The following is a 72,089-nucleotide window of genomic DNA, read 5'->3' as shown; positions in this document are numbered from 1 at the left end:
ACCTAAAGCTATAAAAACCTTGGAAAATAACTAGGAAATATCATTCTGGACTTGGGTTCTGGCAAAAATTTCATGACAAAGACACCAAAAGCAATTGCAAAAAAACCCAAAATTGACAATTGAGACCTAAATAAATTAAACAGCTTCTACACCCTACACAGCAAAATAAACTATCAATGGAGTAAACAGACAGCTACAGAAAAGGAGGAAATATTTGAAAACTACACATCTGTCAAAGATCTAATATCCAAACAATCACATTGAAAAGTAGGCAAAGGACATCAACAAATACTTTTCAAAAAAGACAGACATGCAGCCAATAAACATATGAAAAAGTACTCAACATGACTAATCATTATTGAAACGCAAGTCAAAACCGCAGTGAGATACTATCTCACACCAGTCAGAAAAAAGAAAAAAAGTAACAGATGCTGGTGAGGCTTCAGAGAAAAGGGAATGCTTATACACTGCTGGTAAGAATATAAATTAATTTACCTATTGTGAAAAGTAGTTCGATAATTTCTCAAATAACTTAAAACAGTACTACCCTTTGACCCAGTAATCCCATTATTGGCCATATACCCAAAGGAATATAAATTATTCTGCCATAAAAATACACACATGCATATATTCATTGCAGTACTATCACAATAGCAAAGACATGGAATCAACTTAAGTGCCCATCAACAGTAGACTAGATAAAGAAAATTTGACACATATACACCAAGGAATACTATGAAATCATGAAATGAATGAGATCCTGTCCTTTGCAGCAACATGGATAGATCTGGAGGCCAATATACTAAGCCAACTATCACAGGATCAGAAAGCCAAATATCACATATTCTTACCTATAAGTGGGAGTTAAACACTGAATACATGTGGATATAAAGAAGGGAACAACAGACACTGATCCCTACTTGAGGGAGAAGAGTGAGAGGGGGGTGAGGATGGAAAAATACCTATTGCTTATAAGCACTATGCTTATTAACTGGGTGATAAAATAATCTCTACCCTAGACACTTGTGACATACAATTTACCTATATAATAAACCTGCACAGATGCCTCTGAACCTAAAATAAAAGTTTTTTAAAGAAAAGGAAAAGAAAGAGAAATACAAAACTAACCTACTGCATGATGTCAGTCACTTCATCAATAGGCATACTGTACAGATGCTACCTAGGAAACACCTGTTATCATTATAGACTAATTAGTTTTATTTGTTTGTTTTCTCTAGGTAAATAGTGTTTCTTAACTTATAGTTTTACCAGAAACACAGACTATCACTGCTTGGCTTAGGAGATATCTGGTTCTTGGTGTATCTTCTAGACATTATTGGTGGAGTTTAATATGAAAAGAGCATTGAGAAATTGCAAAAGTGAAAATGTTTAGCAAAGTTGTTAATAAGATCTAAAATTGTTCTATATTATGAAAATATTATGGTGCACATTCTAAGTGAGCATTCTAGTGTATATTTTTGTCTAAAATGTTATAGTTTGGACAATACCCTGAATGAACTTTTTATTCAAGATCCAAATATACTACTTTATATCCTAGAACTTGGAGAGGAAATGAAAAGATCAGCTGCTTCTATATCAGAAAAAAAAAAAATATGTGGTGTTTCTTCTGTAGGACCCTAAGCAATAGACTATCTGAGGGAGCTGACAGAAGGAAATTCAAAGATAAATCAAAATCAAAGCATAAACTTGGCTGCAAATAAGGAAACAACAGGGACATTCACAATACCTGAAAACAGTGAATTGTAAGCACAGTATAGTAAGTTTAAACTGTCTATATGCTGTGTATTCCAGTTAAGCATCCAAAACTTGAAGAGAAACTGTTCAAAGCAGACTGACTTCTAAGGAAATAGTGACAATGGGAGCCATCATCAAGATCCCTGTATCAGGTTGTTCATCAGATTGCATAGTCTTCTATTAGCATATTCTTTCATAAACCACTTTATTCAAATGTAATTCAGTGATCATTTTGCATTCTGCCACAACAACTATATTGACAACTAAAGGAGTCACATCATATCAAGTTTCTAATTTCCCAGATCGATTCTTTGAGCATTTAGGACATTGCTCCCTTGTGGATCATGATGTATGAAACATATTCAGTCAACTTACGTTTAGTTTCCACCGAATCTGTTTTTCTTACTATTTCCGTTTTTCACTGAAGCATATTAATGTACAAGAAATGTTGACATTTTAAAAGTGCCATTTCATGAGTTTTGACAAATGTATGTGCTCATGTATATGCTCATGTAACAAAGACCCAAATGAATCAGGATATAGAAGAGTTCCAAGTTACCAGAAAGTTTTCTTGTCGCTTGAGTCATTCTCTATGCCTCATAAGAAAATAGCCCTTGTTTGTGAAAGTCATTTTTATTTTGCTCCTTTAAAGATTGCACCCTGTCATTGTCTTTAAGAGTTTAATTATAATTAGTGAAGGCATGATTCTCTCTGTATTTATTCTACTTGGAGTATGTTCAGTTCCTTGGATGTAAACATCAACACTTTCATCTCATTTGGAAAGTTTCTGGTCATTTTATCTTCAAATATTTTTTCTTCCTCTTTTTCTCCCCTTTTCTTCTGATATCACATTATGTAAATGTTGGTGTGCTCCATGGTGTCCCATGGGTTTCCGAGTCTCTATTTAAATATAATGCTTTTTCTTCATGTATTTTCTTTAGACTGGATAATATTTATTGATCTATCTTTCCATTTCCTGATTCTTTATTCTCCCAGCTAATATCTGCTGTTGAGCCACTCCAGTGATTTTTAAAAAGTATTTCAATTATTGTATTTTTGACTCTACAATTTGTATTATTTAAAATATAATTACTATTATTTATAATGTCATTACTGTCATATTTTCCTTTAATTCTTTAAACACAGCTTTCTATAGTTGTTTTTAACACATACTTATTATTCCTGAAAAGTCTGTGTTAAGTCCAATATCCAGACCCTTTCAGAAGCAGTATCTATTGAAGTTTTTTTCTTAATTTTAAAATCAAAAAGGTCCTTAAGAGGTCATCTATTCTTTTTTTTTTTTTTTCCAGACAGGCTTTTGCTTTGTCACTCAGGCTGGAGTGTAGTGTTGCGATCTCAGCTAGTTGCAACCTCCACCTCCTGGGCTCAAGAGATTCTCCCACCTCAGTCTCCTGTGTAGCTGGAAGTACAGGCATCCACCAGCAACCGGCTAATTTTTGTAATTTTGTAGAGATGGGGTTTCTCCACGTTGCCCAGGCTGCTCTGAAACTCTTGAACTCAAGCAATATGTCTACCTCAGTCCTCCATGGTCCTGGAATTACAGACATGAGCCACTGTGCCCTGATAATTTTTTTTCTTTTGTATAGATAATACTTTTCTGTATCTTAGCGTATCTCATAATTATTTATTATAACCTGACATTTTTCATTTTATATTGTGTTGATTCTGGATACTGACTCCCTTCCCCCAGGAGTTATTATTGCCCCTTTTTTGTTTATGTATTTGTTTAGTTAACTGACTAGAAAAATTCTGTATGGTTTTTCTCCCTGATGATATCCCACACTAGCAGTGTATGGCCAGTTGTATCTATGCATATTTTCTTGTTGCAGTTTTGTTCGTGGTGTTTAAGCTTGAGTCACTTTGAGTCACCATAGTTTAGTGTCTGCCAATAAGTAGTCAGAAGTTGCACTTAAACATCTTGACCCTGCAAGACTTCAGCTGTTTGTCACTGGGTCTGTAAGTAGGTTGAGCACATTCAGTATGTCAGTTTACATGTTGGCCCAACTTTTACTTTCTCCCTTTGCAAGGCCTTACGCTAAGCTAGTATTGGTAGTTCAGCCCTTTCTAGTCTCCCCTGAGTGTACTTACCTCCTTGGCCATAAGTGTAGCCTTACAGATTATTAAAGAAATATACTAAAGCTCATTGTGACTATCTTTTTCCCTGGTTCTTCCTGTTCAATTCTGGTTTGTGTATTGCTTGTCTCAGTCTATATTACAATGCTAAACCCACTGTAATATTGGCCTTCCTTAGTTGTTCTTAATGAGAAATATATTGTTTTAGACAACATACATGGTCATGATGTTTTTCTTTTTTCTGTCAACTCTATTCACATCAAGTCATCCATTTGGACACTGAAGCTGTACTCTTCCTGGCTTTCACTGATGTGATAGAACTCATGCATGGAGGTATTAGGAATAGGAGTCATATCAGCCCCAGCCTAAAATGTCAAACTCCCATTGTTCTTACTAAGGTTGAGTTGTTTTTTCTTAAATAAAATTTTGTGTGTGCCTTTGGTCAATTTCCAGACTTCTGAATTGTTGTTTTTAATAATTTTGATCCATCTTATCACTGCATAGAGAAAAAGGTTTTGGTAAGCTTCTTAGTTAGCCATTCTGGAAATCGCATTCTTGGTCACTTCTGCTTTTGTAGAAATTTCTCTCTGAAGGCCTCCTCATTGTATGTTGTGGATCTTTTAGCAGCAGAAACCATGAATCCTGAAAATATATGACTATTTTACCATAGACAAACAGCCTAAATTTAAGCATTTATACCTTGCTTTTTTTAAATATTAAGAAATAAAATATTTTTTTGTGTGTGTGGGAGGGTCTGTGTATGTGCATATGATGATAAATACATTGTCTAAACTTAAGAATAGTGATTTTGGGGCATTTAAAATCAGAAAATTGGCATTAGGAAGTTCTCATTGTAATTCTGTGAGTAAATGAAGGCAAATTTTCTAGTCCTTTTGACAGACTGATCACTGTATGCAAAAAAGGATTTAACGTGAGTACACTACTGACTGTGATAGAAAGTTTTGCTTACTTATTTTGTTTTCTATAATTTAACTTTTATTTTAGATTTGGGGATACAAATGCAGGTTTGTTGAATGTATATACTACATTATGCTGAGGCTTGGGATATGAATCATCCTGTCATCCAGGTACCGAGGATAATACCAACAGGTAGTTTTTCAGCAGCTTCCCCCTTCTCTACTCCTTCCCTCTAACAGTCTCCACTGTCTATTGTTGACATCTTTATGGCCATGAGTAGCCAATGTTCAGCCCCTTCTTATAAGTGAGAAGAAACAATATTTGATTTTCTGTTTTTGCATTAATTCCTAGAGGATAATGTCTCCCAGCTGCATCCATGTTGGTGAAAAGGACCTGTTATCATTCTTTTTATGAGTGGATTCTTTTTATTGATGGTCACCTAGGATGACTCTGTACCTTTGCTATTGTGAATAGTGCAGTGATCAACATATAAGTGCATGTGTCTTTTTGGTAGAATGATTTATTTTCTTTTGGATATATACCTAGCAATGGGTTGCTGGGTCAAATGTTAGTTCAGTTTTAAGTTCTGTAAGAAATCTCCAAACTGCTTCCTACAGTGGCTAAATAAATTACATTTCCTCCAACAGTGTAGAAGCATTTCCTTTTCTCCACAGCCTCACCAGGATCTGTTGTTTTTTGACATATTAGTAATGACCATGTGACTTTTGTAAAATGGTATCTCATTGCAGATGTGATTTGTTTTTCTCTGATTTATGACGTTGAGCACTTGTTCGTGTTTTTTTTTTTTTTTTTTTTTTTTTTTTTTTTTTTTTTTTTTTTGAGATGGAGTCTCATTCTGTAGCCCAGGCTGGAGTGCAGTGGTGCGATCTCGGCTCACTGCAATCTCCACCTCCCGGGTTCACACCATTCTCTTGCCTCAGTTTCCCCAGTAGTTGGGACTACAGGCGCCCGCCACCACACCGGGCTAATTTGTTGTATTTTTAGTAGAGATGGGGTTTCATCGCGTTAGCCAGGGTGGTCTCGATCTCCTGACCTTGTGATCCGCCCGCCTCGGCCTCCCAAAGTGCTGGGATCACAGGCATCAGCCACCGCGCCCAGCCACTTCTTCATGTTTTTTGGCCTCTTGTATGTCTTCTTTCTAGGCATGCCTGTTCACCTTTCTTGCCCACTGTTCAATGGAGTTATTTGCTTTCAGTTTGTTGAATTATTTAGGTTCTTTATAGATTCTGGATATTCAATTTTTTTCAGATGCATAGTTTGCAAATAATTTCTCTCATTCTGTGGGTTATTCATTTACTCCATTGATAGTTTCCTTTGTTGTGCAGAAGCTTTTAGTTTAATTAGATCCTACTTGTCAATTTTTGTTCTTGTTGCTATTGCGGACTTAATCATTCTATGATCATCTGATAATTATATTTTTCAACGAAAATATCTGTACAAATTTTGACTATGTTGAACGTAAATGTTTCTACTCCCAGTGTAGTTATCTATATTTTTTTGTTGATTAGTATGTTGGTGCCTGTGTTATCAGCCAATATTTGGTTACATGCTTAATATGAGCCTGTGTCTTTTAAAATACGTTGTCAACTGTTAAAACCAAGCTAAAGAGTCTACAATATATAGGTTTTTGTGATTATGCACCTAGTGTACCAATCCACTTAAAAGGAATCTATAATTTTAAGGTTCTAACAGGAAAATTCATGCATTTATTTATCATCTTGAATGGAAATGACCCTTTCTGTCCAGGAAACTTCATTATTTTCTTAGGACTGCCTTGACAAATTACCACAAACTTGTGGCTCAAAACAACAAAAATTATCTCTGGAGGTTAGGTGTCTAAAATGAAGAATTGCTATTTCCATGGTCTCAGGAGGCTCTAGGTGACCATCATTTCCCTGCCTTTTTCTAAGCTTTAGGCTTGGCTGGCAGTCCTTGATCTTTGGCTTGTAGATTCATCACTTCAATTTCTACCTATGTTGTCAGGTGGCATTTCTGCTGTGTGTGCAACTGTCCCTTTCTCTTTGACTCTTCTCTTAAAGAAAGTAGTCATATTAGATCAAGGATCTGCTTATTCCTGTATGAACTCATTATAATGTACATGTACATCTCAATTATATCCACAAAGATTATTACCTAGTAAGTTCTTATTCACAGTGGCAGAGGTTAGGATCTCCACATAATCTTTCTTTTCTTTTTTTTTTTTTTTTTGAGACGGATTCTCGGTCTGTCGCCCAGGCTGGAGTGCAGTGGCCAGATCTCAGCTCACTGCAAGCTCCGCCCCCCGGGTTTACGCCATTCTCCTGCCTCAGCCTCCCAAGTAGCTGGGACTACAGGCGCCCGCCACCTCGCCCGGCTAGTTTTTTGTATTTTTTAGTAGAGACGGGGTTTCACCGTATTAGCCAGGATGGTCTCGATCTCCTGACCTTGTGATCCGCCCGTCTCGGCCTCCCAAAGTGCTGGGATTACAGGCTTGAGCCACTGCGCCCAGCCTCTCCACATCATCTTTCTAGAGAGCTCAGTTCAACCCATAACGTAAGCCATTATCTATCATTAAGCACATAAAGCACTGACAATGGAAAAAAGAAACTGAGAAATCCTTGACAAATTTTAGTAATTAATTAAATGACAAAAGACTCTGTGTAATATTCTTACACTCAAAGACTATTTGTGAAACCCCCTAAAAATGTCACAAAGATTCTCTATCATCTGTTGAGCTTCAGATTTGACAAAGCTATACCAACTCCAAATAAAATGTCATATTTTTTGGAAAATGTTATGTTTTCCATTCTTTGTTATGCCAAGTGGATATTTATGTGAATTATTTAAATAAATAAACTTTAGATAAAAAAAATATTGTGTTATTTGTTAAACAATTAAATTCTCCACAAGCTTTTATAAGTAAAAGAAGAAGCATTCAGAAAAGGGGTGGGATGCCATGTCATATGAGGATTTATAGCCATTGTTTAGATATTTTTGGCATTTATTTAAGTTACGCAGGAATAAAGTAATGGGATGGAATCATGTTATTTTTATTTGAAAAGAATGGTTGTGTCTCCAATATTAAGAGCAAACTTTATGAGATAAAGCAGGAAACTATTCATTCTAGCAATCCAAGTTAGAGATTATGGCAGTCAATGAAAGGCCTTTAATTCTGGATATGTTATTAAGGTAGAACCAATAGTTTTTCCATGGTGCAGTGGGTATAGATTTTAGGGTATGGAATAAAAGTTAAGAATAGTCCTGGAATAATCCAAGATTTTTGGCCTGATAGAGTTACCACCAACAGAGAGAATGGATGAGACTGAGAGAAACTAAGACAAAATCAGGAATTTAATTTTGAACACATTACATTTGATATCTTGATTATTCACATACACATTTTGGATATGTTTGCGTGTAATTATTATTTAAAGCTCTTAGGTGGGAAGAAATAACCACACAAATCAGTGTAAACAAGAAGAGAAAAAGAATAAGAACTGAGCTGTGATGCATTTCAACATTAGCGCTGGTCATGGATAAGAGGAGGAAGAGGCAAAAATATAAGATGCAAAAACCCAAGTGAAGGAACAACATCAAGAAGGAAGGAGTAATGCACTATTTCAAATGAAAAAAAAAATAACTTAGAGTAACTTGTATTTGGTTGGATTAACTTGTATTTGGATTGGAGTGCTTTCCTCTCATGTGATAATTTAGCTAGATGGTGTCTGTACAGGTAAAGTTAATCTACTGTACCCAGAGGCAGTGGATTTTCTGAATTCTTAAATCTGAGCCTTTTTCGAAAAAATTGTATCCTCTTAAAACTGTAATTTTGTTTATTCTTCATATTCTCAAAAACAAAATTTGAATAATAACTAATATTTTGGGATAGGCATAAGACTTAGTTTCAAAATGTATATTGAAAGAAAGAGAGAGATAATTTTATTTCCTACAGTGAAAGTGATGCCTAAAATTCTTCTCAACTGTGAATAAATGACTCGGTCATAAGCATGGTGCTATGATTTGGTTCTCTGTTCCCACCCAAATTTCATGTTGAATGGTAATCCCAAATGTTGGAGGTGGGGCCTCATGGGAGGTGATTGGATCATGGGTATGATTTCTAATGTTTTAGCCCTACTGTCTCATGATAGAGTTCAAAAGTGTGTAGCACCTCCCCTAGCTCTCTCTCTTCTTCCTGCTCCTGCCATGTATGAAGTGCTGGCTCCTGCATTGCCTTTCACCATATTGTAAGTTTCCTGAGGCCTCCCCAGCCATGTACAGTCTGCAGAATTGTGAGTCAATTAAACCTCTTTTCTTTATAAATTACCCAGTCTCGAGTAGTTCTTTATAGCAGTGTGAGAGTGAACTAATACACTTGGTTAGTTTAACAAACACTCTGCTGGGCTAGGAAATATCTTATGTGCTGACTATAAATTGATGAGCAAAATTAACAATCCTTCACCTCAGAAGCACATTAATGGAGAAGGTAGATATTAAGCAAATAATGACACAAAGATACTCTTAGACATGTGATGCGTCATAGATGCTTACAATGATTGGAATACAAGGAACTATGGAGATAAAACTTTGGTATCATTAAAATAATCCATCCAAAAATATTGACTATAAAATGTAAACTTCAAGATCATGGATAATTAGCCTTGAGATTACGGACAGACTTCAAATGACGTTAGTCTGAAATTTCATGCAAAATCTTGCAAGTGTGTGAATAAGCAATTTTCCCCAGGCAATTAGACTGATAGCTATCATCTATTGCCAAACAGTCCTTTGACCCTGAAAGTTTATAAAAAATACTCCAGAAGAATACTAAAATGTTATTTCTAACACCCTGCAGTTTCAAAACAACCAGATGTTTGGAAGCATGAGAACACATATACGGATGATTGACTAAGTTTCAGTTTCATATGGATATTCTGACAGCAAGTTCTTGTTGTAAAAAATGCAAATTAGCTCATTAGTGTGGAGATAAAGCAATTAATGCTGGAATATGACCAGACATTAAGATTCATAGGATGAAATGAGGATTAAAATTCTCCTTACTTGAAGGTAGATAGATTTTTCTTAAGATTTTGTGAGAGAAGAGAATAAGCTGAGAGAATAAAAACTTTAGAAGGATTTAATAAAATATCCACTTCACTCAAACGTTGTTAAATTTTAAAATCAGCGCACAAATGGGTATTAATGCATTGGTCAATGCACTTTATTTTTAGCTGTGGAAAACTATAATAATTTATAGAATGTTATAGAGAGTAATGGAACAGAAAATACTTGAGGCTCCATTTTGTTCTTTTTCTTCTTCCTACACACCTATCAATGAGGAAACAGGGTCTCTGCATTACATTAATTATCCAGAAATATTTGTTTACTTGTGTGCTATATACATGTCACTGTGCTAGAGGAAAGAACAAAACCAAAGAGAGGTAACCTGTAGTTACAGATTCCATTCTAATCTTAGTAGCTGGAGATTACCTTTAATGTTATAATTTCTGTAAGGCTTTTGTTTTCTGAGATGAATGGCAGAGAATGTCTTAAGCCTGTTCAGTATATCTTCTTCATTGAACATCTCAGAAACATTTTCTGAACCCAAATATCTATTCCTTGCTCAGAAGTATAAAAATATTTCTCCTAAATTTAAAATGCTGTAACTGTCTAGTTCCTACCCAAATTTAGCCTTTAAATTTTTTTGAATGGGATTTCTGTATAACCACTTTGCTATTTTTGGTAGTTTGGATTCTTCAGGATATTAATTTTCAGAATGAGTCACATCCGGGGCATTGTCATAAAAGTTGGCACACCAGAACTAATGGAATTGGATATTAGAAACTTAGGAGATTGGACTGTTAATCTTTCTTCAAAATCGTTTATTTGTTCTGTATAAAATACAAATGCTTCATTGGTTACATTTTTAAAGACGTATTTTATCTCTTATAAAATATGGTCTTTATTCAATGTAAAAACAAACAAAAAAAATGTACACAGAACATTGGTTTAGAGGGTTGCTTTTGGGGGGCAGCCCTGTTTGTGTCTTCTCTCTTGATCGGACATAAGACTTTATTCAGTTGTTCTGAAGATCACATTCCACAAAAATTCCCACATAGAAATTCATTAACTTAAAAATAAACTTCACAGTTTATTTTTGAAAACACAGTTTATTTCAGAATAGAAAATTCTGAAAAATTAGCAATTTTTAAATGTATTACTGTGAAGGCTATTTGAGATAATTTGTAAGAAAACCAAGCTAGTCAAGATTAAGAAAACATTTAGCATACAATACCTAGTACTATAATACAGACCTTGTGTTACAATATCCAAAGATCTAGTTACTATAGCCAGTTCAGGCAAACATTTATTTCTGAATATTTTTCTCTGTAAGACAGATCAAAATGTTATATATTACCAGTTTTATGTCTGACCTAAGACAATTCAATTCAATTATCTAAAATGTAGGTACATTTTTAAAAATTTCAGATCAGAACTTCATTTAATAAAATAATAAATACTTATGTCTTCATTATTTCAAACATTTCAATCATGTTGTCATTGCATTAATAGGAATTTCAGTATAGCTATGCTTAATACTTTAAGAATAAGCAAATCTTGAATGCCTGTTTATGCAACACTGAATGCTCCAGAAATTCAGACATAAGCTCATTAGAGAAATAGATGGAAACACACAGGGTGAGGAAAGCATTTTCTAAAAGATTCATAGCAAACAGCCTGGCTATGGGCTACTGTATTTTTCTTGTTTATAAATCTCTAAACATTTTGAGTTTGTTTGTCACTTCACAGTTTGATGAGGAGATAACTTTATTGGTATTTTAATGATAAATGATGTTAAAAGAAAAATTTCAAAAATATAAAAATAATCCTCCACATTTTGGTGACTGACAACATAGATCGATTTAAATTTTATTATTTCTGTGTTCTATTTTGCAAAATGAAATACTTGTAACCCTATAGCAAATTGCTTTCAGCAGCATATTCATAACATTATGTTGAACATAACATCATGTGGATCTCTCTTATGGAGAAAAGCTTGTAAAGAATAATCAGTACTAAGAACTCTTTAGCTCTGTATATACAAGGTTTAAAATCATCTTTATACAATATTCATATCACATTCAGTCATTTCTGGAGGTTCTAGTTAGCCAGAATATTGTGGAGAGAAAATGAATATTGTGGAGAGAAAAATGTATATATATTTTTTGCAATTGCAAACTTAGAACAAAAAAAGACTAGTGAAAAAGTTTTATAAATTAGCAATATATAAATATTTTAATTTATATTTATTAACATGATTATAAAATATGTTAATAATTAGGACATTTTTTGAGTAAAATGTTAATACCTTCTTTGAAGAAAAAAGTAAAATATAATAATACATGTAAGTTTGTATTGTCAGCATGTCAATTTTTGGATGCCTTACTCTAGCACTATTTCCAAGAGTGATAATAGAGGAAGAATAATAAGAGTCGGGGAGCTAAAATTTCCTTTCATTTTCAGAAGAAACATTGGCCACTATAATTTTGCCTCTATTTGGAGATAGTAAAAGTTTATTGTTGTTTTAAAAGGATTAGTAGTTCTTCCCTTCTACCCTTTATGATTGGGGATTCATAACATACCAAAAAATGATATTAAATATCAACTTAATATAATTAAAATTTGCTTAACCTTAAAGTCTCATCCTGTACTTGTGGATTTCTTATATTTAGTGGAGGCATCATACACATAGCAAAATATCATTTAAAGGTGAGTAAATCAAAGAAATATTGCCTTCGGGGGTATAGTGGTAACATAAAGGAGATACACCTCTGGATTGGCTAGATTGTACATTAGAGACAGGCTCCATCTGACCCCTTTACTGTGTAAGAACTGGCTAGACCCAGGAGGGGCAGTCTCCCCAGCCAGAAAAGTTCATTTTTTTAATCTAAGTAATAATTTCTTTTCAATCTTTATTAAAATATTTATCATTGTGCATCCATGGTCTACATTTTCAAAAATCTGTGATGTGAATTAACATTGGACCTAGATCTTCCACTTTGTTTTCATTATAGTTTGTCAAAATTAAAAAAAAAAAAAAGTCACTTGGAAGCATGTTTATTTAACTGGTCAAGTAGTTTTTAATTCGAAGGAAATTCATAATGAAAGAAATATAGTTTTCTTTATTTTTATGAACAATTAACTCACCGTTGTTGGAAAAAGACTGAACTATTATCAAACAAAAAGAAAAAGAAAGTAAACACCATCAAAAACAAACTACAGCATTTCCTCCTCTAATTAATAAATTACGAGATTTAAAGGAAAACAAAATATGCAATTTTCATATTAACTTTCATTCAACTCCTTGAAAGACGACAGCTTCCTTAGAATAGTTGGAAAACCTTTTTTATATACTAGGCTTGTAATTCTTCTTATCATTATGTCATGTATCCTCATTTTTGTTATCTAATAGATGTAAATTGACAAAATCTAGTTTAACTTAAAAGTATATAGCTATATATGATATAACAGGGGAACAGGAATTATGAAGTGTTGGAAGAGTCCTTAGATAGAGCCAAATTACTGAGAAGAACCATTATTTTGCTGATCGGGATTCAGTTATAATCATAGAAATGAACCATTCTTTAACTCCCATATATCTTTCCTCATAATGTTAATTTATTGGGTTGCCGTACATAGGGTTTAGTTCAGCACCTCTTCTCATAACTATGAACTTCCATGGCAATGGAATTCATTGCTAAACATTACATTTGAAATTCTTGATTACTCTGATATGCTTTCCATAATACAAATTTAAGGTGCAGGTTAGTGTAAAAATATAAGAGAAGACAGAAATAGTACAGACCTCTAATCATAGTCCAAATAAATCTTACTTTCAAATAGAGGGTAGTGAGTCTATGAAATTGAATGCATTGAATGAGAAAGACTAATGGTTTTTATTTTTGAAAATTTTCTTTTACTTTTAATTAACAATTGTATATATTTATGAGGTACAATTTGATATTTTGAGGTTTACTTTGTGGAATGAATCAAACTAATAAACATATCTATTATATCACATACTTATTAACTTTTGTGGTGAAGACATTTTAAATTTCATTTTTAAACAATTTTAACACAATGCATTATTATTATTGACACTATCCTGTGCAATACATCACTACCGTTTATGCTTCCCGTCTAGGTGAAACTCTGTACTCTTTGATTAATATTTTCTTTTTCCCTTCCCTCCCATCCCAAGGTCTCTGGTAACTACTGTTACACCGTCTAGAATTATGAATTTGATTTACTTAGATTCCACATATAAGTGAGATCTTACAGTATTTGTCTTTCTGTGTCTAGCTCATTTTACTTAGCATACTGCCCTCCAGGTTCATCCATGTTTTGGTAAATGACAGAATTTATTCTTTTATAAGGACTGAATACTTTTCTGTTGTATGTACATACACTCCACATTTTTATTCTATTCATCATCGATGGGCACTCAGGTAGTTTCCAAATCTTAAATATTATAAATAATGCTGCAATGAACATGGAAGTACAAATATCTCTTCCACCTGCTGATTTTTTATCATTTGGATGTATACCCAGTAGTGGGATTGCTGGATCACATGGTAGTTCTATTTTTTTTTTTTTCCTTTTTTAAGGAACCTCCATATTGTCTTTCATAATGTCTATACTAATTTACATTTCTACCAATAATATGCAAGTCTCCTCTTTTCTTCACATCTTCTACAACTGTTATCTTTCATCTTTTTGATGATAGCCCTTCTTACAAGGGCTTATCAGTCTGAGGTGATATCTCATTGTGGTTTTAGTTTTCATTTCCTTGATGATTAGTGATGTTGAGTATATTTCACATATCTGTTGGTCATTTGTATGTCTTCTTTTGAGAAATGTCTTTTCAAGTCCTTTGCTCAGTTTTCAGTCTGATTGTTTTCTTTCTATAGAGTTGACTTACTTACATATTTTATATATTAGCTCCTTAACAAGTGTATGCTTTTCAAATATTTTCTCCCAGTTTGTGAGTTGTCACTTCATTTTATTAATTTCTTCTGTTTAATATTTAATCAAAGTAGTTATACTTAAAATAGAAGAGGTTTCAGATAAAAAGCAAAAATCAAATAAGCAAATACAGTTGTCCCTCGGTATCCATGAGGCATTGATTGGTTCCAAGATTCCCTGCAGATATCAAAATTCATGCATACTCAATCTCTTATATAAAATGGTGTAGTATTTGTCTATAATACTATGCATATACTCCCATCTGCCTTAAGTCATCATTATATTACATGTAATACTTAATACAGCAGCCGGGCTCGGTGTCTCACGCCTGCAATCCAAGCACTTTGGGAGCCTGAGGCGGGTGGATCAGGAGGTCAGGGGTTTGAGACCAGCCTGACCAACATGGTTAAACCCCGTCTCTACTAAAAATACAGAAATTAGCCGGGTGTGCTGGCACAAACCTGTGATCCCAGCTACTCGGGAGACTGAGGCAGAAGAATGACTTGAGCCTGGGAGGCAGAGGTTGCAGTGAGCCGAGATTGCGCCACTGCACTCCAGCCTGGGCAACAGAGTGAGACTCTGTCTCAAAAAAAAAAAAAAAAAAAAAAAAAGGCATAAAAGTTAAGAAAATAGTTGTTACACTGTATTGTTTTAGGAATAATGACAAGGAAATAATATCTGTACATGTTCAGTACAGACACAACTTTTTGCTAAGTATTTTTGATCCAGTTGTGGAATCCATGGATGCAGAACACATATATATGTAGAGTCTACTGTATTAACTATGTAATTCCTGTAGTAACAACATCAAATATGTAAAACAAATGGTAAGAGGATACTGATTTTTATTTGTTTATTTATTGATTTATTTTCCATGAAAGTTACTAAGTAAATTTTAATCTTATTTAAAAAATGAGATTTATAAACTAAAATGCAAATTATTAGGTTTTCTGTAATGGACAAAAAGCTTTAGGGCTCCTGGGTAAGTTTCAGTGGTCCTATGTTGCAGTAAATGTTTTAATTCAAATGTTGACTATTTCTACTTTGCTCATTTACAATGATTTCAAAATGTCAAAAATACAAAGGTCAGTCCTTAGTTGACCTCTAATATTATTAAGATTGTTTTCAAGTGGTAAACCTAAGGCATAGCATCCTATTTCTATACAGCCACAACTATACAGGTCCATGAACACCAAACACCATTTAAAAGTACACATACAGAGGTACATCTACATATATACACACACACAAATTTGTAGAGTGGCAGCAAAATCTGCTGTCCGTAATTATGGATTTCAATAATAATAGCAAACCATTTCAAGATTGACTTTATGCTGATTTTAATTTTATTTGTTATTTATCAATGTGGCAATGGTATTAAAGAAAAATATGTGTTTCCAAAGAAAATTCAGTACATTAAGGCAAACAATAGTATTATTTATAAACCAAACAAAAATAAACCAGATAAATGAAGCTTTGTTGAAAATGCATACCCTTAAATGTAAAATTGATAAGAGAATATGTTAAGATCATAAAATGCTTAAATAGAGTTGTTGTTTTATTCAAAATAATCAATACAGGTCCAAAGTCCCTATGCATAACTTATCAAGCTGTATCAAACCCACTTACCCAATTATGTAACACTTTCTCTATTTTGTATTTTGTTTTTACAGTAATTTTTATTTTACAAAGTAAAGAATAAAAAGAAAAAGATGTGTATTCCTTTTGTGAATCTAATCTTTTGTGCATTATTTTTTTTCTTTAAATGTGATCTACACAATTACTGAATTCAGAGGTCCTGCCAAAAGTATTGTGGTTTATATTTTTGGCTTTCTCTCCATAGCTACTCGTTTATTATATTAAATAGAAAACAAATTTTCTTTTGATCACTAATTGCCAATTGTTAATTAAATGTGAAATACCATACTAATATTTCCTCTATATTTGTAAATTCAATAATTGAATAGAAGGGATATAACTTTGCTTCTTTTTATTAAATCTGTATCAGAAATGTCTCCTATTTTAGATTAAGAATAGTTATATATAACATATATTGTTAATGCATAATGACTTTAACATTAATTTATAATTAGAATTTAGAATTCATATCTTAAAACTTCAATTGAGATTTCTTCCTATTTCCAGACAATTCTGTTATATATGGGTGAGGCATTTTATTGATGAAAATGCAAATGCTTGCTCTGTATTGTGCATGAAAGGTCAAAGCAATTTTATATCTGCTTCTACAAAATATTTTACTTCAAATAAATCTCTGGATTAATACTTTATTGGGATAGATTTATTTCCTAAATTTTATTTTTTAGAACTTTGCCCTTTCAATGTTAACTCGTACTGAGAAATTACATTCTGCCTCTTCTCCTGAAATAGGAAAATGTCAGGGAAGGGAGGTGACTGTCAACACAATAATAAAACCTGAGAATTCTAGTGCACTTCACATAAGCATCCAGGCTTGCTTGTGTTTATCAGGTTTGAATTAAATATTCAATATTTCATCAATTAGTAGCACAAAAGCCATTGTATTTTGATGTGCTGTACTAAGGTGATTACGATATATTAGATGTACCCTTAAAACTTAAAGAAGTAGAAAAAAATTGATTTTTGATGAACATACTTGATATGACACATTTTAAATAAAATGAAGTAAATTTTACTACACATTTGTAATATATTTATGATTTAAAAATGTAAGTAAATGGTTATAGTGGTCCCGTTTCTGGTTGAGGAGCTATATATTTGGGATCAAAGTGCATCAACTGTTCAAAGAAACAAGTTAAATAACTAGAATAAAGAGCAGAAAATGACTGACAAATACTAAATGTTCACTATAGAAGTCCAGTAGTCTCCTCTTACACAGTTTTATTTTCATAGTTTCAGTTATTTGTGGTCAATCAAAGACTGAAAAGTACAGTATAAGATATTTTGAAAGAGAAAAAGAAAGGTTAAGAGGCAGGGGCATCACATTCAAATAAATTTTATTATATTGCTATATTTGTTCTATTTTATTAGTAGTTGTTATTGCTAAGTATTACTGTTAATCTCTTACTGTGCCTAATTTATAAATTAAACTTCATTAAAGATGTGTGTGTGGGCATAGGAAAAAACAGCAGTTTCAGGTATCTACTGGGGGTCTTGGAATGTATCCTCCACAGATAAAACGGGACTACTACTGTATCATTATTTCTATTTTAAAAATGATTCAGTTGAGATTTACACAGGGTAAGTATTCGCAAAGAGTAAAAACTTCATCTGAATTAAAGTTCTTTGCAATAATGATAAGTATTGTGGTGATGATGATAATTGTCATCATGGAAATGGTGATAATGCTAATTACTATTTATCAAGACATTATGTCTGACAGAAAGTGCTGAGAAATTTATGCACAGTATGTCATACATCTTCCAAGAAACCTGGGAAGTTGATATAATCTGTATTAGATACTCATTTTATAACCTGTAGGGTATGGTCAAATTAATACACTGTTTTAAACTGACTCAAAATTCCATGGTCTTAACCGTGGTTAAGTAGTGTACTGCTGAACATGACATATAAGATAAAAAGATACATGTTTCTAAAAAGTATTCTATGTGTTTAAGAAGATAAAATAATTTAAGACTAATAAATGTATGGTAACTCTTTGTCAAGTAGATGCCTTTAGAATACAGAAATGATTAAGATAAAATTCAAATGACACCAAGAAAACATTTAAATTGTGTGTGATTTAAACTTCTGTATATAAAAAATGACTAGATAGTGTATATTAAGCTTCTCTATGCATTAAACACAACTATGCAAAATGCATAAAACACAAAATGAACCATTTAAAACATTGGACATAAACCAAATAAGCTATGATATAGTGTGTCAAGATCCCAACTAAAAGGCAAGTTCAATGAAATAAAACTGGTACTGAGACCCGTGTTTTCTGGTTACAACATTAGCTGTGGTGTGACAGAGGCATGGAGGACTGAGAGAAAGCTGTATCTTACAGCATATGGCTTCGCTAAATAAACATTAAATACTTTCTGCAGGATATCCTAAGACTGTACCATCTATCATATGTAATGACTGGCAGATCATTAAAAATTACCTAGAGTACTAGGAGAGAGTATCAAATAGCATAAAAATCAAAATAAAAAACAGGTAACACAGCCAACTCATAACTGATACTGATAAGGGTGTTATCAAGCATGATCATTAAAATGACTATGATTAATATCTTAAAGATAGTAGACAAAAAAGAAGAATTTTGCTAGAAAACTTGAATTCACTAAGCAAGAACATGTAGAACTGAAAAACAACATAACTAAGCTAAAGTATTTATGTATGTATATATCAGTTAATATAAACATACATTAAGTATTGTATAAATGGTGTTAAATAGTAGAGTAGACCCAGCAGAAGAGAAGATTAGTAAAGTGGAATTTAGTTATCTCAGTAGAAAATACCCAGATTAAAACAAAAGAGGAAATTTATGGAACATAGTGAAAAATATAATGCATATATAATTTAAGTTATAGGAGAAGAGTAAGTTTAGTAGTTTTCTAAATCTGTTGAAACGTATTAATTTACAGATTCTAAAGATTCTATGAAGTCCAAGCACGAAAAACACAAAACAAAAACAAAAACAAAACAAAACAGAACAAAAAAAACATGAGCATATCCTGGCAATCTGCTGAAAATTAGGCAAACAAAAATATTAACAAGTGTAATCAGAAAAAAAAAAAATACACTTTCCTTTCACAGGAGCAGTTAAAACTGACTGCTGGATTCTCAAAAGAAACCTTGTAAGTATGAAAGCAAAGAAATGATACCTTTTGGTGCTGAAATAAAATTCCTTAATTCTACAGCTACTGAAAATGTATTTTTTAAAATTCTGACAAATATAAAGACATTTTTCTGACAGCAATTCTGAACTAAAAGAAATAATAAAATAAACTAACATAAACGATTTTAAAGGAATTAAACCAATGTATAAGAAGAAATGAAAAGCATCACTAAATAGCCTTTGGAGATTAAAATAGATGCAAATTTGTAATTTATAGAAACAATGGAAAGAATGTGGAATGCGGTTAAGTGGAAGTTGTGTAAGCTCCTTGCATTTTCCTGTTAATGATGAAAGTACACATTTAAAGTTGACTGCAAGTAGGAAATCCAATTTAATCAGGAAGCAAGCCCTGAGAAATATAAATAACCACTAATAAGTTAAAGGAAAACGTCTCAACAAAAATAATTGATCTTAAAGCAGATAAAAATTAAGAAAGATACAAACAAAACAGAAAAGACATAAAAAAGAGGGAAATACAGAAACGATTATGTTCAGTGTAAATTAATTCCATAAAAATGGCTTTTAAAAAGTGATCGTAAAAAGGTAAAAATAAGAGCAACAGCAGATTAAACTCAAATTGGGCCACTGACAAGAGGCGTTCTTTAAATAGAAGAATATTGAAAAGCAGAAAGTAAACAAGTGATTTTATATGTAGAAAAACACACATTCAAACACATGACTAAGACAAAAACGCTAAATAAAAAAGATGTGTGTTTATTAATATGGAAGAGTAAATGTTAAGGCAAGATGCATTATTAGGGATAAAGCTTTTTTCAGTGGGTCAGTTCAGAAAGAAGATACATTAACACAATAGCACGTCCTAAGTATGTATAAAGTCTCAAAAAGTTGACAGAAACAATAGTAAAAATTTTTAAATGAACAATATAAACAAGCACATTTGGGTTTTTAAAACCAAGAACTAAGAAAAAATTACATCACAATATAAAATATTTGAAACATGTTAAAAATAAACAGACAGTAAATAATTTAAAAAATGAATTTGACAGCAAATTAGACATAGTAGTAAAAAGGATGAGTACATTAGAGGTTAGTTCAGTAGGATAACTAGATTTAATAAAAGGAAGGAAAAAAATTTAAAATGCAGGAAAATGCATATGAATTTTATTGAAATGGTAGAAGCATTTAATATGTTGATAGTATATAATATATAACAATTAACCCTTAATAATTATAATACATATGTAATATGTAACACATGTATACTGTATATCATGATATAAATATCTAAATAATTGGTTTATATATGCTACACTTGAGCTTAGCCAAAAGTGCAAGAAACAATAAAATGATTTACTTACAATATTATTTACATGATAAATCTATATATAATTAGAAAAATAAGTGTTCTAAAACATAAGAACTACAAAATATTTAAATATAGTACATATAATATTGCACTTAATATATTATACATGATATAGAATATATTATATACTATATTGTATATTGTGTCATATTTTACATTATATATTGCCCAATATGTATATGTTATATGCAATATATTATATATAAAATATATTTTAAAATAGAGTCCACCAGAAAACTCATTAGAACTGACAAATTCAGTAAAGTTGAAATCTTTCAAATGACACAAAATCAACATACAGAAATAAGTAACATTTCTATTTGCCAACAGTGAATATTCTGAAAAAAAAAAAAAAAAGACAGGAAAACTATCCCAGTTATGATAGTTACAAGGAATATAAAACACCTGGGACTAAAATTAAACAAAGAAGTGAAATATCTCCACAATGAAAACTATAAGAGGAAAAAAGAAATTGAACAGGACACACACAAAAAATGGAAATATATTTCATATTAATGAATTCGAAGAATCAATGTTATTTAAATGTCCATACTACCCAAAACAATGTACAGATTGAATGCAATTTCTATCAAAACACCAATGTCATTCTTCACAGAAATAGAAAAATACCTTAAAATTTATATAGAACCACAAAAAAGAGCATGAATAGCCAAATGATCCTGAACAAAAAGAACAAAGCTGGAAACATCTACCTGACTTCAAAATATACCATAAAACTTGAGTTATTTTGAACAAAATGTACAAAATTTATAATCAATTACCCTGGGGCAACCAAAAGAACGATAATTAAGTGCAGTAACATTGACGGTTATCACTAATATGATCTTAACAGATAGGAGGAAGCAATACATTTTAAAAAGTATATAAAAATTATTTATATAAATTTCTAAAAGAAGAAAATCAATTTATGATGTCAGAGGTCAAAATAGAGGTTTACTCTGAGGAGATAATGACTGGACAAAAGCATTAGACAGATTTCTACACTATTGTTATTACCTTTACCCCACTATGATAATTTCATAGGGCTATTAAAGTTGTAAAATTTTATCATGTCAAGATTCATCACTTTAAAAACTCATTATCACTTAAGTAATTTAAAAAATGTCACTTAAGGTCTGGAGTATGTTAACAGAAAAAGATAAAACAAAAAATGCACTTGCAATATATTTTTATTTTTGAATTTGGCTAAAATTTAATAAGAAAGAAAAGATTAGGCAGATTATTTCAGTTGACCAAATCTATTAAGAATAAAAATAATGGTAGGCACTGAAGAGTTAAGTGTAGTTTGTTTATTTATGTATTTGCTTATTTATTTATTCCTTCCTAAATCACTTAACAAATATGTTACAGTCAGTACTCTAGACATTGGAATAAATCAATGAAATTTTTTCTTATCAGAAGAACTATTTTTAATAGGGAAATAAATCTTAAAAATTATATAATACAACCTTAGAAAGTAAAAATAGTGGGAAAATTAAAATAAATAAAGTATTGATATTTTTATTAGGTGACAAGTACGTGAGGTAGAAATGGAAATTAGGAAGGTTTAGGTATCCATTGTTTAAAAGGTGACATTTGAGCAGCAACTTTAAGGAAATACAAGTGACTCATGTGTTTACTCTTATTTCATGCAACTGGTTAGGAATTGAGGGAAAACCATCTTGAATTCAAGGAATCCTAATTAGTGATGTAATGACTATATCCAAGAACAATGAGAAAGTGGGCAATGATTAGTCAAGGATGAATTCAAAATGTTTGGCCTGAACAAATTAAGAAATGGAGTCCAGGTAATGAAGAGTCATGTGGACATAGTAAGTTTCAGAAAAAAATCAGATCAGTTGAGTTTGTGATGCTTTAAAATATACAAGAAGAAATATATGATAGGAATTTGGATATACACTATCAATTACAGGGAAGAGACTGGGGTTGGAGATATAAACTTGTGAGTGATGAGTATCTACATCCTATTTTCAATGACCATAGATAGAAGAGACCCAATGATTGAGAGCTCTGGGTCCTCCAAGTTTAAAAGTTTAAGGGAAGACCAGAATAAGGAAAGGAGAGAAGGAGCAACCAGTAATGGAAAAGAAAGGTTTCTCCAACAAGTCAAATGGGAAAAGTATGTTAGGGAGGAAGAAAAGATCAACTATCTCAAAAACTACTGATGAATCATGTCAAATGAGTTGAGAAAGTCACTGAATACAGCAATGTATTCATTGCTGTGTCCAGGAACAGTGAGAAATGGGCATTGATTTGTTGTTTTGTTCTCAGTAATTACAATTTCTGAAATGAAAGATTCATAGAATGTCTTATTGTGGCAAATATGCTTCATATATCAGAATGAGCATCCACTTATTTTCTCCTAGATTAAATGAAATCCAATTAAAGACTACACTAAACAAGGAGAGCAAGAAGAACAATATAGAGTACATGGAAATACATTTTCAGTCTCATCAGCATTGTACATTAGTTCCATGGGCCTTATGAGTGTCTGAAAAAGACAGCTCACGTCACAGTTCACGATCTTCAACAACTGAATTCACAGCAGAGAAATGAATTATCTCCTCCATTTAAAATGTGACTCCAAGAGGATGGTTACAGAAGTCTTTAAAACATCAGGTTTGATCATGTTTCAAGAAAGATCTTGGCACCTAGTGTCCATACAAATAGCCTTCACTGTGTGAGACGCTACTTCTACCAGTATCCGTTCATCCCTTGATTATTGGAAAGCAGAGTTCTCTATGAGCCTTGTCTTCAGGTTGGTAACATAATGGCCAATTAATACCACATTTGAATACTAAATCACACACACTACAAAAATTCTTTTAACTTTCTTTTAGGTCAATTTAACAAAAAAACAACAAACAAGAACACAAATATAAGCAGGACAAAAATCAAGTACATAAATACTATCAGTGAATGAGAATATTACTTTTCATATTTAACTCATGGGTTTTCTTTAGTGGAACTGGAAAAACAACGCATGGGGTAATTTTTACAATACAGTATGACAGCATTACTCTAACACAAAATTATTCACCCTAGTGACCCTTTACATAGCTCTTTTGCTTTGGTGTCATGCTGCTGCTAATAACAGATATGAAATTAATTTTAACAATTATGTTCCTATTCTTGGTACCTTTAAAGATGACATAATTTCTTTGGCACCTGTCAGAGTAACTTGCATAATCATAGTTAAACATACATAATTTTATTTATAATTATAATACTTTCTTTTCCATTAATATGTCTTTCAAATGAACAGAAATCGAGCACATGATTAGTAAATGACTATGTTTCCTTATCTCCTTTTACCAAATCCAATAGAAACAACTGAAAGCATATAAATTTAGAATATTTCCACAGTATGATGCAAATCAGGAAATGCGTTATTAGTGGAACAGGGCAATGACAAATGAATCTAAGTCACAGAGTTGGGGAAATTAAATTAATATAAAAGGAAAAAATGTTGAACATCTTTTGAAGAAATAAAGGTGAAAATAAGAATGACAGAAATTACAAATTCCACAGGAGAATGCTTGAATTTGGATTTTTTTTATTATTTTATTTTATTTTAGATTCAGAGAGTACATGAGTGGGCTTGTTTCATGGGTATATTGTGCAACCGTGGAGATTGGGTTTCTAGTGTTCCCATTACCCAAATAGTGAACATTGTACTCTATAGGTAATATTTCAATATTTGCCCCTCCCCATGCTCCCCCATTTTGCAGTCCCCAGTGTCTATTATTTTTCTCTTTATGTCCATGTGTACCCATTGTTTAGCTCCCATTTGTAAGTGACATGTGATATTTGATATTCTGTTTCTAAGTTAGTTCACTTAGGATAATAGCCTCCAACTCCACTCATGTTGCTGTAAAAGACAGGATTTCATTCTTTTTTATGGCTGCATAATATTCCATGGTATGTATACAGCACATTTTCTTTATCCAGTCTACCATTTGTGGGGAACTGGGTTGATTCTATGTCTTTGCTGTTGTAAATAGTGCAGTGATAACCATACACATGCAGGTATTTTTTTTGTATAATCATTTGTAATACTTTGGGGAAATACCCAGTAGTGGGACACTGAGCCAAATGTTAGTGCCATTTTCAGTTTTTTTGAGAAATCTCCACACTGTTTGCCATGGAGGTTGAGCTAATTTACATTCCCAAAATCAGTATATAACCATTCCTTTTTCTTCACATGCCTGCCAACATCTATCGTTTTTTTTTTTTTTCACTTTTTAATAAGAATCATTCTGACTGGTATAACGTTAAATATCAGTGTGGTTTTAATTTGCATTTCTATGATGATTAGTGATGTTGAACATTTTTTCGTGTGTTTGTTGGTTATCTGTATTTCTTCTTTTGAGAAATGTCTATGTCTTTTGCCCTGTTTTCTGCTGGGTAGATTTTTTTTTTTTTTTTTTTTTTTTCTTATTGAATTGTGTTCCTTGTAGATTCTGGATATTAGTCCTTTGTTGTGGGCATAATTTGTAAATTCTATAGGTTGTATGTTTACTCTATTGATTATTTCTTTTGCTTTACAGAAACTCTGTAGTTGAATTAGGTCCCATTTGTCTATTTTTATTTTTGTTGCATTTGCTTTTGATGTCTTTATCATAAATTATTTGCCTAGGCCAACATAACAAAGAGTTTTGCTTTTTTTTTTTATTTCTGGATTTTTATAGTTTTAAATGTTATATTTAAGTCTTTAATCCATCTTGAGTTAATTTTTGCGTATGGTGACAGATGAAGGTCTAGTTTCAGTCTTATGCATATGGCTAGCTAGTTATCCCAGCCCCATTTATTGAATAGGATGTTTTTGTTCCAATGTTTATTTTTATCAACTTTGTCACAAATCAGTTGGTTTTAGGTATTTGGCTTTATTTCTGGGTTCTCTATTCCATTGCTCCATGTTTCTATTTTTTGTACAAGCAATGATACAGGAGTTAAGAAGCAATTACTTAGGCAGATAACGAGGGTACAGAAGTCCTCTATAAGGTTTTCCTTTTAATGAAAAACAGCTCTAAATCAGTTTCTAACAGAGAGCAGCCTGTAAAATTGAGCTGCAGACATAGATGCTAGCAGTTGTGCCAATCGTGTTCAACATGGCGGCTCCACCTTCCCTTCTCTTTGTCAGCCAGGGGTCCAGTTAGGAGAAGACAAGATGGCACCCACCAAGGAGAAAGTTTTTTTGCATAATATGATTAGGGTAGGACAACCAGCCTTCCCTGTGCACTATATAAACCTCATACTTGATTGAACCAATCTGTGATTCCTACGTAAATCAGACACCACCTCCTCAAGCAGAACTATAAAATCCAGCACACCCACTGACAGCTGGCCTTTTCCTCTCAGAAGTCCCCTCTTTCTCACTAGAGAGAGAGAGCTGTTTTCCCTCCTCTTTCTTTCTCTTTCTTTTGCCTATTAAACCTCCCTTCCTAAACTCCTCCTGTGTGTTCCTGTGCTAAATTTTCTTGGCACGAGACAACAAACCCTAGGTATTTACCCAAGACAACATAGCCACTTCAGTACTGTGCTGTTTTCATTACTTTAGGCTTCTGGTATAATTTGAAGTCAGGCAATGTGATGTTTACAGACTTGTTCTTTTTGGTTAGAATTGCTTTGCCTCTTCAGATTATCTTTTGGTTCCATGTGAACTTTGTGATTGTTTTTTCTTAATCTGTAAAAAATAGGCTGAGTGTGGTGGTTCACGCCTATATTCCCACCATTTTGGGAGGTTAAGTGGGAAGATTTCTTAAGCCCAGACTGGGCAATATAGCAAGACCTTGTTTCTACTAAAAATTTTAAAAATTATCCAGGCATGGTCGCACGTGCTTATAGTCCTAGCTACTCACGAGGCTAATATGGGACAATTGCTTGAGCTCAGAAGATCTAGATTTCAGTAAACAGAGATAGCACCATTGCAATCCAGCGTGGGTGACAGAGCCAGACTCTATCTCAGAAAACAAATAAACAATAAATAAATACATGTTTTAAAATGACTGTGAATTTGATAGGGGTTCTGTTGAATCTGCAGATTGCTTTGAGCAATATGGTCATTTCAATGATGTTAATTCTTCCACTCTATGAACATGGGATGCTTTTCAATCTGTTTATGCCATCTATGATTCCTTTCCTCAGTGTTTTGTGGTTCTACTTGAAGAGATCGTTCACCTCTTTGGCTAAATGTATTTCTAGATATTTTAATTTTTGGTAGTCACTGTAAATGGGATTGAGGTCATGAATATTAGCTCTTGGCTTGAATGGTACTGATGTATAGAAATGCTACTGATTTTGTATGTTGATTTTGTACCCTGAAGCTTTAGTGAAGTTGTCTGTCAAGTCTAAGTGTCTATTGGAGGAGTTTTCGGGGTTTTATAGGTATATGATTATGTCATTAATTTACAGATGATTTGACTCCCTCTTCCAATTCGGATGTCTTCTATTTCTTTCCCTTGACTGATTGCTCTGGCTCAGACTTACTGTACTATGTTGAATAAGAGTGCAGAGAGTGGATATTATTCCCCCTAAGAACTGCAATAAGATAGTTCTTAAGAGGAATGTTTTCAACTTTCCCCCACTATTTATGATGTTGGCTGTGAGTTTTTCATATTGGCCTTTTATTATTTTAAAGTATGTTCCTGTCTGTTTGTTGAGAATTTTTATCACAATGTGGTGTTGGATTTTATTGAATGCCTTTTCTACGCCTACTGAGATGACCATATGATGTTCAGTTTTAGTTCTGTTTATGTGCTGACTCATATTTATTGATTTGTGTATGTTGAAATATCCTTGCATTCCTGGAAAAAAATGCTACTCCATCATGATGTATTATCTTTTTGATATGCTATTGGATCCAGTTTGCCAGCATTTTGTGAATATCACTGGTCCTAGGTGTCCTTTTTCTTTTTGGTTACTGATTCAATTTCATTACTCATTATTGGTCTGTTTAGATTCCTATTTCTTCCTGGTTCAATTTTAGGAAGGTGTATGTTTTCAGGAATTTATTTATTTCCTCTAGAATTTTAGCTTGTGTGCTTAGAGGTTCACAGTAGATGCTGATGATCTTTTGTATTTCTGTGGTATCTGTTGTAATGTCACCTTTGTCATTTCTGATTATATGTATTTGAATCTTCTCTCTTTTTTTCTTTGTTAATCTACCTAGAAGTCTGTCGATTTTGTTTATCTTTTCTAGGAGCCAATTTTTTGTTTCATTGATCCTTCTCATACTTTTTGTTCATCTCACTCTCATTTAGTTCTTCTCCCCTCTTTGTTATTTTCTTCTGCTATCTTAGGGTTTGGATTATTCTTGATATTCTAGTTCCTTCAGGTATGACATTAGGTTGTTCACTTAAGATATTCCTATCTTTTTAAATATAGGCATTTAATTCTATATATTTTTTTCTCTTAGAACTTGCTTTTGCTGTAACCCAGAGGGTTGGATATATTGTGTCTCTGTTTTCATTTGTCTTGTAAATTGTTTTTATTTCCACCTTAATTTCATTGCTTGCACAAGGTCCTTATTTAATAATTTGTTTAGTTTCCATGTATTTGGGTAGTTTTTTTGTTTCCTCTTGCTATTAATTTCTAATTTTATTTCACTGTGGTTCAAGAAGATAATTGGTATGATTTTAATTTTTTTTTAAATTTATTGAGACTTGCTTTATGGCCAAACATATGAAGAATGTTCCATGCAGAAAAGGGAAGAATGTATAATCTGTAGTTGTTGGATTAAATGGTCTATTAATGTATATTCTATTAGATCCATTTGGTCTATAGTTCAGTTTAAGTCCAAAGTTTCTGTATTGATTTTCTACCTTGATGATCTGTCTAGTGATGTCAGTGGAGGTGCTAAAGTCTCTCACTATTATTGTATCAGTATAAATATGTTTCATAGATCTAGTAAAATTTGTTTTACATGATGTGCACCTGTAATCCCAGCTACTTAGGAGGCTGAGGCAAGAGAATTGCTGGACCCTGGGAGGCGGAGGTTGCAGTGAACTGAGATCATGCCATTGCACCCCAGCCTGGGCAACAGAGAGAGACTCCGTCTCAACAAAAACAAATAAACAAGCAAAAATAAATAAAATAAAATAAAAAAGAATTTGTTTTGTAAAACTGGGTGCTGGAGTTTTGGATGCCAATGTATTTAAGATAGTTATATATGTTTTATTGAATGAGTATCCTTATATAATGTCCTTCTTTGCCTTTTTTTTTTGTTTTTTTACTGTTGTTCTCTTGACATCAGTTTCATCTGCTATGAGGATATCTACTCCTACTCTTTTTTTTGTTGTTGTTTTCTTTTTTTGTAATTTGCATGATGTGTATTTTCCCACACCTTTACTTTCATTCTGCAGTTGTTTTTGGCCAGTAGGTAGGTTTCTTGTTGGCAGCAGATAGTTTCAGCCTTGAGTTTTCATCCAATTTACCACTCTGTACCTTTATAAAATTATTATTTCAATAGGTTTTTGGGGAACAGGTGGTGTTTGGTTACATGAACTTATTTACAGGTTATTTCCGAGATTTTTGTGTACCCATCACCCAAACAGTGTACACTGTACTCAATGTGTAGTCTTTTATCCCTCACCCACCTTCAGCCCTTTCCCCTGAGTTCCCAAAGTCCAGTGTGTAATTCTTATGCCTTTGTGTCCTCATAGCTTTTCTCCCATTTATGAGTGAGAACATGCAATGTTTGGTTTTCCAATCCTGAGTTACTTCACTTAGAATAATGGTCTCCAATTCCATCCAGGTTGTTTGAATACCATTATTTTGTTCCTTTTTACGACTGAGTAGTATTCCATGGTGTGTGTGTGCGTGTGTGTGTGTGTATTTTATATATATATATAACGTTTTATTTATCCACTTGTTGATTGATGAGCATTTGGGCTGGTTCCATATTTCTGAAATTGCAAATGGTGTTGCTATAAACATCCATGTGTAAGTATAAGTGGGGCATTTAGGTCATTTACAATAAATGTTAAGTATTGATATGTGAGGTTTTGCTAGTGTCATAGTGTTGTTAGCTAGTTGCCTTGGAGTTTCAATTGTGTAATTACAGGATCTGTGAGCTTTGCACTGTTTCCTGATGGTAAGTTTCATACTTTTGTTCCCATGTTTAGAACACATGGGAGCATTTCCTGTAGGTGCAGTCTAGGGGTGACCAATAATAACATTCAGGTTAAGAGATATATTGAATTAAAAACAATTATATACTAATTTTTTCCAATGAATAATGATTTTAAAGTGAATAAAATTATATTATTGATGTTTACATCAATTTAGTTAAATTAAATACATTGATCTGCACTTGTTTTACACACACACACACTCATACATATATATTAGCAATTTAGTAATTTCTGAATAAAAGTAACTATATTACATCACACATGGAGCTATTTAAGAATGGAGAGGGTCTTTCTCACAGTTTATCAGATTCAAGGAAACCCAGGTGCCTGTCAAAATAAAACAATAAGGGAAAAATATCTTTCTCAAGGTACATGACCTAGTGAAAGTTTTAGAGGAACTAATTATGGTGATTGAAAGCCATCAATGCTCACTAAAATATTCACTTTTCATGAGGATTGGATCACCAACTGTTGGTAAAATTATTCTGAGGGAATTTCATAAGTCTCTTTTGCACATGAAATATCTCAGTTACTGAATGTTACTGACATTTGCTTTTTAGAAACTGTGTGTTTCATTTGTGACGATGAAAAATAAAATAAGACTTGGGGACTACTTTCCATCCAGAGAAAGAAATACTATGATGAATCAAATTATTCCTAAACTGTTGCTTGAATAGTTATTATAGTGTTTTAGTGCAGAATATTCAATTAAGTTAATCATACTACCCAGTTCTTGGTCTGTACATGAAGAATATATTTATAAAATAGCAATTGTAATATATTAAACAAATTTGATGCCTCATTATTTACCCATTTATAATGTTCCTATAGAAATGCATTTTTAAAATCTTTGGAGAAGTTGTGGAAAGATTTGAGCTTCGTCACAAATCATTATGTTTTAAAATGTACCTATCATGAAAAATTATTTTACACTCATAAGCAAATTTTGTTTTATTAAAAGTGAGGACATTAATGGAAAAAAGAAGAACTTGACTTTTAGTATGTGACAATTAAAATGTAAGGTTATATTTGAGTAATTGTAATTAGAATATCATCATCATAGTCTACACACACACACGCACACACACACGTACACGGCAGCTCTTCTGCACTTTAACAAAACAGAAGAACCTATTGAAAACATATGCATTTTGCTAACCTAGCAGAAGAAAAATATGCAGAATACATTACAACTCCAAACAGATATTTATTTATTTACTTATGTAGCAGTTCTTTCCCTTTCATGTTAGGTAAATTAAAATTTGAGTACGTGATAACTTTATGGCCATTTAGGATTAATTCCATTTTGTTTTTTTTTTTAACTATTATTCGAAAATAATTTTAGACTTGCAAGAAGTTGTATAGTAGCACAGAAAATTCCCATGTATCCTCCATGTAGCTTCCTCTATTGAAAACTACTGAAGTAAGGATTCAAATGAATGACTTTGTTCTTTTCGGGGGAAGAGGAAGGGGCTTATGAATGAATTAATGAAATACTATCAAAACGTTGTTTTCCGTAGATTCTGGGATGAACACTGTGTGAGATTATACCAAAGTATAGAGAATCAGTTGGAAATTATAGCATTAAATTATAATTTCAGGAGCTTTTGTGTAATGCTTATCTAGTTATTTTGACCCCTTTCAAGAGGTTTAGTTTTAACCTAGTTGTATACTTACTGTATTTTTCTTGTCTAAAATAATTCCCAAAGTAGTTATTAGGTGCTAGCTGTTTGCCACCTGAAATGGCTGCTGCCCATTCCCTTTCCCATGAAGGAGTCTGGCTGAATGCCTTCTAGAAGAGATGAGAAAAATTCAATATGATAGTTTTTAGATCAAGTAGTATTATAGTTATTTATAAACCCCAAGTCTTTGTTACTTTTTTTTTTTTTTTTGAGACGGAGTCTTGCTCCAGTCACCCAGGCTGGAGTGCGGTGGCGCGATTTCCACTCACTGCAAACTCCGCCTCCTGGGTTCACGCCATTCTCCTGCCTCAGCCTCCCGTGTAGCTGGGACTATAGGCACCCGCCACCGCGCCCGGCTAACTTTTGCATTTTTAGTAGAGACAGGGTTTCACCTTAGTCAGGATGGTCTCGATCTCCTGACCTCGTGATCCACCCGTCTCGGCCTCCCAAAGTGCTGGGATTACAGGCTTGAGCCACCGCGCCCGGCCAAGTCTTTGTTACCTTGCAAAATTTAATTTTTGCTTGTGTGGAGTAAAATATTAGTTTGTACACAGTCATTCTGACAGTACTATTGAAGAATGATCATTTTTATCTAAGTGTTCCTTCAACAAAAATAAATTTTAAAAATATATTTCTCAATAACTTGTATAGTATCAATTATCTTTTAACCCTATCAAAGAATTCATCATTAACTGGTTATATTTTTTGCTCACTTTAATGTTAATTAATTTTTTCCAATTTTAACTTTAATTTATTCAACAAAAAAAATTTTAAAAATATGTTTCTCGATAACTTGTATAGTATCAATTATCTTTTAACCCTATCAAAGAATTCATCATTAACTGGTTATATTTTTTGCTCACTTTAATGTTAATTAATTTTTTCCAATTTTAACTTTAATTTATTCAACAAAAAAAATTTTAAAAATATGTTTCTCAATAACTTCATAGTATCAATTATCTTTTAACCCTATCAAAGAATTCATCATTAACTGGTTATATTGTTTGCTCACTTTAATGTTAACTAATTTTTTCCAATTTTAACTTTAATTTAAAATCATTAATGGCACATCACATACTTTGTAGAATGTGTGCTACCTTTGAAAGTGCAAAGCTAAATAAGACAATGATTTTACCAATTAGGAACCTATAATTTAATCAAATGATTAGACCTATGGATGTATGTTCCATCATTAATGGAAACTACACTGAAATATGCAAAATAATTGAAAATATATTTCAAATATTTTCAAATTATGCAAAATAATTGAAAAACAGGAAAATCATACTGCCTTCCTAGGGTAAAAATTGTAAACTCAACACATCACTAATAAGAATGAGGATGTTGCAAAGTTACCTTACCTCAGTCATTCTGGTTAAATGTATTACCATAGATCAAATACAAAATGGAAGAATCTAATCAAGGATCATCAAACATGACAACACATAGAAAACAGGGACATTCACTTTGCAAACTTTGTCAGTGTTAATTCTGTGCTTACTTAGAGGCGACTATACCCCAGGCCAAAGGTTGTTCAAAATAGTGTTACTGCCGTAAAAATGCCCTGTGCTTCACTTACTTGTTAGTTCTTCCTCCCCTGCCCCCAAACACTAACTGTTTACTGTCTCTATAGATTTGCATTTCCCAAAATATCATATAGTTGGAATCAAACAGAATCTAGCATTTTTAGATAGGCTTCTTTCACTCATCATTAATCATTTAAAATTTCTCCAGGTATTTTTGTGTCTTGATACATTATTTTTTGTCACTAAATAATATTCCTCTGTATGGATTACCACAGTTTCCTTGTTTATTCACCTTTTGAGGTGCCTCTTTGTTGCTTTCAGTTTTTGGCAATTATGTATAAAATTGCTGTAAACATTTGTGTGCAGGTTTTTGTGTGGCCATAACTTATTTCAGTAAATTCCAAGGAGTGGGTTTGCTAGACCATATGGTAAGACTATGTTTAACTTTGAAAGAAGCTGCCAGATTGTCTTCCAAAGTAGTGATACATTTTGCATTCAAGCCAGTATTGGATGAGAATTCCTGTTTATTGAACATCCTTGTCAGAATATATCATTATCAATTCAGAACTTTAGCCATTCTAATAGGTGTATGGTGGTAGCTTGTTTTAATTTGCAATTCTCTAATGACATATGATGATGAGCATATTTTCATATGATTACACTCCATCTTTGTATCTCCTTTGGTGAGGTGTCTGTTCAGATTTTTTGCTCATTTTTAAATTGGGTGGATTGTTTTTCTGTTGTTGACTTTGAAGTTTTTTTTTTTTTTTTTTTTTTTTTTTTTTAATATTTCGGATAGTCTTTTATCAGACACGTATTTTGCAAACATTTCTTCCCAATCTGTGGCTTGTCTTTTCGTTCTCTTAATACTGTCTTTCACACAGCAGAACCTTTTAATTTTAATGAAGTTTGACTTGTTAATTATTCTTTCATGAATCATACTTTTCATATTTATCTAAACTCATTAACAAAACTAAGGTCACCTAATTTTTCTTCCATGCTATCTTCTCAAAATTTCAGTTTACATTTTTGGACTATGATATATTTTTATTTTATTTTTGTGAAAAGCGTAATCTCTTTCTAAATTGACCTTTTCACCATGTAGAATTCCAGCTACTTCATCATCATTTGTTGAAAAGACTGTCCTTTCTCCACTAAATTTTCTTTTCTTCTTTGTCAAAGATCAGTTGAATATACTCGTGAGTCCATTTCTGATAACTCTATTCTGTTTTATTGATTTTTTTCTATTATTTAGTCAATATCATTGTCTCTTGATAACTGTAGCTTTATAGAAAGTCTTGGAATAGGGTAGTTTCAGTTCTTCAACTTGTTCTTCAGTATTGTGTTGCCTATTCTAGTTTTTGTCCAAATAAAATTTATCAACAGTTTGTTGATATTCACACAAAATCTAGCAATATCTAGCAGAGATTTTAATTGAGATATTTAATCTATGCATGAAAAACAGATGGAGATAAACGATACTTAACAATGTTTAATTTTCTTACTGTGAATATAAAATATCTATTTACCTCCTTTTGAATTCTTTTATCAGAGGTCATAGTTTTTCTCATATAGATCTGATACATATTTTCTTAGGTTACTAAATATTTAAACTTTTTGTTTAAATATAAAACGTCTTGTGTTTTCCCTAGCACTTTGGGAGGCCGATGAGGGCGGATCACGAGGTCAGGAGATCGAGACCATCCTGGCTAACTCGGTGAAACCCTGACTCTACTAAAAGAAAAAAAAAAAAAAAATTAGCTGGGCATGGCGTGAACCCGGGAGGCGGAGTTTGCAGTGAGTCGAGATAGCGCCACTGCACTCCAGCCTGGGCAATAGAGAGTGAGACTCTATCTCAAAAAAAACAAAAAAGGTATTGTGTTTTTAACTTAAAACTCTAATTATTCATGCTGTGATATAAGCAAACAATTGATTTTTTTATATTAACATTAGAAGTGGCCACTTTGCTTTAGTCACTAATTCATTCCAGGAGATTCTTGACAATTTGTTTTATGATTTTCTACATAAACAATCATATTATTGGTGAAAAAAAGTTTTATTTTGCCTTTCCCAATCTGTATATCTTTTATTTCCTTTTATATTCTTATTGATTTCTAGGACTTACAGTATCATGTTGATTATAGTTAATGCAAAAGCATATCTTTAAAACTGAAAAATATCACAGTTCTCATCATTGTGATGTTAGCTGAATGTATACTGCATATATTCTTTATCAATTCTATAAATTCTCCTCTTCCTAGTTACTGAGTGTTTTTGATTATTTGTTTGTTTTACCATGAATAGGTATTGAATTTTATCAGTTTTTTTTTTTTTGCATCTATGTATATGATCAGATGATTTTCCACTTAGTCTGTAAAGGTGATTAATGATATTTATTGTTTTTGAAATGTTGAACTAATCTTGCATGGATGGAATCAATATATCCCACTTGGTTGTGATATATAATGTTGTATATTTGATTTGCTAATAATTTGTTGAGAATATTTGTAGCTATATTCAGAAGAGATACTGTTCTATAGCTTTTCTTTCTTGCAATGCTTCTACCTAGTTTTGGTATGAGGTTAATGTTGGTTCCATAGAGGAGTTAGGAAGTATTCCCTTTACTATCCGTTATCTGAAAGAAATGGTAGGGAATTGATTTTCACTATTTCCTTAGTGATTTTCTGCTTGTTGGATCTGACAATTACTAATAGAGCAATGTTTTTAAAAGTTCATTTTTTAAAAAATAAATCTATTTAAAAACTTAAAATAAAAACTGTACTGGTTGCCCTAATGTTTGCAGTGTAGATTTACAATTGATTCAGGTCTACTCTTATGAAAACCATACTGCTTCATGGGTAGTACAGATATCATAAAACACAGTGTCCAAATACCTCCCTCCTACCACTTATAAAATTGTCACTCGTTTTTCTTATTCATAACTTGTAATGATGTAACATATTGCTGGTATTGTTATTTGGGAAAAACTGTTATCTGTTAGATCAATAAAGAATGGGAAAACAAAATATTTTATTTTATCTTCATTTAATATCTGGTGCAGACACTCACATTAGGTAGATCTGAGACTCTGGCTTTTATGATTTCTTTCTCTCTGAATAATTGTTCAACATTTCTCAAGTCCAGTGGTTACAAATTTAATCAATTTTTCATTTGTTTGAGGATGTTTTTATTTCTCCTTCATTTTGAAGGATAATTTTCTAGATACTTTATACACAATTTCAATTTTGTTTTTATTTTTCATTCAGGACCTTAAATATTTCACTCCATTTTATTATTGCTTTCATGGTTTCTCAAGAGAATCTGATATAATTCTTACCTTTGTTTCCCTATAGGTAAGAGATGTTCTTTTCAGCAATATTTTGGTATTATCTGAGTAAGAGTATACTCTGAGGTGGGCTCAAACTAAGCTTAGATCTATGGTTATTTAGGTATGACTAATTTAGTTAAATGTAAAATGTTAGTAAGAATAAGAGAATAGAAGGGATAAAGTAAGTAGAAGAACTGCAGCATCTAAATGTTAAAATAAAATGTATAGAAAAATGAAGGGAGATGTTAATGAATACAAAATTTAAAGGATTGAAATCAGAGAAAATAAAAGAAATAAAGTTTTTAATTCACTGTATTTCTATACTTGTAAGTATAACTTTATGCATTGGTTTTTAATGTAGAGTACGTATTCAAAACAAAAATGTATTTACTTAAGCCTGAGGGTTTGGGAAGTTTTGTTTTGCCAAGTAGAGGTATCGTATTTAAATGGCTCTCTCCATTAATTTTACTATCAGTGACTACTATGAACTGAATTTTGTCTTCTCAAAATTTTTATGTTGAAGCCTTAACTCCCCATGTGGCTGTATTTAGACAGGCCCATAGGAGGCAAGTAATGTTAAATGAGGTCATAAGGATAGGGTCCTGATCAGATAGGATTCATGACTTTATTTTAAAAAGAAGAGAAAACAGATAGATCTCTCTTTGTCTCTCTTTCTCTCTCTCTTTCCCCTGCATACAGGAAAGGCATCGAAAGGCATTGTGATGATATAATGAGAAAGTATCCACTTCCAAGCCAGGAAGAATGCCCTCACCAGACTGAATCCTGCTGGACCTTAAATTGGGACTTTCTGTTTCTAAGAGGGTGACAAATAAATTTCTGTTGTTTGAGATGCATGGTTAATGGAAGTTTGTTATGACAGCACTAGCAGATTAATACAGTAACAATCCCTCAATAAATACATCTAAAATAAGCATACATACCAACTAAAATAGTAATGGTTTCTTAGAAATCTGCTTAATTGAGTATGCTAGCTATGACAGGGTATCACGTGTTAATATTTTTATCTTCTTAACTAGCTTTTCCTGGGTAAAAGTTAAAATATCGTTTTCCAAAATTTGTACTCTACACTCTGCTAGTGTTGAGTATTATTTCATACCATTTCTATAATGCATAATATGGGCCTTGACTTTAGAATTATGTGTGGTAGAAGAAATACTGTAGGATTGTAAATCAATAGCTTTAAGTTTTAACTCTAGATATGACATTACTAATTGTGTGAGTTTAGACCAACTTTGAAAATTCGACTTTTTAAGTGTGTGTGTATATACATACATACATATATATATATATATATAGTCTTGTTTAAAATCAATAGATTGGCTTTGATATATCAGATCACTTCCAAATCTAAAATTATATAATTATGCATGTCTCCTTGAACACTTCTAATTAGGAAATTTTCATTATATTTTTGCCAATATAACATTCTGTTCTATTTTTTTTTCAGCTTCCACAGTCAAGTTTCAGTTATATTTTAGTTACACATAGACATTACACAGCATATGGCAATCCAACAGTTGAATGTCACTACTAAGTAATGTTAAATCATGGAATGGATTTAATATATGCTCTACATGAAATGCGATTACAATGTTTTGTGCGTGCTTCCTGCCTCTGATCCTGGTTGAATCCCCTTTTTCTTAACCTAATTACATTAAAGCAGTTAGGTTGTAAGTAGTCTGGCTCCTGGTTAAAAATCCATGACTGATTTTACAAGCCCAAGCACAGGCAATTTACAAAGGCGTTACCTGGCAGGATTCACAGGGCAAAGCTGTCTTCCCTACACCAGACATGTTGCACAGTCTGTGCACTGCATTCTTTGGAAGGAGTTACAGTCAAGGACTCAGACAATCTGACAGATCATGATTTTCCCATAGCTGTATTCCTAGCCTATTGGTTTTCTTTTCTAGCTCTCTTTATTTGAGATTTGGCAGAGGTCTTCTTCAGGCTTCTCTGCTGAAGCCTTCTTACAGGGTAGGAGGGAGTAGGTAGAAGGGAAAACCTAAAAGATGCTTCCTCCCATTCTGACATTTTCATTTCTAGCACTCCACTACCCAGTACTTTTCCACTGCCACCACTCCATGACCACCCATAAACCACCAAGGTCCACACAACTGCCTGAGCCTTTTTTTTTTTTTTTTTTTTTTTTTTCAGGGTGAGGGTTCCTCCTCAATGAGATAACCTCTATGTCTCTGTTAATCCACCTGACTCTCCACTGGTATGCTTTTCTATGGAGTAACATGGAACAGGCAGTCAACATGTTTTCCTGCTTTAAAATATGCTTAGATCATTCCAGTAAGCGATTAAAGGCTAAGTTCTTTACTTTTTTTGGTGTTGCTTTAATTGGCTATTCTGACACCAGACAGCTCAGCACTTCTGGCATGCTTTATTTTTTATTTTTATTTTTTCCTTCTTAGTCTCTCTTCCCCATTTCCAGCTCAGCTGAGCTCTTGACAGCCTCAGAAGATGAGTCCATCCATGGTTTATCCAACCTGCATTTTCTTTTTAGGCAAATGTAGATAGGAAAGCTCTAATTACGCTTAGAATATCTCTTGCTGTTTTGTTTACTTTTATTTTCTCACAGATTCAATATTTTTATTTCTAACTCTTGTGTTTGAGGTTAGAGCTCTACTGAAATAGTGGGAAAGGGATTTGCCTGATGTTTTTCTCCTGGTTACACTGGATTTTTGGGTTGGAGAGGAAGACCACAAAGGTGAAGTGTCATTTTCAATGCCACAGATAAAGAATAGGTGCTATTATTTTGACTTATCACTGATGCTGTGACATATTAATCATCATTCTTTTAAATTTTGTCTGATATTTCCAACACCTGTGTCATATCTAAATGTGTTTCAGATGATAGCTTTGCCTCTTCAGACATGTTTTTTTGTTGTTTGTTTTGTTTTTGCCTTTTGGAATGCCTTATAATTTTTTTTGTGAAAAACCAAACATGTTGTACAGGGTAATATTTATTGAGATAAATAGGCTGAAACCTCTAAAGAGCAAGATTTTATATAATTCATTCTAGAAGTTGAAAGGTGTTTAAAGTTTATTGTCATTATAGGCACCAGAAATTTGAATTGCTTTGGTGACTTAGGGAGACATTATATAACTATCTATATAAATTTTATTTTATTTAGTGGGCCTGTCTTCTGGGGCTATGCCCTTCAGAAATATTTTGTCCCTTTTTTTCCCCCTTCTTGCCTCCTAGTTTCTTCCTGGGTAATACTGTTTGCAGACTCTTCAAAGTCCTCTTCCCTGTTGACTATGGCTTGTATTTATTTATATTTTTCTTAGGTGAGACAGGAAGGCTAGAGATAACTGGTTTGGTGTGGAAGTTCATTACTCTATTAGGTTAAGGTTTTCAGATTCCAGTGTGGTGAAGTACTTTCCCCTGGAAATCAGGCCTTTGTTAGGGTAAAGAGTCTGGGTAGGTTTCAGAAAGTCTGCTTTTTCTTTTTCTTTTTTTTTTTTTTTTGGTGATTTTACCTGGGGAGTTTTCTCTAATCCCCTTTAAAACCTTGTCAGATACATGAAGAAAAAAAAATCTGCAAGTATGTAGGAAATCACCAGGAATACAGATCCCAGGAGTTTTTCAGTCTCATGCTAGTCTGCATTCAGCTTCCAATAACTTGTCAATACACTGCTGATATTCCTACGAGTTTATGGCAAATGGTGGTGTCTGTGCCACATAAGCAGATCTCAGTTGTGACTGTCTGGATAGATACAACTCTCAAGAGTTGGTGTTAGTGATTTACTCTGCAATCTCATTCTCTTACACATCTAATAGGTTTGTTGAAGCATATCATGTGGCCACTACTGATATCGATATTTATTCTGAAAGTCAGTCTATTTCTTATTGTAAAGTTAGGACTAACTTCTAAACACTTTGCAAGTCACAGCTGAAATCAAAGGCAGCACGTCCTGTTTTTTAATCAAAATACATCTTGAATTGATGTATTTTATCTCTATATTTACAATCACTTTTCTTTCCCAAGCAAACATCTTTCATCATGGTACAGTGCATCCTCTACTAGGTATCTTTATGCTCTTTATTCCATTCTCCAGGTGAGAAGTAGAGTGATATTTCAAATAATGTCAGTTCACTGGTAGCATTCTCAAATTATTTCACACTGAATTCTAAAATCTCTTGCACTAATAGACAATCCTGTCTTATTCCTGTATAGTTCAATACCACCAATTGCCATTTATTCCAAACCTCTGCTCTTATTCCTTTTGACATGGCTGTTTTACTCTTTTCATATAAGTCTCTGCTTAAATCTAATTTCTTAAACAGTGCTTCTTTGACTACTTGAACCAAGAACCCCCTGTATCCTAGAAATCAAACATGTTTAGCCTGTATCATATTTATTTATCATTTACTCTTCCTCTAAAGGGGAGTACAGTGACAAAAAAGGGATCTTTTCTGGCTTGTTCAGCATCATATTCCTAAACTTAAAACAGCAAATACAGAGTAGATGTTGAATAAATATATCATTGATGAATGAATTGTGTGCATCTGCCTAACATTTTTAAAAATTGTATATTTTAATCCTTTCTCATTAATACACTGAGTTTGATCCACTGAATTTTCTTTCCTTTAGGGCAAAGCTCTTTCCTGCGTTGGTATGTCTTATTTCTCCTTGCGCTTGTTACTCCATCACAATATACATTTTTTTTTTTTTTTCTAACTAGACTGGTTCTTTTTGATGTCCTATGATTTAACTTTGAGGAATTATTTCTGTCTCATATAAAACTCCTAATAGGGGTCTTGGGGGAACTTAGTAGCTTCACAGTCATCCATGACCTAACCCTTTTCCTCTTTCTCTTCTTACTTTTTCAACATATGGCTCCCATTTCATGGTTTAAGATGATTGCTTCAGATCTAACATCACAATCACATGGGAGGTAGAAGATAAAGGAGAGAAACTTGTCTTTCTCTTCCTCTGCTAGAAGTTGCTCAAGATAACCACTATGAATGTCAAAGAAAATATATAGTCAGTCTTTATTCTGAGTGCTCACTAATCTCTAGGAGTTCTACTGCAAAGAAGGAAACGGAAATATATTTGTGGAATATCAAGTAATCTCTGCCATTCTATTTAAATATATTCTTTTTAGTATTCTCTATTTTAGTATTATATTTTAATATCAACACTTTTACACAATTTTTGAACATGATTTTTCTTTTTTGTTGTTGTTATATTTCACCTTTCTTCTGCTCTATGATAAGCCCTATTGTGTCATTGAAAATGAATTCTTTTCATATTTTCAACATTGCCTCACATGGTATCTCAGATAAAGTAGGCACTTTTAAAATATTTATTTATTGAATAGAAACAATGGGAAGAGATATAGTTATTTATTTTATAATGCATTTAATTTTATAGTCTGTATTAGTCTGTTTTCATGCTGCTGATAAAGACATACTGGAGACTGGGCAATTTACAAAAGAAAGAGGTTTAATGGACTTACCATTTAATGGACCTACAGCCCTGTGGAGGGATCAAAGTCATGGAAGAAGGTGAGACGCACGTCTCACACGATGGCAGACAAGACAAGAAAGTTTGCACAGGGAAACTTCTCTTTATAGAACCATTAGATCTCATGGGACTTATATCACAAGAACAGCATGGGAAAGACCTGGTCCCATAATTCAGTTACCTACTATCAGATCCCTCCCACGACATGTGGAAATTCAAGATGAGATCTGGGTGGGGACACAGCCAAACCATCTTATGCCACCCCTGGCCCCTCCATCTCACATCCTTACATTTCAAAACCAATCACGCCTTCCCAACAGTCCCCCAAAGTCTTAACTCATTTCAGCATTAACTCAAAAGTCCATTCCAAAGTCTCATCTGACACAAGGAAAGTCCCTTCTGCCTATGAGGCTGTAAAATCAAAAGCAAGTTAGCTACTTCCTACATACAGTGGAGGTACAGGCATTGGGTAAATACAGCCATTCCAAATGGGAGAAATTGGCCAAAACAAAGGGGCTATAGGTCTCATGCAAGTCTGAAATCCAATGATGCAGTCAAATCTTAAAGCTTCAAAATCATGTCCTTGATTCCATGTCTCACATCTGGGTCATGCTAATGCAAGAGATAGCTCCCATGACCTTGGGCAGTTTCCCTTGTAGCTATGCAGGGTATAGCCCCCTTCACAGCTGTCTCATGAGCTGGTGTGGTATGGCTGTGGCTTTTCCAGTCAAATAGTGCAACCTGTCAGTGGATCTACCATTCTGGAGTCTGAAGGACGGTTGCCCTCTTTCCACAACTCCATTAGGTGGTGCCCCAGTAGGGACTTTCTAGGGGGATTCTGACCCCACATTTCTCTTTTGCATTGCCCTAGCAGAGGTTCTCCATGAGGGCTACACCCCTGCAGCAAAATTCTTCCTGGACATCCAGGCATTTCCATACATCCTCTGAAATGTAGATAGAAGTTTCCAAATGCCAGTTCTTGACTTCTGTTTACTTGCAGGCTCAAAACCACATGGAAGCTGCCAAGGATTTTGGCTTGTACTGCACCCTCTGAACCCATGGCCCAAGCTCTATGTTGGACCCTTTCAGCCATGGCTGGAGTGGCTGGGACAGGGCACCAAGTCCCTAGGCTGTACACAGTACAGGTATCCTGAGCCTGGCCCATGAAACCACTTTTTACTCCTAGTCCTCTGAGTTTGTGATGGAAGGGGCTGCCCTGAAGACATCTGACATGCCCTAGAGGCACTGTCTTCATTGTCTTGGGGATCATGATTTGTCTCCTCGTTACTTATGCAAATTTCTGTGGTCACCTTGAATTTTCCCTCAGAAATAAGGTTTTCTTTTTTATCACATTGTCAGGCTGCAATTTTTCCAGACTTTTATGCCGTGTTTCCCTTTTAAAACTGAATGGTTTAACAGCATCCAAGTCACATCTTGAATGCTTTGTTGCTTATAAATTTATTCTGCCAGATACCCTAAATCATCTCTCTCTAGTTCAAAGTTCCACAAATCTTTAGGGCAGGGGCAAAATGCCACCACTCTCTTTGCTAAAACATAACTGGAGTCACCTTTGCTCTAGTTCCCAACAAGTTTCTCATCTCCATCTGAGACCATCTCAGTCGGAACTTTATTGTTCATATCACTCTCAGGATTTTTGTCAAAGCCATTCAACTGGTCTCTAGGAATTTCCAAACATTCCCACATTTTACTGTCTTTTTCTGAGCCATTCTAACTGTTCCAACCTTTGCCTGTTACCCAGTTCCAAAGTTGTTTCCACATTTTGGGGTATCTTTTCAGCAGCACCCCACTTTACTGTTAAAAATGTACTGTATTAGTCCATTTTCATGCTGCTAATAAAGATATACCTGAGACTGGGCAATTTACAAAAGAAAGAGGTTTAATGGACTTTCAGTTCAACATCGCTGGGGAGGCCTCACAATCATGGCAGAAGGTGGAAGGCATGTCCCACACAGGTGGCAAATAAGAGAAAAGAGCTTGGGCAGGGAAATTTCCCATTATAAGACCATCAGATCTCATGAGATTTATTCACTATAATGAGAACAGTACAGGAAAGACCTACCACCATAATTCAATTCCCTCCCACCAGGTCCCTCCCACAGCATGTGGGAAATCACGATGAGATTTGGATAGGGACACAGTCAAGCCATATAATGAAAATTTGTTTTTAATTTCTTCATATTACTATTTCTATAACCTTTTATATTATTCTTATTAAAATAATAAAATCCATATAGCATCTTATAAGGAAAAAGCTATATTTTGTGAAAAATATTATTTTATGTACTATAATACTAGACATGTAAATGACAATGTAAAAGCTTATTTTAATTTACTATGTAACATTTATTGCATCAACTATAACACATTTACAACTTTTTAATTAATTAATTTTTATCTTACATAAAACATTAATTTATTTATTTTTATTTTAACTTTTACCTTAGATATGGGAAAAAATGTGCATGTTTTTACATAGGAATATTCTGTGATTCTGACGCTTGGTGTATGGATCCCATCACCCAGGTTATGAGCATCGTACCTGATAAGTAGTTTCTTAGTCAATACCTGATAAGTAGTTTCTTAATCAATAATCCATCCTTTAGTAATTCACAGTGTCTACTCATCCCATATTTTTGCCCATGTGTGCTCAATGCTTAACTCCCACTTACAAGTGAGAAGATGTAATATTTGGTTTTCTGTTCCTGTGTTAATTTTGCTTTGGATTATGGCCTCCACCTTCATCCATTTTGCTGCAAACGACATGATTTCATTCTTTTTTTATGACTGTGTAGTAGTTCATAGTGTATATGTACCATATTTTTTTTATCCAATCTACCATAGATATGTGAGTAGTACAGCGTTAAACATCTGAGTGCAGGTGTTGTTTTGGTAGCATTATTTATTTTCTTTGAGTATATTCCCAGTTCTGTTTTAAGTTCTTTGAGAAATCTCTAGGCTGCCTTCTACAGTGGATGGACTAATTTACATGCCCACCAATAGCTTATAAGCTTTCCCTTTTCTCCACTGCCTCAGTAATATCGATTGTTTTTCAGCTTTTTCATAGCTATTCTGACTGGTGTGAGATTATATCTTATTGTGATATTAATTTGCATTTCTCTTATTATGAGTGATGCTGAGCATTTTTTCATTTTTTCATGTTTGTTTGTCACTTGTATGTCTTCTTTTGAGAGGTGTCTGTTCATATTTTGTCCATTTTTAAAATTGATTTATTTGGTTTTTGATTGTTGATTTGTTTAACTTCTCTATATATTCTCAAAATTAGGTCTTTATCATACGCATAGCTTGCTAATATCTTCTCCCATCCTGTAGGTTGTGTTTACTCTGTTGTAGGTTTCTTTTGCTGTGCAGAAGCTCTTCAGTTTAATTAGGTCCCACTTGTTTGTTTTCGCTTTCACTGCAGTTTATTTTGGGGACTCAGCCAAAAATTATTCGCAATGAGAAATGTTGAGAAGAGTATTTGCTAGGTTGTCTTCAAGGATTTTTTGTAGTTTGAGGTCTTATATTTAAACCATTAATTCATTTTGAGTTAAGTTTTGTATATGGTGAAAGGCAAGGATCCAATTTCATTCTTCTGCTAGTCAGTTATTTCAGCAACATTTATTGAACAGTGTCTTCTCTCCATTGCTTCTTCTTGTCAACCTTGTTGAAGACCAGATGGTTGTAGTTTATTTTGTAATTGACAAATGACCTTGTATGTTTCCATCATGTATCATGATGTTTTAAGGTATATATATGCTGTGAAATGGTTAAATCTAGTTAATTCACGAAAGCATTACCTCATATAGTTATTATTTTTGGGCTAAGAGCCTTAACATTCACTATCTTTATATTTTCAAGAATAAAATATATACAGATAAAGAAAACATCTTTAAAATGAAACAATTTTGTTTACTAGCATATTATGTGAAAATGTGGGATCTCTGAAAATATCAAAGAGCATTCTAGTTTAAATTGTTGCACTTACATTCTATGCAAATCAACTTTTAAATTGTATGAATTTCTTGGCTATATAAGTACAGGCATGTTTGCTTTGTTCATTGACATTAAGTTGCTAGAACAGTTGACACATTTTGAATATAAATTGAAGATAATACAGGAAGAAAAAGAACAATGGTTTTTATAAATCATCTATTTCCTATGTAACAGGCAACTTAATAAGCAGTTAATGTGTGTTATTATATTTAATGTATAAAGCTTTAAATATACAAACTTGAAGAACTCAGGACACCCTATTCCTGTGATCACGGATATCTGTCTTAAAGTTGACATGAGTAAGTGATAAATTCATCAATGCAAAATAAATGTAAAAATACTTCAAAGTGATTCATTTGTACCAGACAATTTAAAAAGGGGATAAAATAGTATCAATGGGGAAGGGCATGGTGAGTCATGTTTGTAATCTCAGCACTTTGGGAGGCCATGGCAGGCAGATCACGAGATCAAGAGATCGAGACCATCCTGGCCAACATGGTGAAACCCCATCTCTACTAAAAATATGAAAATTAGCCGGGCGTGGTGGCACATGCCTGTAGTCCCAGCTACTCGGCTGGCTGAGTCAGGAGAATTGCTTGAAGCAGGGAGGTGCGGATTTCAGTGAGCCGAGATCGTGCCACTGTACTCCAGCCAGGTGACAGAGTGAAGATCCATTAAAAAAAAAAAAAAGTAAAGCTGGTACAGTGGTGCATACTGTTGAATATAGGGACATCACTCATGTTAAGAAAAAATATGGTTGTCATCTCTGCTATTCAACATTATTTTAACAGTACCACAGTATAATGAGATAAGAAAAACAAATTACAAATCAATATCGCATGAATTATATATATCATATTTAAGAATGTCTACCATATAGTAAGTACTACAAGATATTCCAAGTGGCAACACTATTGATGATAACTGAAACATTATTTCGTGAGTTTAGTAAGGTGCCTGATTTGAAAATACAAGTTAATAACTTCATAAATGAACAGATAAGCACAACACACAAATGGCTCTGTCCTTATATAATTTACATTCTCACATGTTCATATGTTGCAGTGGTATAGACATAAATATAATAAATGAATGTTTCTGATTGTATTTTCTGAAGACAGCTTACCAGCATCTCCCATGTGCTATTGTGTAATATCATCTGACATTCCTTCAGTGAGAAAGTGGGGCCCAGGACATGTCTGCTTGAATGTGGGCAAAGTCATAACTCCTTTGTAGTCAGAAACACGTAATGTTGTATATCTTCCAAGGATAGGTGACAAAAGGTGAAGGAGCTGTTTTCTTTGCAGGAGCTCTCACCCTGGAGCCCTGTAGTGTCATGTAAGAAATCCAATAGCCCTAAGTCCTCCATGCTGTAGGAAAGATTAAACCAGCCCTGACTGAGAGGCACCATGGAGAAGCTCTAGGACTTCCCAAAGAGAGAAATTCCTGACCAGCCTCCAGATGCTCCAACTCTAGCTATTGTACAAGAGAAAGCCTGAATCAGAACCACCTACACAGCTTTTCCTGAATTTATGATTTATAAAGGCCAAGAGTGATAATAAAAAACAGTATTATCTTCTTAACCACTGAATTTTAGGTCATTTTTTGTGCTGCCATCCATAAATGGAACAAGTAAATGAGCTTATTAAGTAATAAGGAAAAACAAAAACTAAATGCAGCATGAAAGACAGATCACAAAAATGTGAGGTAAGTTTTCAGTTTTTAATGTGAGGGTCGTGGTAGGCATTACTGAAAGGATACTTGGGAATGGGGAACCTGAAATGAGTGAAGAAGTGGATGAGAAGGATCATAGTTGTCATTAGAAATTTAGAAGATCTATTTTGCTTTAAGAACTCCCTGAATTTTAAATTTCATTCCATCAGGACACCAAAATATATCAAGAGTTCCTCGTAATGTTTTCTAGCAGCTACTGTATCAAGCTGGTCTGTTTGCTGTAAGAATGATTTCTTTCTATTTTATAGCTCATCAAGTGCTCTATGCAACAAAATTCCAACACTAACCCTAGATTGCAGAGTTAAATTATTTTTTACTAAGAGTACATCTCCTTAATTTCTATATTATTTTTAGCTTACTTTTTTTTAAAGCTCAGTAAAGAATCTCTATATATACAAGTAGTTGAATAAATGTTAAGTTACTATTTTTTTTTTTCTTTCTCCATTTACAGTGTTCCTTTTTCTTTGGGGACTTTATATTATTACTTACCACTTGTCATCTGTGTCAAATTGAGGTGAAAGAGAATTAGACATAATCAAACTCAAAATGCAAATTTTATAATGCATCAACTTCTCACTGGACACAAGGAGTCTAACTTCCACCTTTCAAACCAGTGTTTCAAAAATTGTGGCACAGCAATCACCTGTGTCTGGGTAACCTAGGTCACTTGTTATAAACTTGCACTCCTGGGCTCCACCCTGATTTACCTTATTTATTAAGGGTGGGAGCTAGGAATACTACTTTAACAAGCTTTATGGTTGATTCTGTTGCACAACTACAAAGCTATTGCTTTACATAATCTAGTTGGAATTGAGTAGAGATTAAACGTATTGTATAGTAAAAGTTTTTCTTGAAATTTGCTAACCCTCACCATAGGCTAGTACAAAAAAGTAAATATTTCTAGTTAACATTCATTATTTGTGTTAAAGAACTGCTCAATAGCCAGTATCGAATATTCAGAAAATGAAATATAATTTTAGAGAAAAGTTTAAACCTAAAGCAAGATACTGGATGATGCAAAATCCTAAAAAATCTGGCCATTACGCCCTTCTGCACAAAAAGTTCAGAGGAAATAAGAAAAAAAAAATTAGATTGGAAAATTAGACAAGATTTTTAAAAAATGTGACTGAGATAGGTTTCAGAAGGAAGGTTTTAAAAAGTACCCACAAAAAAGAAAACTAATTTCTTTATTTATTTTTACTCTCAGGATTAATCACAAAGTATTTTTTAAATTCATTATTAGTCCCCTTTTCTTCTTAGTGATTCACTTCTGAAAATAGACCATTTAAATGTGTTCTTAACAATTTCCTGCTGTTTGGGTCAGCATTATTCACTTTGGTGGCAGCAAATGTCAGGAGAATCATTCCAGAACCAGATTGTCACAAGTTAACAACCAAAATCACTTTTCAGAAGCCTCTTGGAAAATGAGTGTCACATCTCTTACTCTGGGGTTTCATCCCTGTAATCATATCATATTTTAAAGATAGTGTTGGGCATAATTGTATTTGGTGGAAAAACAATTTTAAAATGTTTACTATGTTCAGTTTATATAGCAGCAGTGTACCAGGCTGTAAATGCAAATATTATAACACTTCCCAAGTTGTATTTTATACAATAAAGTATTCAGAAAACATTAATAGATTTTTAAAGATATGATAAATGTTACAAAACTAAATGTTTATGAAATGAGTTTAAAAAAAAAAAAAACAAGATTGATTGAGACAGATCTTTTCCATATTTTTTCACACGACTATAAGCATTTTAAACTCCAAGAAGACTATAGAGCATGCAGCATTACCCAGACTTACTATGAAACAAGAAAACCCTCTCACTCTATAATTCTGGTCCTGAAAGCCCTTTAGCCTTTTTTATTTTTCATATGAAACACAGTTTGGAGATCTCTAACCTATTACCATTGTTCCATTTCATATTTTGCACTCATTTCCTGATACCCACATATTTTGATAACTGAATGTGTAGTTTTATTGATTATCCAATGGTATGTGTTATCAATATTTATAATGTAAATATTTATTTTTATTTATTGAAACTAAATAATTTATTTTATTTATTGAAAATTAAATTCTTATTTCTATCAAATTTTAATTTTATACTCTGATTCAGAAAGTTTATATATTTTATAAGTTCATTAAATATAAATATATTAATAATTATATTTCATGGCAAGGTTCATATTTTTATAGGAGGATCACAGGACACATCATGTGACTTTCATTAATTTAGACATTTAACTAGAACCAGAGACTTTCTTTAATAAGATAGACTACATTAGAGTTTTCAGAACTAGAGACTTTCTTTAGTAAGACATACTACATTACAGTTCTTACCAAAAAAAAGTGTATTAGAATGCTAGTTTTTGACACCCCAAATAGAATAATATAATTTAAAATTAAAAGTTTACTATCTTTGAAAACTAAATAGACAATTTTATTGTGTCTCCTGGTGGCAGATTTCTGCCCTCTGGAACCAAGACATCTAGGCCAGTGGAACATAATGTTGCGGGAACAGGAAGCAAAAATTTTGCTTGTTGATCACTTGGGGTGATGGTGTGTGGTGCCACTTCCACTTCCACCCCAATACCCCTATTAAAGCCTGATTAAATACATTGCAATTGGTGATCAAAACAAGAACCTAAAATTATATTCAGAAATAAAAATTTTAGAAAAAAATTTAGAACAAAAATTTTAGAAAAAATTTAGAATTTAGTGGAGACCATGGGCATTTGAACCACTTCCTCATGTAACTTGTGCCTTCAAGGCCTGCTTGAGCCCAGTTACGTATATACCACTTCCATTTGATGATGGAGTGTTGCTGTGCATGACCCACTTTGTGGCTAGATGGGTCAGAAAGCATCCAGTTTATGATAGGCATCCAGTGCATAATATAGAGAATTAGAAAGGGAAATAAATGTCATGCTGAATATGTGTTCTTGTGGTATTCAAGACATGTATATATCTGAAATTGTGGTTTTACTCATACTCCACTGATACTGATTGTTGCTTATAGTATAGCTTGATATGTATATATAATATCTCTCTTTATAGAGCTATTGTTTGACACACATGTACTTAGCATTGATAACAAGATACTTAAGAATGTTTTCTAAAGTTCATTTTGCAGTTTTTTCTTTGTACCCCAAAACCTCTTTAACTTTGAATACCTATGTATTGCATAATTTATCTATCAGATAACTTTAAAAATTAAGTAAAAAAAAAAATAGTTGATTTTTACCATGACTCCATATATAAGATTGATTGAGATAGTAAAACTTCAAAAAAACCTAAAATACTGTTCAATCTAATATTAAAATAAGCACATTATAAATAGAGTCACAATTATATTAGAACAAATAATAGCAAACAATATGTTTAAAAGTCCTGTAATAGGAATTAATATTATAAAAAATACTTCAAAACATCTTAAGGAAAATATTACAACAAAAATTAAGAAAAAATTTCACCAAATGTTATGATGCATAATATTGTTTGGGATGTCAAATATAAAATTATTTAAAAATATTTATGTGGAATATATTTTTTTATAATTTAAATTTATTAAGCACTGTAATAAACTCAAGGGTCCTATTACCACCAATATTTGTACAAGTCATTTAATGATATAAAAGTGTTAAAATGTTTTTTTCTAAGACTTTGATATGTTTGCATCTTCAACTATTGAAATAATAAAATCAGAAAATAAAACATCAGGTAAAATTACAGTCAGATTAAAAACATGTCTTTAAATTTATTACATAAAGTTAATAATACTTAAATGCTGATATGAAGTCAATAAATCTTACGTCATATGATAAAGGAAAAGGAAATAAAATGAAGATATTTTCTTAGTACAAGTGTACACATGCACAAACATGTTTTCAACAAAAGGAGGAAATATTCATGACAATTACAGTCCTGAGTTCTGCAGTTGGTCACGTGTTTGTAACTAGTATTGATGACTACCTTCTTCTACTACCCATTCTGTATTCCCTTTGCCTTCAGCAAGCATCTCAGCAGGTCCCGATTTCTTTCCTAGTGGAGTGACCCAAACCTTCATTCTTGAAGGGTCTGGGTCACTTGTAGTCCTGGACTGGATTGTTGTAGTTTCCCATTGACCTTAAGCACAGGGCATGGTAATACTAAGAGACACCCTAATGGATCTCCTGAATTCTACACATAATCTTCTTCTTTTTTTTTTTTTTCCTTGAGACAAAGTTTCACTCTGTCACCCAGGCTGGAGTGCAATGGCGCATTCTCTGCTCACTGCAACCGCCGCCTCCCGGGTTCAAGTGATTTGCCTGCCTCAGCCTCTCAAGTAGCTAGGATTACAGGTACTCACCACCATGCCCAGTTAATTTTCGTAATTTTTAGTAGAGATGGGATTTCACCATGTTGGCCAGGCTGGTCTTGAACTCCTGACCTCAGGTGATTCACCCACCTCGGCCTCCTAAAGTGCTGGAATTACAGGTGTGAGTCACTGCAACTGGTCGCATACTCTTCTTTACCTCCATTGTGCAGTAGTAGACTGATTTCATCTTGACAGTCTGGGTCAATCACCCCAGCCAACACTGTAACTCCTTTCTTAGCCTGTTGACTTAGAAGTTTTCTCCTTATATAAATTTAATGGAAAAGTATTAGGCTTCTTATCAAATTCACTTCTAGGAACACTTTGATTAATTAGCTGATGCCAGAGCTCTACATGAGTCAGACTACTCTGATTGCTGCTTTGCCTATGCTGTCCATTATGGTAGTTACACCTACCTTGCCTTCGATGGGTTGAGTGCTGCCACTTGGCCCCTGCCATCTCAGGGTCCATTGTATGTAAATTTTGTAGCTGAGTGACTTCAGTTCTCACAGTTAGATCTGACCTACAAAGAGGAGTAATTGCAGTGCTCTTCAAAGATGCAGGTGATTCCCTCACCAATCTATTTCACAAGGCATTGGTCAAAGATATATCTTCTGGACCCTCTTAGCTCAGAGGAGTAGGGCTAAAGTGACTAATCCACTCCATCATCTCAATCTCCCCAAGCCTTTGGATTCCTTCCTCTACATTAAACCATGGGAGATCAGGCATTTCCAGCTCACTCTAAGGGGGACCATCTTTTAATCCATACTTCAGCTAACTAAGCAAATACACTATAAGAAACTTTTTTAATTCTCTGATCTGCAACATTAAATGCAGAATCCCTATTTAGTGACCCCAAATCAATAAATTCAGCCTGATCTAACTCTATGTTCCTTCCACCATTATCCCATACCCTTAATATCCATTCTCATGCCTGTTCTCCAGATTGCTGTTCATATAATTAGAGAACTCAAATAGTTCTCTTCGAGTTTAATGCAGCTCCTCATGGGTTACAACCTAAACCTCACCTCTAGGGGCCCACTGGGACTTTAGTCTAGTTATAGTTCTAGAAGCAAACAGAGGTGTTGAGGCTGGCTTCTGAGGAGAATCTACATTATCTTGCCTGGCAATTGCCTCAAGGGAGTCCATCACTGTTGCCTCAGGCAGCACAGGGTTTATCTCCTCATCAGACAAAAGCTGATGGCAGCATGGGTCAGGGAGGGAATGTTGCCATTACTGGGGGTGGGGAAGCTATTCCTTCTGGCAAAAAAGGTTGATCAGAGTTTACAAACTCAGTGTCCCCAGCTTCATCAGGTTCCTCCCACACATCCCCATTCCAAGTTGCAGGGTCCCATTCCTTTCCAATTAATGCCCTCACTTTAACAGTAGTCACCTGGCTAGACTGTGCATGCATCTTTCATTGCAGGTCAGGCACTCACATGATATGACCTTGTGTCTGCTATTCCACAATTTCAACTTTTTCTCTACAGGAGATAAGACTCTCACTCAGGGCAATCTTAGCAGATTTGAGATTCAGTATCTGCTTCTGAAGCCAGAAGACAGAATCCCTGAGTTCATCATTTTCTTTCATCACTTTTGTCCATTGAACTTAGGAGCAACCAACCAGCTTCATTATGTTTCTTGGTTCTCCACATATGGTCAAAGGTATTATGTATAGAGTTACTAAACTCCTTGCCTCTCATGAATGGTGAATCTGGAGTGTCAAGCACATTTATTTTGCATAACTCTCTAAGCAGTTCATGCCAAGGATTATCAGTGTTCTCTATACTATTAAAAGTAGAGTCCTTAGCATTTTGGAATCTAATCATACGAAGCAGCCAACTTCAGAAACCCCAAAAGCAATGAAAGAACTCCCCCCTTAGTATTCTGTTCCTTTAAAACCACTCCTGGTACCATACCAGAGATATATTAGTCAGGTTTCTCTTAGAGGTACAGTACTTACAGGATATATATATATATATATATATATATATATATATAAATATATATATAGATATATATATAAAGATATATATATATATATAAAGGAGATATATGTAGATAAAAGGGAGTCTAATAATCATTAACTTACGCAATCATACACAATCAGAAGGTTCCACAATAGGCTGTCTGCAAGCTGAGGAGCAAGGAGAACCAGTATGAGTCTCAAAACTCGGTAACTTGGAGTCTGTTGTTTGAGGGCAGGAAGCACCCAGCATGGGAGAAAGATGTACAATGGGAGGCTAGACCCGTGTCTTCTTTTCACATTTTTCTGCCCACTTTATATTTGCTGGAAGACGGTTAGATTGTGTCCACCAGATTAAGGGTGGATTTGTCTTCCCCAGACCACTGATTCAAATGTTAATCACTTTGGCAACACCCACACAGACATACCCAGGTTTAAGGCTTTATATCCTTTAATCTAATCAAGTTAACACTCTGTTCTCAAATACATGTGTATTTATAAATATATATTTGTGTGTGCACATAAATGTTCTATAGCACTCCTGTTGGGTCCCTTTCTTTATTCTCATATCAAGATTATAAATAAATAGCTTTGTCAAAATATTGTTTTAATGAGGTATTTTTGCTTTTACTTTAGTATGTAATCTTTTGAATTCTATAGATATTCTGATTTGCTTTTTTGTTTTGTGAAGCAATAATGACTATTCTTTGAAGTGCATGAAAATTTAATCACATGTTGTTGTGTTTTCAGAATAAGCCAAAGGTGACCATTTCTCCAAGTTGCAAAGATTGAATCATGGATTGGCATCAATCAAATGCAGGTAGCACTCCTTGCCTTTTAATGACAGTGACTATGAGAAATGTCTTACATTTCAATTCTTCATTGTTTTATTTTTTGTGTGCCTTTATATAATAATTTAACAATGCATAATTAGGCCAGGTTCTCCAAAGAAACAGATAAATAGAGAGAGAGATGAAGAGATTTTATATCTAAACCCATAATTGTGTCTTTATCAATGGACAGATAAATTTATTATAAAATAAATTTATTATATATTTATTATTATTTATTATAGACACATAATTATGGAGGCTAACAAGTAATAAAATATGCAATTAATAAGCTAGAGATCTAGGAAAGTCAATGGTGTATTTCCAGTCTGAAGGCCAGTAGGCTGAACATTCAGGATAAGTCAATATTTTACTTTGAGTCCAAATGTAGAAGAAGATGGATATCCCAGTTTGAAGACAATCAGGTGATGAGAAACAATTCTTTTTTTAATCAGCCTTTTATTAGACTTATGCCTTCAGTGGATTGGATGAGGCTCAACTACATCAGGGAGGACAATTTGCTGTATTCAATCCACAGATTCAAATGTTAATTGTATCCAGAAACACCTTCACTGATGCATGAAAAATAATGTTTGAAAAATTTCTATGTACTATACGGCGCAGTCCTGTTAATATAAAAATAACCATCACACAAAGTGATAGGCATATACCATTATAGTATTAATAATTTGTAATTGTATAATAAAATTATAGAAAGGCTTTGTATTCTTAATCTTATTCACCCTGATATTTTGATGATCAGGGTAATGTGATTGATTCTCCTTTCATATAGCTGGTGTTAGTGAGTGTGTACACTCTTGTTGGATTCTGTTAGATAAAGAGAATAACTCTGACTTAGTTTTAAGGAAAGAGTATAATAATTCCTGAAGTGACCTCACCAGTGAACCCACTCTTTACTGGTTCCCCTGCTTTCAACAGCATCATAATTACCAGGTTTGAGCCTCCTGGTTTTACTGCTAGTCTACCTTCTTACTGCCACCCTTTCCCTAAAGGCCTTCTTTTACGTAACCTTTTCTTCCTCTAAGACGGATTACAACTCTTACTAGTCCTTGCATCATGCGTAATGGTACCAGGCATCCTTCTTTAAATGCAGCTTAAGTCACATCTTTCACTCCAGCAGGGGGTGGTGAAAAGAGCATGAACTTTAGAAGCAGACAGGTCTAGGAACCATGCCCTGCTTTATAATTACTGTTGCATGTGTGATCTTTTGTAAAGCAGTTAACTCTTTCAAAAGTTACTTTTCTCATTTGAAAGATGAAGATAAACATGCTGCCTCCCAGTTTTAAAATGAGAAATAAAGAAACGTTTGTAGAGAACATGTAGAACCAGGTACATGGAAAAAGCATTATCTCCATTTTCCTTCTCTCTGACATTTACAGGACACATGCCATAGATGAGGTACTGTGGCTGTAACCAGGTATACAGCGTTGAAAGACACAGTCTTTGCTATCCAGAAGCTCACAGTCTAGTTAAAAAAACAACACAAATATAAGTAACTACGAACAAAATGAAAATGTATATAAAATTAGTAAGCCTACTGCAACATGGTTATTCAGGAGGAATGTGCTGATATCACTCTGAAAATCGTAAGTGGCAGTATCTTGATCTGATAAAAATAAGTAAAGATTTAGAATGAGTTATTTTCTTTTTTTTTTTTTTTTTTTTTTTTTTTTTTTTTTTATTATTATACTTTAAGTTCTAGGGTACATGTGCATAACGTGCAGGTTTGTTACATATGTATACTTATGCCATGTTGGTGTGCTGCACCCATCAACTCGTCAGCACCCATCAATTCATCATTTATATCATGTATAACTCCCCAATGCAATCCCTCCCTCCTCCCCCCTCCCCATGATAGACCCCAGTGTGTGATGTTCCCCTTCCCGAGTCCAAGTGATCTCATTGTTCAGTTCCCACCTATGAGTGAGAACATGCGGTGTTTGGTTTTCTCTTCTTGTGATAGTTTGCTAAGAATGATGGTTTCCAGCTGCATCCATGTCCCTACAAAGGACGCAAACTCATCCTTTTTTATGGCTGCATAGTATTCCATGGTGTATATGTGCCACATTTTCTTAATCCAGTCTGTCACAGATGGACATTTGGGTTGATTCCAAGTCTTTGCTATTGTGAATAGTGCCGCAATAAACATACGTGTGCATGTGTCTTTGTAGTAGACTAATTTATAATCCTTTGGGTATATACCCAGTAGTGGGATGGCTGGGTCATATGGTACATCTAGTTCTAGATCCTTGAGGAATTGCCATACTGTTTTCCATAATGGTTGAACTAGTTTACAATCCCACCAACAGTGTAAAAGTGTTCCTATTTCTCCACATCCTCTCCAACACCTGTTGTTTCCTGACTTCTTAATGATTGCCATTCTAACTGGTGTGAGATGGTATCTCATTGTGGTTTTGATTTGCATTTCTCTGATGGCCAGTGATGATGAGCATTTTTTCATGTGTCTGTTGGCTGTATGAATATCTTCTTTTGAGAAATGTCTGTTCATATCCTTTCCCCACTTTTTGATGGGGTTGTTTGTTTTTTTCTCGTATATTTGTTTGAGTTCTTTGTAGATTCTGGATATTAGCCCTTTGTCAGATGAGTAGGTTGCAAAAATTTTCTCCCATTCTGTAGGTTGCCTGTTCACTCTGATGGTAGTTTCTTTTGCTGTGCAAAAGCTCTTTAGTTTAATTAGATCCCATTTGTCAATTTTGGCTTTTGCTGCCGTTGCTTTTGGTGTTTTAGACATGAAGTCCTTGCCCATGCCTATGTCCTGAATGGTACTACCTAGATTTTCTTCTAGGGTTTTGATGGTATTAGGTCTAACATTTAAGTCTCTAATCCATCTTGAATTAATCTTCGTATAAGGGGTAAGGAAAGGATCCAGTTTCAGCTTTCTACTTATGGCTAGCCAATTTTCCCAGCACCATTTATTAAATAGGGAATCCTTTCCCCATTTCTTGTTTCTCTCAGGTTTGTCAAAGATCAGATGGCTGTAGATGTGCGGTATTATTTCTGAGGACTCTGTTCTGTTCCATTGGTCTATATCTCTGTTTTGGTACCAGTACCATGCTGTTTTGGTTACTGTAGCCTTGTAGTATAGTTTGAAGTCAGGTAGCGTGACGCCTCCAGCTTTGTCCTTTTGACTTAGGATTGTCTTGGCAATGCGGGCTCTTTTTTGGTTCCATATGAACTTTAAAGCAGTTTTTTTCCAATTCTGTGAAGAAAGTCATTGGTAGCTTGATGGGGATGGCATTGAATCTATAAATAACCTTGGGGAGTATGGCCATTTTCACGATATTGATTCTTCCTATCCATGAGCATGGTATGTTCTTCCATTTGTTTGTGTCCTCTTTGATTTCACTGAGCAGTGGTTTGTAGTTCTCCTTGAAGAGGTCCTTTACATCCCTTGTAAGCTGGATTCCTAGGTATTTTATTCTCTTTGAGGCAATTGTGAATGGAAGTTCATTCCTGATTTGGCTCTATGCTTGTCTGTTGCTGGTGTATAAGAATGCTTGTGATTTTTGCACATTAATTTTGTATCCTGAGACTTTGCTGAAGTTGCTTATCAGCTTAAGGAGATTTTGGGCTGAGACGATGGGGTTTTCTAAATATACAATCATGTCATCTGCAAACAGGGACAATTTGACTTCTTCTTTTCCTAACTGGATACCCTTGATTTCTTTCTCTTGCCTGATTGCCCTAGCCAGAACTTCCAACACTATGTTGAATAGGAGTGGTGAGAGAGGGCATCCCTGTCTTGTGCCAGTTTTCAAAGGGAATTTTTCCAGTTTTTGCCCATTCAGTATGATATTAGCTGTGGGTTTGTCATAAATAGCTCTTATTATTTTGAGGTACGTTCCATCAATACCGAATTTATTGAGCGTTTTTAGCATGAAGGGCTGTTGAATTTTGTCAAAAGCCTTTTCTGCATCTATTGAGACAATCATGTGGTTCTTGTCTTTGGTTCTGTTTATATGCTGGATTACGTTTATTGATTTGCGAATGTTGAACCAGCTTTGCATCCCAGGGATGAAGCCCACTTGATCATGGTGGATAAGCTTTTTGATGTGCTGCTGAATCCGGTTTGCCAGTATTTTATTGAGGATTTTTGCATCAATGTTCATCAGGGATATTGGTCTAAAATTCTCTTTTTTTGTTGTGTCTCTGCCAGGTTTTGGTATGAGGATGATGTTGGCCTCATAAAATGAGTTAGGGAGGATTCCCTCTTTTTCTATTGATTGGAATAGTTTCAGAAGGAATGGTACCAGCTCCTCCTTGTACCTCTGGTAGAATTCAGCTGTGAATCCATCTGGTCCTGGACTTTTTTTGGTGGGTAGGCTATTAATTGTTGCCTCAATTTCAGAGCCTGCTATTGGTCTATTCAGGGATTCAACTTCTTCCTGGTTTAGCCTTGGGAGAGTGTAAGTGTCCAGGAAATTATCCATTTCTTCTAGATTTTCTAGTTGATTTGCGTAGAGGCGTTTATAGTATTCTCTGATGGTAGTTTGTATTTCTGTGGGGTCAGTGGTGATATCCCCTTTATCATTTTTTATTGCATCTATTTGATTCCTCTCTCTTTTTTTCTTTATTAGCCTTGCTAGCGGTCTGTCAATTTTGTTGATCTTTTCAAAAAACCAACTCCTGGATTCATTGATTTTTTGGAGGGTTTTTTGTGTCTCTATCTCCTTCAGTTCTGCTCTGATCTTAGTTATTTCTTGCCTTCTGCTAGCTTTTGAATGTGATTGCTCTTGCCTCTCTAGTTCTTTTAATTGTGATGTTAGAGTGTCAATTTTAGATCTTTCCTGCTTTCTCTTGTGGGCATTTAGTGCTATAAATTTCCCTCTACACACTGCTTTAAATGTGTCCCAGAGATTCTGGTATGTTGTATCTTTGTTCTCATTGGTTTCAAAGAACATCTTTATTTCCGCTTTCATTTCGTTATGTACCCAGTAGTCATTCAGGAGCAGGTTGTTCAGTTTCCATGTAGTTGAGCGGTTTTGATTGAGTTTCTTAGTCCTGAGTTCTAGTTTGATTGCACTGTGGTCTGAGAGACAGTTTGTTATAATTTCTGTTCTTTTACATTTGCTGAGGAGTACTTTACTTCCAATTATGTGGTCAATTTTGGAATAAGTGCGATGTGGTGCTGAGAAGAATGTATATTCTGTTGATTTGGGGTGGAGAGTTCTATAGATGTCTATTAGGTCCGCTTGGTGCAGAGATGAGTTCAATTCCTGGATATCCTTGTTAACTTTCTGTCTCGTTGATCTGTCTAATGTTGACAGCGGAGTGTTGAAGTCTCCCATTATTATTGTATGGGAGTCTAAGTCTCTTTGTAAGTCTCTAAGGACTTGCTTTATGAATCTGGGTGCTCCTGTATTGGGTGCATATATATTTAGGAGAGTTAGCTCTTCCTGTTGAATTGATCCCTTTACCATTATGTAATGGCCTTCTTTGTCTCTTTTGATCTTTGATGGTTTAAAGTCTGTTTTATCAGAGACTAGGATTGCAACCCCTGCTTTTTTTTGTTCTCCATTTGCTTGGTAGATCTTCCTCCATCCCTTTATTTTGAGCCTATGTATGTCTCTGCATGTGAGATGGGTCTCCTGAATACAGCAGACTGATGGGTCTTGACTCTTTATCCAGTTTGCCAGTCTGTGTCTTTTAATTGGAGCATTTAGTCCATTAACATTTAAGGTTAATATTGTTATGTGTGAACTTGATCCTGCCATTATGATATTAACTGGTTATTTTGCTCGTTAGTTGATGCAGTTTCTTCCTAGCCTCGATGGTCTTTACATTTTGCCAAGTTTTTGCGATGGCTGGTACCGGTTGTTCCTTTCCATGTTTAGGGCTTCCTTCAGGGTCTCTTGTAAGGCAGGCCTGGTGGTGACAAAATCTCTAAGCATTTGCTTATCTGTAAAGGATTTTATTTCTCCTTCACTTATGAAACTTAGTTTGGCTGGATATGAAATTCTGGGTTTAAAATTATTTTCTTTAAGAACGTTGAATATTGGCCCCCACTCTCTTCTGGCTTGTAGAGTTTCTGCCGAGAGATCTGCTGTTAGTCTGATGGGCTTCCCTTTGTGGGTGACCCGACCTTTCTCTCTGGCTGCCCTTAAGATTTTTTCCTTCATTTCAACTTTGGTGAATCTGGCAATTATGTGTCTTGGAGTTGCTCTTCTGGAGGAGTATCTTTGTGGCGTTCTCTGTATTTCCTGAATTTGAATGTTGGCATCAAACTTATCAGAGCTAAAGGAGGAATTACGTACCCAGCGCAAAGAAACTAAAAATCTTGAAAAAAGAGTGGAAGAATTGACAGCTAGACTCATTAATGCAGAGAAGATCATAAACGAAATGACAGAGATGAAAACCATGACACGAGAAATACGTGACAAATGCACAAGCTTCAGTAACCGACTCGATCAACTGGAAGAAAGAGTATCAGCGATTGAAGATCAAATGAATGAAATGAAGCGAGAAGAGAAACCAAAAGAAAAAAGAAGAAAAAGAAATGAGCAAAGCCTGCAAGAAGTATGGGATTACGTAAAAAGACCAAATCTACGTCTGATTGGGGTGCCTGAAAGTGAGGGGGAAAATGGAACCAAGTTGGAAAACACTCTTCAGGATATCATCCAGGAGAATGAGTTATTTTCTAATAGAAACAAGGAAGGCAGGTTTCAGCATATGTAATATAGAGACCTGAAGGTAGTTGGTAGCAACATGAAGCATTTCAGACAGACTAGATTTTAGTTTATTCAGAATTGGGCTTGGAGAGTCCAAAAAAATCTTGTAGAATTAAGAAGGGGAACAAATAAAATCTAGGCACAATAAATACATTAATACATTTAAACTTTTATGAAGTAGGTATTTTTGTTATCCCCATTTTCAAGATGAAACAGAAACAAAAAATCAACATTCTCCAAATCATGAAACTCTGGGTACTGAGGTAGACAGGGGAAAATTGTCTTCAACGTTTCCCCCTGCTCCCTGCATAAGGAGGCCTCAGATGTCTGAGGAATATGTCTTTCCAAGGCCTCAGATAAAGAGACTCCAGAATGAAGGCACAGTGACTAAGAATGTAAATGTGTGAAAAAGCATGACTGGCTATCTAGGGGGCCTGAGATCATCACTCTCTGGATAGACTGTGATGCACCGGCTGCACAATCTAGCTCAGTTGCAGAGCTAAGGTCATACCTTAGGAATCTGGCTCCATATCCTGTGCTTTTAATCAGTCTGTATTTCTCCACTCTAACAGGTTAATGTGTGAAAGCATCGATATGGGGCTCTTCCAATACTTTGTTTTTCAGAAAACTCAGTCAAATATGATGTCCTTAAATCATGTTACTAATCCAAGTTATTTATCCACAAGTCACTGTACATTGTTTTGTATGAGATAAAATTAGCTATATAGAAAATTTGAGATATAATACTGATATCATCTAAAAATAGTTTTTTAAAGTAGATTTTGTATCACCATATAAAAATCTATACTTTTCTATATAGCAGCACTAAGCTAAGGAGTCTGACTACCGCTTAAATATCTACTGTTGATTCTTCAGGCCTGACCCTACCTGTGCAATTAGAGAGGCTTTACCTGGCAAGACTCACAGGGGAAAGCTACCCTCCCTGCAGCAGACTTGATGTACAACTTGTGCATCACAGTCTGTACAGAGAGTCACAATCTCAGGTCTCTGGATGGCCTGTCATGCTTTTTCACACATTTACATTCTTAGTCACTGTGCCTTCTTTCTGGAGTCTCTTTATCTGAGGCCTTGGAAAGACGTATTCCTCAGACATCTGAGGCCTCCTTATGCAGGGAGCAAGGAGAAACCTCAAAGACACTTTTCCCCGTCTGACTCAGTAGCCAGTACTTTTCAACTCCTAGTTCTTTCCCCTGACTGGCCCCAGCCCTCCACCTCAGGGTCCACAAAACTGCAGGAGCCTTTTATTTGTGCTCCTTTAACACTGACATGACCCCGGGTCTGAACTTATCCACTTGACCTTTGACCAGTGTGCACTTCCATAGAGGAAAATTGAACAGGGGGAGCCAGTGCTCTCTGGTTTTAGACTCTTGTTTATACCATCACAGTAAGTGATTAACTCTTTAATTTTTGGTTTGTTGCTTTAATCAGCTATTCTATTCTAACACTTGAAAATTCAGCTCTTTCTCTCCCAGCTCAGCTAAGCTCCTGACATAAGCAATCAGAAAATAGTATAGACAGTACACCTGTAAGTGCAACAAAAAACTTTAATGCTTACAAGTAAACACAATTACAAGAAGAAACTGTAATTTACATTGAAGATACTTATATCAATAAAGAGGCATATTCCTTTACTCAATGGCAATATCACATCCTCAATATTGGTAGAGTTAACTATTCTTTCTAAATAAATTTATAAATTCAGTGCATGCAATCCTAATCAATATTCTCTTTAATAAATTCAGTTGGAATATATATGCAGCTTCATGAAGGCTAAAGCAATTTTCTTAAAATTTTAGCACTTCCCAAAGTACTAATTTGTAAAGCTCTCACCGATCCCCAATTATAGGATTAAGATTATTTTGTATTTTAAATGCTAAGTAACTTTTGACTTCTAAATTCCAGTGAAAATGTATACTTAATATTTTTATGTGAAGAGGGAAAGAAGTAAGATTGCCTTCACTACTGGGTCATTTTGTTGTTGTTAATATATTATTCATTTTGATGAGGCCTGTAAATTAAAATATGTATTACGATGTTTAATATTTTATATTTTATGTATTAAAATTGTGCTTTACATAATTGATTGAATAAATATACTCAGATAAACTGTGTCTGTCCAAATGTATGACCTATTTTTCAGTTAGGGAGATTTTTACAAGATAGGCAGAGGAATGAAGACAAAAAGTATCAGGGATGGATGGAAGGCAAAAAAACACCGAGATAAATCAAACAGAGAAAACTGTATTCTAGGATAATCCCAAAATGTTACTGGCTGTAGAAAAAAAAAATAATAAAAGGATAGGGAAATTAGAGAATGACTGTTATTGCCTGAGGTTTGTTTGATTGTTTATTGTAGCACTATACACAATAGCAAAGACTTGGAATCAACCCAAATGTCCATCAGTGACAGACTGGATTAAGAAAATGTGGCATATATACCCCATGGAATACTATGCAGCCATTAAAAAGTATGAGTTCATGTCCTTTGTAGGGACATGGATGCAGCTGGAAACCATCATTCTCAGTAAACTATCGCAAGAAGAGAAAACCAAATACCACATGTTCTCACTCATAGGTGGGAATTGAACAATGAGATCACTTGGACACAGGAAGGGGAACATCACACACTGGGTCCTGTTGTGGGGAGGTGGGGGAGGGATAGCATTAGGAGATATACCTAATGTAAATGATGAGTTAATGGGTGCAGCACACCAACATGGCACATGTATACATATGTAACAAACCTGCACGCTGTGCACATGTACCCTAGAACTTAAAGTGTAATAATAATAAAAACAAAAACAAAAAAAGGCAAAAAAAAAAAAAAAAAAAGAAATTACCAGGGAAGTGAGCTGAGTGAGTTAAAAGTGTTAGCAGGGATAAAAGGCCTAGTCTGAATACATTTAACATCAAGTACTAATAAATAAGAAGGCATTAAACTGAGTTTCACAAAAATCAACAGGCAGTTTTAGAACCTAATGAGTTTTGAGTGTGGTGTAATTCAGTCATGGATTAAGGCTCATAGAGAGTGATACATTCCCTTTTTTCAAATATGGAAAGATAATTCGAAATTGCTGGAGGTGGATGAGTTTGTAATTATATACACTTGTAAGCAATTTTTATTTTAATAATTTACTTAAATATTTGTTATTGTTAATTGTTTTTACAAGAAAATTTCATGCACTAAAATTGTGTTTTGTGAAACAATCCAAAAAGAAAAAATAAAATCCAGCATGCTGGTGTCAGCAAATGCTCTGACACCAGACCACTTGATTTGAAAACTTGACTCTGCTATTTGTCAACATTTATGAACCTGGCTTCAAGGTAATGAATTTGTCTGCTTGTATTTCCCAATTCTCTTGATGGGACTAATATTCATATATAGCTTAACAAGTTGTTAAAACGTTTAAATATTTACTATGTCATATGTTTATTACATAATTAATTCTTAGTTAGCTCCTTGATATATTTTCTGTAGATCTAAATGGTTTGGCAAAGTTTTGATCATAAACACACTGAAAAATATCTTGGTGATTGCTACAGAATTCACTGAACTGGCATTTCTTTAATATATACTTATATATTGAGTTGTTGTTTTGATTTAAAATTCACATCTTTTATATTTAGGATGATTTACCATATATTACTGATAATACATATAAAAATTCTACCTTATTTTAATGTTTTTAAAAGCAAATATAAATAGTAATTTATATTGCTAATATTGAAAGTTGGATATGTAAACACATTTATACAGGTGGTTTGTTTATTTACCACATTGATATTAATAATCATAGAACCTGATAAAAACATATACATGTTCAGCATTCTGTTAGGTATAATCACTTATATTTTTTAAAACACTATAATTTAGGCCATGTCTTTCCTGTGTCTGACTCTTTGCCTGAAAGGAAATTAATCAAGTAAATTATGTTTAATTGTATAAAATGCTACTCTAAAGAAAAAATATGCCTTCAATATCAAGTAGGCTTGCAACTACAAATATGTGGTTAGTACCATCCTATATTCTGACATTCAAAGACATCACACCTTTCCAATTGTATGCTTTATTTCAATCACACAAAGTACTTGAGTTATGTAGACTTATGTTTCTTCTGTGCATGGTAGGTGTACATCTATGATAGCTAACAATTATCATCACCTTCTGGCACTGAGAAATGATGTAATCCTTTTCCCTAAGGTGGGACTGGAACCAACAGAATATGGCAAAAGTGATATGTCACTTCCAAGATGAGGCTACAAAAGCTTGGGACTTCTGTCTTACAAGATGACTCTCTACTGCCTTGTCAGCTTGTAGCTTTGATGGAAGTTGTCACATTTAAGATATCATGGTACAAGAAAATGAGAATGGTCTCTAGCCAGCAAAAGCCAATCTAGAAATTAGGCCTTCAGCCAAGCAGCCTACAGCACTGAATACTGCTGTCAAGCACTGAGTGGGCTTAGAATTGATCTTTCCTGGTTTGAGTATTTTCTTTTTTTTAAATTATACTTTAAGTTCCAGGGTACATATGCACAACGTGCAGGTTTGTTACATATGTACACATGTGCCATGCTGGTATGCTGCACCCATTAACTCATCATTTACATTAGGAATATCTCCTAATGCTATCCCTCCCCCCTCCCCCTGCTCCATGACAAGCCCCAGCATGTGATGTTCCCCACCCTGTGTCCAAGTGTTCTCATTGTTCAATTCCACTTATGAGTGAGAGCATAGGTGTTTGGTTTTCTGTCCTTGCCATAGTTTGCTCAGAATGATGGTTTCCAGCTTGATCCATGTCCCTACAAAGGACATGAACTCATCCTTTTTTATGCCTGCATAGTATTCCACATTTTCTTAATCCAGTCTATCATTGATGGGCATTTGGGTTGGTTCCAAGTCTTTGCTATTGTGAATAGTGCCGCAATAAACATACGTGTGCATGTGTCTTTATAGCAGCATGATTTATAAACCTTTGAGTATATACCCAATAATGGGATGGCTGGGTCAAATGGTATTTCTAGTTCTAGATCCTTGAGGAATTGCCACACTGTCTTCCACAATGGTTGAACTAGTTTACAGTCCCACCAACAGTGTAAAAATGTTCCTATTTCTCCATATCCTTTCCAGCACCTGTTGTTTCCTGATGTTTTAACGATCGCCATTCTAACTGGTGTGAGATGATATCTCATTGTGGTTTGGATTTGCATTTCTCTGATGGCCAGTGATGATGAGAATTTTTTCATGTGTCTGTTTGCTGCACAAATGTCTTCTTTTGAGAAGTGTCTGTTCATATCCTTCACCCATTTTTTGATGGGGTTGTCTTTTTTCTTGTAAATTTGTTTAAGTTCTTTTTAGATTCTGGATATTAGCCCTTTGTCAGATGGGTAGATTGTAAACATTTCCTCCCATTCTGTAGGTTGCCTGTTCACTCTGATGGTAGTTTCTTTTGTTGTGCAGAAGCTCTTTAGTTTAATTAGATCCCATTTGTCAATTTTGGCTTTTGTTGCCATTGCTTTCGGTGTTTTAGTCATGAAGTCCTTCTGCATGCCTATGTCCTGAATGGTATTGCCTAGGCTTTCTTCTAGGGTTTTTATGGTTTTGGGTCTAACATTTAAGTCTTTAATCCATCTTGAATTAATTTTTGTATAAGGTGTAAGGAAAGAATTGAGTTTCAGCTTTCTACTTATGGCTAGCCAGTTTTCCCAGCACCATTTATTAAATAGGGAATCATTTCCCCGTTTATTGTTTTTGTCAGGCTTGCCAAAGATCAGATGGCTGTAGATGTGTGGTATTATTTCTGAGGGCTCTGTTCTGTTCCATTGGTCTATATCTCTGTTTTGGTACTAGTACCATGCTGTTGTGGTTACTGAAGCCTTGTAGTATAGTTTGAAGTCAGGTAGCATGATGCCTCCAGCTTTGTTCTTGTGGCTTAGGATTGTCTTAGCAATGTGGGCTCCTTTTTGGTTGCATATGAACTTTAAAGTAATTTTTTCCAATTCTATGAAGAAAGTCATTGGTAGCTTGATGGGAATGGCATTGAATCTATAAATTACCTCGGGCAGTATGGCCATTTTCACAATATTGATTCTTCCTATCCTTAACTATGGAATGTTCTTCCATTTGTTTGTGTCCTCTTTTATTTCACTGAGCAGTGGTTTGTAGTTCTCCTTGTAGAGGTCCTTCACATTCCTTGTAAGTTGGATTCCTAGGTATTTATTCTTTTTGAAGCAATTGTGAATGCAAGTTCACTCACGATTTGGCTGTTTTTCTGTTATTGGTGTATAGGAATGCTTTTGATTTTTTCACATTGATTTTGTATCCCGAGACTTTGCTGAAGTTGCTTATCAGCCTAAGGAGATTTTGGGCTGAGACAATGGGGTTTTCTAAATATACAAACATGTCATCTGCAAACAGGGACTATTTGATTTCCTCTTTTCCTAATTGAAAACTCTTTATTTCTTTCTCCTGTCTGATTGCCCTGGCCAGAAATTCCAACACTATGTTGAATAGGAGTGGTGAGAGAGGGCATCCCTGTCTTATGCCAGTTTTCAAAGGGAATGCTTCCAGTTTTAGCCCATACAGTATGATATTGGCTGTGGGATTGTCATAAATGGCTATTTTTTTTAAGATCCGTTCCATCAATACATAGTTTATTAAGAGTTTTTAGCCCAAGGGCTGTTGAATTTTATCAAAGGCCTTTTCTGCATTTATTGAGATAATCATGTGGTGTTTGTCTTTGTTTCTGTTTATATGCTGGATTACGTTTATTGATTTGCGTATGTTGAACCAACCTTGCATCCCAGGATTGAAGTCAACTTGATCATGGTGGATAAGCTTTTTGATTTGCTGCTGGATTTGGTTTGCCAGTATTTTATTGAGGATTTTTGCACTGAAGTTCATCAGGGATATTGGTCTAAAATTCTCTTTTTTTGTTGTGTCTCTGCCAGGCTTTGGTATCTGGATAATGCTGGCCTCGTAAAACGAGTTAGGGAGGATTCCCTATTTTTCTATTGATTGGGATAGTTTCAGAAAGAATGGTACCAGCTCCTCTTTGTACCTCTCATAGAATTTGACTGTGAATCTGTCTGGTCCTGGACTTTTTTTGGTTAGTAAGCTATTAATTATTGCCTAAATTTCAGAGCCTGTTATTGGTCTATTCAGGGATTCAAGTTCTTCCTGGTTTAGTTTTGGGAGGGTATATGTGTCCAGGAATTTATTAGTTTCTTCTAGATTATTTAGTTTATTTGCATAGAGGTGTTTATAGTATTCTCTGATGGTAGTTTGTATTTCCGAGGGATCACTGGTGATATTTCCTTTATCATTTTTTATTGCGTCTATTTGATTCTTCTCTCTTTTCTTCTTTATTAGTCTTGCTAGCAGTTTATCAATTTTGTTGATCTTTTCAAAAAACCAGCTCCTGGATTCATTGATTTTTTTAAAGGGTTTTTTTCTGTCCCATATCCTTCAGTTCTGCTCTGATCTTAGCTGTTTCTTGCCTTCTGCTAGCGTTTGCATGTGTTTGCTCTTGCTTCTCTAGTTCTTTTAATTGTGATGTTAGGGTGTCCATTTTTTTATTTTTCCTGCTTTCTCTTGTGGGCATTTAGTGCTATAAATTTCCCTCTACACACTGTTTTAAATGTGTTCCAGAAATTCTGGTATGCTGTGTCTTTGTTCTCACTGGTTTCAAAGAACATCTTTATTTCTGCCTTCACAGCATAAAAAAGACCTTATGTGACCTGATGGAGTTGAAATCAGGGCATGAAAACTACGTGATGCATACACAAGCTTCAGTAGCCAATTCAATCAAGTGGAAGAAGTGGTATCAGTGATTTGAGATCAAATGAATGAAACGAAGGGAGAAGAGAAGTTTAGAGAAAAAAGAGTAAAAGGAAATGAACAAAGTCTCCAAGAAATATGGGTCTATGTGAAAATACCAAATCTACATGTGATTGGTGTACCTGAAAGTGATGGGGAGAATGGAACCAAGTTGGAGAACACTCTGCAGGATATTATCCAGGAGAACTTCCCAACCTAGCAAGACAGGCAAACATTCAAATTCAGGAAATACAGAGAACCCCACAAAGTTACTCCTCAAGAAGAGCAACTGTAAGACACACAATTGTCAGATTCAGCAAAGTTGAAATGAAGGAAAAAATGTTAAGGTCAGTCAGAGAGAAAGGTCGGGTTACCCACAAGGGGAAGCCTATCAGACTGACAGTGGATCTCTCAGCAGAAACTCTACAAGCCAGAAAAGAGAGAGGGCCAATATTCAACATCCTTTTTTTTTTTTTTTTTTTTTTTTTTTTTTTGAGATGGAGTCTCGCTCTGTCACCTAGGCTGGAGTGCTGTGGCCAGATCTCAGCTCACTGCAAGCTCCGCCTCTCGGGTTCATGCCATTCTCCTGCCTCAGCCTCCCGAGTAGCTGGGACTACAGGCACCGCCACCTCGCCCAGCTATTTTTTTGTAGTTTTTAGTAGAGACGGGGTTTCACTGTGTTAGCCAGGATGGTCTCAATCTCCTGACCTCATGAACTGCCCGTCTTGGACTCCCAAAGTGCTGGGATTACAGGCTTGAGCCACCGCGCTCGGCTCAACATTCTTAAAGAAAAGAATTTCCAACCCAGAATTTCATATCCAGCCAAACTAAACTTCATAAGTGAAGGAGAAATAAAATCCTTTACAAACAAACAAATGCTGAGAGATTTTGTCACCACCAGGCCTGCCTTACAAGAGCTCCTGAAGGTAGCACTAAACATGGAAAGGAACAACTGGTATCAGTCACTGCAAAAACATGCCAAATTGTAAAGACCATCGATGCTAGGAAGAAACTGCATCAACTCACGAGCAAAATAACCAGTTAACATTAAAATGACTGGATCAAATTCACACATAACAATATTAACCTTCAATGTAAATGGGCTAAATGCTCCAATTAAAAGACACAGACTGGCAAATTGGATAAAGAGTCAAGACCCATCAGTGTGCTGTATTCAAGAGACCCATCTCATGTGCAGAGACACACATAGGCTCAAAATAAAGGGATGGAGGAAGATCTACCAAGCAAATGGAAAACAGAAAAAAAGCAGGGGTTGCAATCCTAGTCTCTGATAAAACAGAGGTGTTTAATCCAGCAGGTTGTTCTTGTCTAGATTCTCACTTAAAATGGATGTGAAAACTTCTAAGAATTCCTTTAATTAATGTCAGAGAGATTGGCCAAGGATCATGTCCTACAATGTCCTTGAAGTTAGAATAAGGACCAAAAACCAGCTGCTCATCCTTTTTTTTCAATGGATATTTTGGAGTTATTCTGTTATAAAACATTTTTGATGACTAAGAGTTGTTCATTTTCTTTAAGATATGATTGAAAAATTTAGTGACTAATAATAAATGTTTTCTAGCTCCAGATCATAGTTCTGAATCTGTATCTTTGGGCCATTATTTGATTTTCTCCAAGACAGAGGAGAGAGCATGAAATAAGAAAAAATTGTAAAGGAGTTGTTAAAGGAACATGGATGTTTTAAATATCTCATAGAAGCCCTGTCACATAAGAACACAGTGAATGAAGGAGGCTTGGGGTGGATGGGGCCAGGGAAGTAGGCCGTAGTAAAACATTCTGGTCCTTGTATATAAGAAATATGGCAACTGCATGCTATAATAATCCATTGAAAGATTATAAGTAGTATTGTATATTCACAAAACCAAATTGATGAAGTTGTGTCTAGACTGTAATAAATTACTAAGAAAAATGATATTAAGAAAACAGAATAATATTGGTCACAGAGAAAATTAATTGGCTGTCCCAAATATTCTGCTCATTTATATCATTGATTTAATTAAATTAAATCAATTTAATTATAATTACAATCACAAAATAACATATTAAAATTATACATAAAATAATAAGGATAATACTTATCCATAGTAACCTAGAAGAAAATAGCAAGATACATAGAAAAAAGTATTTGGTTGTAAGTATTGACAGAAGGAGGAAGGAGAGACTGAGAACTTTAGTTTTAATTCACAGTGTAGTGTTAATAGATAATATTAAGTTTTATTAATTAAAAAATGGATGATTTCCAAGAAAACCAAAGAATCTATTAAAATTATATTTTTGCTTCTCTTTTATTGTATCTTAAAGTGGATTGCACATCTTTATGCTGCTGCTGTGTCAAAATGCCATTGACTTTTTAAATTGATTGCATTAGGACACAGGATTAATTTAACCTCTTATCCTAATATTGTATATTTCCTTACTCTTAAGGATGCTTTTTCAGTTAAAGTCTGTGCTTCATGATAT

This window comes from Rhinopithecus roxellana, chromosome 8 (assembly GCF_007565055.1).
Source record: "Rhinopithecus roxellana isolate Shanxi Qingling chromosome 8, ASM756505v1, whole genome shotgun sequence".
Taxonomy (NCBI): Eukaryota; Metazoa; Chordata; class Mammalia; order Primates; family Cercopithecidae; genus Rhinopithecus; species Rhinopithecus roxellana.
This window is presented reverse-complemented; position numbering follows the sequence as displayed.